At 42.8% G+C, this 60,948-nt stretch overlaps 2 protein-coding genes across 2 annotated transcripts; both read left to right on the forward strand.

The window, feature by feature from the left end:
- Positions 1–5,089: 5,089 nt before the first annotated feature.
- On the forward strand, positions 5,090–56,566 carry rad50 (RAD50 homolog, double strand break repair protein). The gene is made up of 26 exons (XM_029690446.1): positions 5,090–5,179; positions 8,138–8,289; positions 8,579–8,662; positions 8,896–9,047; positions 16,648–16,833; positions 17,619–17,823; positions 18,055–18,183; positions 18,580–18,745; positions 20,819–21,012; positions 21,178–21,384; positions 21,643–21,825; positions 22,132–22,289; positions 22,394–22,569; positions 25,842–26,079; positions 26,489–26,678; positions 31,158–31,284; positions 32,123–32,316; positions 32,538–32,648; positions 33,179–33,271; positions 33,363–33,476; positions 33,644–33,771; positions 35,683–35,907; positions 43,834–43,919; positions 53,161–53,306; positions 53,445–53,578; positions 55,946–56,566. Exons 2-26 carry the CDS (start codon positions 8,161–8,163, stop codon positions 56,130–56,132), a joined length of 3,942 nt encoding a protein of 1,313 aa, XP_029546306.1. The 5' UTR covers positions 5,090–5,179; positions 8,138–8,160; the 3' UTR covers positions 56,133–56,566.
- Positions 56,567–56,597: 31 nt separating this feature from the next.
- On the forward strand, positions 56,598–57,941 carry LOC115148509 (uncharacterized). The gene is made up of 4 exons (XM_029690447.1): positions 56,598–56,865; positions 57,131–57,193; positions 57,361–57,453; positions 57,596–57,941. Exons 1-4 carry the CDS (start codon positions 56,713–56,715, stop codon positions 57,710–57,712), a joined length of 426 nt encoding a protein of 141 aa, XP_029546307.1. The 5' UTR covers positions 56,598–56,712; the 3' UTR covers positions 57,713–57,941.
- Positions 57,942–60,948: the final 3,007 nt, after the last annotated feature.

Raw genomic sequence — 60,948 nt, forward strand, 5'->3', positions numbered from 1 at the left:
GCAGTTCCAGACAGGGCAGGTCACGGGGAAAATTGAAAACAACAAACAGCAGGGATCTAGACAGCCACAAGCCCGGGACAATCCGCGGTCCCAGCCACAATGGCTAACCGCATCGCGGGCTGCGTTCAAGAACACCTCGCTAGCTTGATGTCCAGCTAGCTAGCAGCTAGGCTAGCTGCGATGCCAAATAGCTCCTCATACCCGTCCTTGGTCGGCAGGATCACTGGAAAGATACAAGCAGTCCCAGCAACTGATGCCAACTGCGTTGCGGGATCCAACATAAGAAGTTAGGTAGCGACCAAGAACTTTCCAAACAAACAAAACCAAGCTCTTCCTCATTCCACGTACAACAGGAAGTTGTTTTTCTTGAAGAGATTTAGCTAGCTATCAAAACTGACGCTTACAAGAAAACCCGCTACAACCGCCGACGAGCCATCAAACATGGAAAGGGTTGATATAGGACCAAGATAGAATCCTACAGCACCAGCTCTGCAAGGCCGCTGAGCCAGACGGAATACCAGGGCGCGTTCTCAGAGCATGCGCAGAGTAGCTGGCAAGTGTCTTCACTGACATTTTCAATATCTTCTTGCCCCAGTCTGTAATCCCAACAGATTTCAAGCAGATCACCATTTTCCCTGTTCCCAAGAACTAAAAGATAACCTACCTAAATGACTATCATCCCGAAGCACTCTCTAATCATTGTATTGAGACCACACTCAGGAAGGTGGTATATTATCTTTTAACGGCGTCAGACCAAGGCTCTGTGTCTATCCTTGTGCTCCTAGACTTTTGTGCCTCTTTTGACACCATCGATCACCACATTCTTTTGTAGAGATCGGAAACCCAAAGTGGTCTACGTGGATAAGTTCTTGCCTGGTTTAGATCTTATCTGTCGGAAAGAGGAGGTGTATAGCCTAATAGGCCTAGGACTACGTAGTATAGCTATTAGCCTAATGTAAATACAAATACCTATACTGTAGCTTAATATCACTTTTTGCAAGGCGAGCTTTAGTTGTGAGTAGGCATTTCATTGTATTGTGTAGCTTACACTACACAGTATCATTTTTTATTTATTTTATTTCACCTTTATTTAACCAGGTAGGCCAGTTGAGAACAAGTTCTCATTTACAACTGCGACCTCATCCTGACATGACCCTCCAGCATGACAATGCCACCAGCCATACTGCTCATTCTGTGTGTGATTTCCTGCAAGACAGGAATGTCAGTGTTCTGCCAGGGCAAGCAAAGAGCCTGGATCTCAATCCCACTGAGCATGTCTGGGACCTGTTGGATCGGAGGGTGAGGGCTAGGGCCATTCCCCCCAGAAATGTCCGGGAACTTGCAGATGCCTTGGTGGAAGAGTGTGGTAACACCTCACAGCAAGAACGGGCAAATCTGGTGCAGTCCATGAGGAGGAGATACACTGCAGTACTTAATGCAGCTGGTGGCCACACCAGATACTGACTGTTACTTTTGATTTTGACCCCCCCCCCCTTTGTTCAGGGACACATTATTCCATTTCTGTTAGTCACATCTGTGGAACTTGTTCAGTTTATGTCTCAGTTGTTGAATCTTGTTATGTTCATACAAATATTTACACGTTACGTTTGCTGAAAATAAACGCAGTTGACAGTGAGAGGACTTTTCTTTTTTTGCTGAGTTTATGACTCATACTGTGGTCCTCTGTGATGTTTCATCTTGCTTGCAAGCAACATCATGAGAACCATGTCTGGATCTTCCTCTTCTACCATGGTGGATGAGTCTAGATCTTCCTCTTCTGCCATGGTGGATGAGTCAGGATCCTCCTCTTCTGCCATGGTGGATGAGCTTCCTTTTCTGATAAATACAGAGCCATCTCTCTTTCCCAACTGTGCAGATAAGCAGTTTCTTACATTCTTTAGTGGCCGGGGGGCCTGGAACGTCATTGTCTGCCATGGTGGATGAGTCTGGATCTTTCTCTTCTGCCATGGTGGATGTGTCTGGATCTTCCTGTTCTGACATGGTGGATGAGCTACCTTTTTTCCAATGGAAAATGGCAGCTGAAGACCCTTGTTTTGTCACTGGGTCTGGCCGGCTGAAAGACAACATTTTTGAAATTTTTACTAGCTAGCTAGGTTGATTACTAAAATGTTAACGTCGACATTTAAATACCATAACCCACAGACTTGACTATAGTAATGGTAAAATAGACTGTGCTTTAGTCTATCTGCACATCTAAAATCTTACTATGTGGATGGGACATTTCTGCTGGAATGGAGGAATTATCTGCAATGCTCAACTAGATGATCAGGACAGTCTAGGGTACTATTTGCCTAGACTGGTCCTAAATCCCTGCCAGGTCCTAAATCGCTGGCATGCGATGTTTGTAAATGCAAAATTTCACTGCTGTATCAGGCTAGTTTGGCATATTTTCTACTAGCCATTTCACTGCTGTGTCAGGCTAGTTTGGCACCTTGTCTACTAGCCCATTCTGAAAAGTACTTGCCTCAGGCTATCTTCATTTCCATCCCAGCTTCCATCTAACTGACTTCACAGGTCATTTGATTAGTCATGTACAACAGATGCACTCATGGAACAAAGGCATTTCTGTGTTTTGTATGGGGAAAACATTGAGCCCACAAGTCCTTTGTGGGCTAGCTAGCCAACTTTAGCTAATGTAGTTAACTAGCCAACCAAGGTGGCTAACTAGCGAGCTCACCAGGTAATATTTAGATAGCTAGCTAGTTAACAGTAGCTCACCGTTCGTGTAGTCAGACTTTTCGAAGTGGTGACATGTTAGCTAACCAACTGTCCTTGCCATGGTACCGGCCTAATGTTAGCTAGCAAGTCTGACCTCACAAACGGTGAGTTAATGTTAACTAGCTAACGTTAGCTAAATAGCCCTTCCCTGATGGGCTAATGCTAGCTAGCATGTCACCACATTAAAAAGTATGACTACACAAACCATGAGCTACGTTAGCTGGCTAGCTCACTAAAGACGTCAATAAAAAAAGTTCACAACAGTCATTATGCTAGTCTATGCTGGTTTTCTTTTTACTTGTAAGGACGGTAACGTGTGTTGTACACATAGCAACAGTCGGTGGTTATCTAGCAAAACATTTTTTTTAAGATAAGTTTGAAATGGGCATGGTCGAATTGACTCAGCAACTAAAAACACCATTGAACCTACTTTGTAGTATACCCCTCTGGCCAGTGGCCACAACCTAGGTCAGGGTTCCCCAACTGACGGCCTGCAGGTGGTTTTTATTTGTCTACCCCAAGTTTTCTGAGTAAAAAACAAAAGGTATAATTGTCGGAAATTAGACTATAAAAACACCAGGAAATCAGCTCCAAGTTATTTTTATTTAGGAAATCTGTATTCCCACACATAACGGAGAGAGACACGTGATCGTAACCAAGATTTGAAATTATTATGTTTTAGTCAAACATTGTATCTGTTTGGGCTTCTTGTGGTCAATTTGCAGTCTACAAATTATTTGTAATTGTGTTCTGGTCCCCCCAAATAAATCAGCCGGCAGCTGAATCTATTTGATGATACCTGACCATTTAATTTATCCTTCTGAAAGATCTGGTGAAGGAAAAGATGATGGACAAGAACAAAAAGGAGAAACATTGCATATATTTGAGTGAATATGGAATGGAGGATCACACAGAACTTTTGGAAAAGCTTGAGGAGGAAATGGAACATGACCAGAGTGAGGATGAATTAAATGTGGTGGCAGGTGCAGTGATGACTGCTGAGAAGAATTGAGTGTAGAGGGAAGAAGTGAGGTGAGGATACGATCTCCAGTAGTTCAGTGATGGAACTTGTTGAGAGTGAGGGTGAAGTACCTGCGCCGAGGCCAAGGATGATTTTGCCCCAGTGGTAGTGAGATTTGTAGAGGGAATGATTCCTTGCCTTTTGGTTGATCCATATCTGGTGTAAGGTTAGGTGGAGGCGAGGTTGGGGACTGTTGAGTTGGTGAAGGGAACTCAGAGTGGACTTTATTGTGTTTCCTCCTCCCAGAGGGAGTGCGCGCTCCGGATTTCGAGATTAGGTACAAGAATTGTGATGTGTTTTGCTTTCCGGTGCACGGTGATAACGGGGGCATTAAGTGTTGAGGAGGAGCAGTTGAAATTGAAGATTCAGTGTTTGTAACACCCGCTGTTTGATGAGACGTAGATCCGGTGGGGAAATGGAGAAGACATTATCTGTCATGCTGAGTAGTCACCAGATAAGGTCAAGGTAGTCAGTTATCCTGTGAGAGCTTATGTTCCGAAAATATTGCAGCAGTTTGTAGAAGGGAGATGCCTAGATGTGAGAAGTGTGCAGGAGGGCATTTGACAAAGGAATGTGTGGTATCGGTGGAGAAAGTTGTGTGTGTTCGTTTTGGTGGGGATCATGGGGCTGGAGATTGGAGGTGTCCGGTGAGAGAGAGGCAGATTGAGGTTGCCAGTGACTGATGGGAAGTATACATTATGTGCTTCAGTAAAGTGGGCTTTTTGGCATTCATAGACATGGTTGTGAATTGTACTGCAGAAATGGATGGATCGAAAGTCACAGAAAATAGAGGTTGTGGTGGCAGCGGGCGATAATTATTTTTTATTTAACCTTTAACCTTTAAATAAGAACAAATTCTTATTTACAATGATGGCCTACCAAAAGGCCTCCTGCGGGGATGGGGGCTGGGATTAAAAATCAAATAAATAAAATATAGGACAAACAGGAAGTACTTGGGATTGCAAGGATTTACTGCAGAACAGCTGTAAGGGGTGTTGAGTGGTAGTGATATGCCCTCTCAGACCGTTGGTCTGGAGTAGGACTAGATAGAGTTAAATATTGGAATGGGTGGTGTGTTTTTTAGAGAGAGGGTAATTTTCCATTTTTTATTAGTTATTATTGTATCAAAGAATATAATGTAGGTAGGCTCTGAATGGCCTCACACACCAGTATAGTAGGTGGCACTGTACGCACCTAAAAGTTGGATGCGATCCGCCAATCAAATCTCAAAGACGAAGATATCAAGTATTTTTTCTTTCTACGCCACAACACATCTGACCCACGTAGTTTTTGCCTGCCCTCTACTGGACAAAAAAAGTAATAACACCGGTAGTTGCGTTTAATGAGCGGATGCTGCGACGTCACGGCTTTGGTCAGCGCGGCAAGTGTAGTAAGAACTTTCGCTGCTAAAAACATAAGGTAATTTTTTCGACATGCTTTATTGTCTCAAGATGCCTTCGTACACTCTTCTCATTGCAAGTGTTGGTATTTCTGTTCACACATTTTAAATAGTGAAAAGTAATTCGCTGTTGGTCTCTAAGCTAACGTTATCTTTCGAAGTTTGCTTGCTAGCTAGCTACCAGTAACGTTAGCTTGTCAGACATTATCTGGTCATTGCTGTTGATAAATCACACATGCCCTTGTAGTCCAAATCGATACTGTGCTTTTGCAATGTTTCCAAATGAATAGCTAGTTTCTAGGTTGCAATATACAGTGTACAGAACATTAAGAACACCTCCCTAGTATTGACTTTGCCCTCACAGAAAAGCCTCAATTTGTTGGGGCGTGGACTCTACAAGGTGTCGAAAGCGTTCCACAGGGATGCTGGCCTATGTTGACCCCAATGCTTCCCACGGTTATGGCTGCATGTCCTTTTGGTGGTGGACCATTCTTAATACACACTGAAAACTGTTGAGCGTGAGAAACCCAGTAGCGTTGCATTTCTTGACACAAGCCGGAGTGCATGGCAGCTACTACCATAAGCCATTCAAAGGTACTTAAATATGTTGTCTTGCCCGTTCAACGTCTGAATGAAACACATACGCAATCCATGCCTCAATTGTATCATGGTTTAACTTTTTGGCCAACCCAACCAAATTCACATAGAAAGGTGAGATCTAGATGTGTTGTCTTTTATTGAAGGTAAGTCTAATAAACGGTAGGTGTGTTCTGTTAGCTATTTCCGTTCTTCCCGTTAAGTTTTGTTTCAGTTTTGTACACCAACCTTTAACAGCAGAAAATACAATATTTTAGGTTATGGAAAATATATTTCACAGCTGTTTGGATTGTACAATGATAATCTACACTATACAAAACAAGTTGTATTTGTCACATGTGCCGAATACAACCTTACAGTGAAATGCTAACTTACAAGATATTAACCAACAATGCAGTTAACACTTATTTTTCTTAAGTGAAAAATGGTGCCTTTGGAAAGTATTCAGACCCGTTGACTTTTTCCACATTGTTAGGTTTCAGCCTTATTTTAAAATTTATTAAATTGTTTTTTTTCATCAATCTACACACAATACCCTGTAATGACAAAGCAAAAACAGGTTTTTACAAATGTATTAAAATTATTCAGGCCCTTTACTCAGTAATTTGTTTAAGCACCTTTGGCAGTGATTACAGCCTTGAGTGTTCTTGGGTAGGACACTACAAGCTTGGCACACTTGTATTTGGAGAGTTTCTTGCATTCTTCTCTGCAGATCCTCTCAAGCTCTGTCAGGTTGGATGTGGGGAACGTGGCTGCACAGCTATTTTCAGGTCTCTCCAAAGAGATGCTCGATCGGGTTCAAGTCCGGGCTCTGGCTGGGTCACTCAAGGACATTCAGAGACTTGTCCTGAAGCCACTACTGTGTTGTCTTGGCTGTGTGCTTAAGGTCGTTGTCATGTTGGAAGGTGAACCTTTGCCCCAGTCTGAGGTCCTGAGCAGGTTTTCATCAAGGATCTCTCTGTACTTTGCGGCGTTCATCTTTGCCTCGATCCTGACTAGACTCCCAGTCACTGCCGTGAAAAACATTCCCACAGCATGATGCTGCCACCATGTGTCACCATAGGGATGGTGCTAGGTTTCCTCCAGACATGATGGTTGGCATTCAGGCCAAAGATGATCACGTTTCTCATGGTCTGACCATCTTTAGGTGCCTTTTGGCAAACTCCAAGTGGGCTGTCATGTCCCTTTTACTGAGGAGTGTTTTCCGTTGGGCCACTCTACTATAAAGGCTTGATTGGTGGAGCTCTGTAGAGATGGTTGTCCTTCTGGAAGGTTCTCTCATCTCCACAGAGGAACTCTGGAGCTCTGTCAGAGTGACCATCGGGTTCTTGGTCACCTCCCTGACCAAGGCCCTTCTCCCCCGATTGCTCAGTTTGGCTGGGCAGCCAGCTCTAGGAAGTGTCTTGGGGGTTCCAAACTTCTTCCATTTAAGAATGGAGGCCACTGTGTTCTTGGGGACCTTCAATGCTGCAGACATTTTTTTGGTACCCTTCCCCAGATCTGTGCCTCGACACAATCCTGTCTCGGAGCACTACGCACAAGTCCTTTAACCTCATGGCTTGGTTTTTGCTCTGACATGCATTGTTAACTGTGGGACCTTATATAGACAGGTGTGTGCCTTTCCAAATCATGTCCAATCTTTTGACTTTACCATAATTGGACTCCAATGAAAGGGTACAAACATTTCAAGGATGATCAATGGAAACAACATGCACCTGAACTCAATTTTGTCTCATAGCAAAGGGTCTGAATACTTCTGTAAATAAGGTATTTCTGTTATTTTAAAATACATTTTCAACAATGTCTGACCCTGTTTTTACTTTGTCATTATGGGGTATTGTGTGTAGATTGCTGAGCATATATATATATTTATTTTAATATAATTTCTTTACAAGTTTTTTTCATACATTTTAGAGTAAGGCTGTAACGAAACAAAGTGGAAAAGGGCAAGGGGTCTGAATACTTTCTCAAGGCACTGTACGTGCTTGTTTTGTCACATTGCAATTAGACACTAGAATTTTTAGAAAATGGCGGAGCGATTTCTGCATAGTGCAGCATTCACCTGTCTCCTCTCCATCTACACTGATTGAAGTGGACATCAATAAGGGGTCATAGCTTTCTCCTGGTCAGTCTGTCATGGAAAGAGCAGGTGTTCTTAATGTTTTGCACACTGTGTAGAGCTAAACACATTACATCACAGGATAGGTTAGATAGCGAACGTTAAACAAAGATCTGACCAAACTGTCAGTGGGGTCACACGAGACTAGGGGGTGTTTTCACGAGCCAGTTACATGCATGTTTGCCCATTCAGTAATTACATTACTTTTGCTATTAGTAGTTGGCATCTGCTGAGAATGCTCATTTAAGCTCATGTTCCCCAGCCGAACCCAATAAAGGTGCAAAGATGTCCAGAATTGAGAAGATGAGCATCCTCGGTGTGAGAAGCTTTGGAGTGGAAGACAAAGACAAACAAGTCATATCATTCTTTAATCCCTTGACTGTGTTAGTGGGACCCAATGGTGCTGGTAAAACGGTAGGTTGCATGAGATTTATACGACTTGTATGCTGCCCTGCAAAAAAAAAGTTAGTATCACATAACATTACATTCATTGACATTACCATAAAAAGGGATCATTAGCCGATGAAGCGATAAATGCAAATTCTTATCACACTTCTTGATGGGATAGTGGGTGCGAGATGCACAGTATTGCATGGTTTTGACCTAGCCTGCTTCCATTGGTTGGTGTGCATTGCAGACAGTTAGCTATGCTGGTAGATTCAAGGACTTATTTTAATCCACTTTTTTCCTCCTCTGGCCGCAGACTATCATTGAGTGTCTGAAGTATGTAACAGCTGGTGAATTTCCCCCAGGAAGCAAAGGGAATACATTTGTTCATGATCCAAAGGTGAGGACCTCTGTCTGTCTTGGTTGGCTTTGCAAGTGAGTTTGTTTATACATCAATGCAAAGCAGAGAAATATGAATGTTTGTCAACATTATTCATAACAAAGGCCTGGAGTTTTTTTTCTCGTCAGCGAAAACCCAAGACTCGTTTTTATAGCATCCTCCTTGACATACACAGTTCCTAGGCCCTGGTTGTCATGCGTAAGAGGTACCTAATACTGTCTTTGGTGTGTTAGGATGCTCATGAGACTGATGTGCGAGCTCAGATCCGACTGCAGTTCACCGATCTAAATGGAGAGAAGGTGGCAGTTCAAAGGTCCATGCAGGCAACACAGAAGGGCAAGAAGACTGAGTTCAGAAGTCTGGAGGGGGTCATCACCAGGATCAAGTGAGTTTGTGTCACTCTACCTTAACCACAGAATATGTTCAAGAGAAGTGGCAGGCACTATATTGTACACAGGACCGGCCCACCCATAAGGCAGGTGCCTAGGGTGGAAAGTTGACGGGGGACATTTTCCGAGCTTAGATGATCGACACACCTCCAACAACACAACGCGTCACATAATTCTCTCCGAAAGCATGTACACATTATATGGACTAGGGATATACATTTCGGTCAATTTTGCCGCTGACTAATTGACCTGACTAATTGACCCTCATTAACCCATCAAACAAACTCCAAAAAATCCTCACAGTAAAATGACGTGCCCAACAGAACATACTATCAGAGATCTGTATACAATGACGAGATGCTTATATTTCCGCCCTAGCAATGTAAGTCGTCCCAAGGCAGTAAGGCAGGCGACAAGCTTAGGCCCAAAATAAGCCCATAAGAACGCATTGGGCTTATTTCAGACTTTTGCTTCGCCGCCGCCTCTGATACTATGCATGCATACAAGGACCGGACATTTTTTGTTAACCTCCCTGGGCAAGGTGGGACGCTTAACGTTCACAGAATACATAATTATTTTAAGAATTATAGATACAGAACTCCTTTATGCAATCGCGGTGTCAGATTTCAAAATAGCTTTTCGGCAAAAGCACATTTTGCAATATTCTGAGTAGATAGCCCGGCCATCACGGCTAGCTAATTTGACACCCACCAAGTTTGGCCCTCACCAAACTCAGATTTACTATAAAAAAAATTGGATTACCTTTGCTGTTCTTCGTCAGAATGCACTCCCGGGACTTCTACTTCAACAACAAATGTTGTTTTGGTTCCAAATAATCCATAGTTATATTGAAATAGCTCCGTTTTGTTCGTGCGTTTAGGTCACAATCCGAAGGGTGATGCGCGAGCGCATTTCGTGACAAAACATTTCAAAATATTCCATTACCGTACTTCGAAGCATGTCAAACGCTGTTTAACCTGTTTAGGATAGGGGGCAGTATTTTCACGTCCGGATAAAAAACTTAGCCGATTTAATCTGTTTATTACTCATGCCCAGAAACTAGAATATGCATATAATTGTTTGATTTGGATAGAAAACACCCTAAAGTTTCTAAAACTGTTTGAATGGTGTCTGAGTATAACAGAACTCATATGGCAGGCCAAAACCTGAGAAGATTCCAAACAGGAAGTGCCCTTGTGACAGAGATGAACATTTGTTAGAAACTTAGTTGTTGTTATTGGATTACCCCACTATGATGGATTTCTAATATGACTAGGATTGTGCTTCTGGACAACGAAATAAAGTTGATTTGAAAACCAATAGAACAGGAGAGAATTGCTGGTTAATGGCATGAGGAAGTCTTTATAAAATAATTGCCTCGTTTCTATGGATGGATTTGGCAAGGCTACTTTGAGACAAGGTAAAACACTCCTCATTATTTGAAGTAAAGTAAAACGTTCAGCTTTCAAACAATTCTACTGCCTCAAGCTCCCATTGCAAAGTGGTGGGGGACGTGCTGATTGTCAGCGGTAGACAGGCTATTGCCTATGTGCCCGAATGGGTGGCACGCTTTAATTATGAGTTGAGATATAGAAAAAGCTCCTTTTTAATTGTGGCCAGCAAAGTTTTTAACACGTGGTTGCATTTCGGATTGTTATTTGTTGCGCGACAACTGGGCTTACAAAAGCAGGTTTCATTCCAGTACATGCTTTTTGAGGAGCTACTCTCACACTGTCTGACAGGTGATAGGATATTCTGCTCCTCAAACTAGGCTCTGTATGCTGTGCGTGTGTGATAAATAAGATGCATGACAACGAAAATACACACGCCTCAAATAAATGCCACACAATTATGCCAATTAACCTATAGACCGATAAGCATGACCGGCCAAATATATTTTTGGTATTAACATCCCTATTATGGGCTATTTAGGTGAGCCCGTTTGCCGCCTCATGATAAGCTGTGCCCGCTGAAGTCAGGGTCACAAAATATTTTAGTGTCCATGCCCAGAGCGCCTCTCCAGTGTGCTGTTGGAGAGTCATCGAACATAAATCTTAATTTTTTTTAGGCATTTAGTAGATGCTCTTATCCAGAGCAACTTAGAGGAGCAATTAGGGTTAAGTGCCTTTCTCAAGGGCACTTCAACATATATTTCACCTAGGTATTCGAATCGGCAACCTTTAGGTTATTGGCCCAACACTCTTAACCGCTAGGGTACCTGCCGTGCCTAAACTATGCTTGTTCTCTATTTTTACATTTACATTTTTGTCATTTAGCAGACTTTCTTATCCAGAGCGACTTACACTAGTGAGTTCATACATGTTCTTACTTTTTCCGTACTGGTCCTCCATAGGAATCGAACCCACAACCCTGGCATGGCAAGTGCCATGCTTTACCAACTGAGCCACACGGGACTCTGTATCTAAAATCATGTAGCCTACAGGCTACTACTCTTTACTATGTGGTTTTTCTGTAGCCTACAGACTGGAGACCATATTTATGACAATGTTATGAGACTGACACTTATTTTGGTATTTTCTTTACATCACGCATATTAGAGATGTAACGATTCACCGCTACGCATCAGTCCCGGTTCAGATGTGTAAGATCTCCATTGGTCCGCGGGACCCCAAACCGATCCAAATGATGCAATCTAAATGCAACATGCATTGGTCAGAAAATCAATTCAAACGTTACGAATCGCCCGTTCACCAATTTTTTTGGGGGGGGCTCAAATTTATTTATTTCTTCCTTCCGAATATACAACTGGCCTCTCAGTGTTGAACTAATCACATAGTTATTTTGACAGTCATTGATCTACAAGTCATTTTTCATGCTGAAAAATCCCTGGCAGTATTAGTAGCCTAGTCAAACAGCTGCGAACAGCGCACTCAAAGTTAAGCTTTATTAGTTGAGCGTGACAACCAATATACAGTTGAAGTCGGAAGTTTAGATACACTTAGGTTGGAGTCATTAACTTGTTTTTCAACCACTCCACTAATTTTCTTCTTGTTAACAAACTATAGTTTTGGCAAGTCGGTTAGGACATCTACTGTGCATGACACAAGTAATTTTTCCAACAATTGTTTACAGACAGATTATTTCACTTAATTCACTATCACAATTTCAGTGGGTCAGAAGTTTACATACATTAAGTTGATTGTGCCTTTAAACAGCTTGGAAAATTCCAGAAAATGATGTCATGGCTTTAGAAGCTTCTGATAGGCTAATTTACATAATTTGAGTCAATTGGAGGTGTACCTGTGGATGTATTTCAAGGCCTACCTTCAAACTGTGCCTCTTTGCTTGACATCATAGGTGAAAATCAAAAGAAATCAGCCAAAACTCTGGTTCATCCTTGGGAGCAATTTCCAAATGCCTGAAGGTACCACATTCATCTGTACAAACAATAGTACGCAAGTATAAACACCATTGGACCAATCAGCCGTCATACCGCTCAGGAAGGATACGTGTTCTGTCTTCTAGAGATGAACGTACTTTGGTGCGAAAAGTGCAAATCACTCCCAGAATAACAGCGAAGGACCTTGTGAAGATGCTGGAGGAAACAGGTCCAAAAGTATCTATATCCACAGTAAAACGAGTCCTGTATCAACATAACCTGAATGGCCACTCAGCAAGGAAGAAGCCACTGCTCCAAAACCGCCATTAAAAAAGCCAGACTACGGTTTGCAACTGCACATGGGGACGAAGATCGTACTTTTTGGAGAAATGTCCTCTGGTCTGATGAAACAAAAATGGAACTGTTTGGCCATAATGACCATGACCATGATTGGAGGAAAAAGGGGGAGGCTTGCAACCCGAAAAACACCATCCCAACCGTGAAGCACAGGGGAGGCAGCATCATGTTGTGGGGGTGCTTTGCTGCAGGAGGGACTGGTGTACTTCACAAAATAGATGGCATCATGAGGATGGAAAATTGTAGATATATTGAAGCAACATCTCAAGACATCAGTCAGGAAGTTAAAGCTTGGTCGCAAATGGGTCTTCCAAATGGATAATGACCCCAAGCAGACTTCCAAAGTTGTGGCAAAATGGCTTAAGGACAACAAAGTGAAGGTATTGGAGTGGCCATCACAAAGCCCTGACCTCAATCCTATAGAAAATGTGTGGGCAGAACTGAAAAAGTGTGTGTGAGCAAGGAGGCCTACAAACCTGACTCAGTTACACCAGCTCTGTCAGGAGGAATGGGCCAAAATTCACCCAACTTATTGTGGGAAGCTTGTGGAAGGCTACCCAAAACATTTGAACCAAGTTAAACAATTAAGGCAATGCTACCAAATACTAATTGAGTGTATGTAAACTTCTGACCCACTGGGAATGTGATGAAAGAAATAAGAGCTGAAATAAATCATTCTCTCTACTTTTATTCTGACATTTCACATTCTTAAAATAAAGTGATTCCTAACTGACCTAACACAGGGAATTTTTACTGGGATTAAATATAAGGAATTGTGAAAAACTGAGTTTAAATGTATTTGGCTAAGGCGTATGTAAACTTCCGACTTCATCTGTATGTCTGCTACATGAATTAAAGTAGAACGTTTCATGTAGCCAAAGATTATAAGTTCCTGACCAACACTTTGGTTCCTACCCTGTCACAATAACGCCTCCATAGTGATTCTATTAGTATTCTATTTCTATGAACACCTCCTGGCTTTATAATTCGTTGTCATGTCAAACAAAACTGTATTCAAAGTGCCCACGATTACATTCTAGCTATATAGTTAGAATAATCATTATTTCCATGATTCCAACAATTTCCCACAAGTGTTTTGATCAATATCGCAAGTCAAATCACAATTGTAATATTATTTTTTTTTTTTGCTCATATCATGCAGCCCTACATGTTGTCAGGGCTCTGTCCAGTCAAGTTCTTCCACACCGATCTCAAAAACCATTTCTGTATGAACCTCGCTTTGTGCACAGGGGCATCGTCATGCTGAAACAGGAAAGGGCATTTCCCAAACTGTTGCCATAGAGTAGGAAGCACAGAATCATCTAGAATGTCATTGTATGCTGAAGTGTTAAGATATCCGTTCACTGGAACTAAGGGGCCTAGCTCGAACAATGAAAAACAGCCCCAGACCATTATTCCTCCTCCACCAAACTTTACAGTTGGCACTATGCCTTCGGGCAGGTAGTGTTCCCCTGGCATCCGCCAAATCCAGATTTGTCCGTCGGACTGCCAGATGGTGAATTGTTCATCACTCCAGAGAGAGTTTCCACTGCTCCAATGGTGGCGACCTTTACACCACTCCAGCCGACACTTAGCATTGTGCATGGTGATCTGCATGCTTGTTTGCAGCTGCTCGGCCATGGAAACCCATTTCAAAAATATCTAAAGATACTGAAGCAGCAAACTTTGTGGAAATTAATATTTGTCATTCTCGAAACTTTTGGCCACGACTGTACATGATTTCATAGTTTTGATGTCTTCACTATTATTCTACAATATAAAGATAAACCCTTGAATGAGTAGGTGTGTCCAAACTTTTGACTGGTGCTGTATAGTGATGCACCGATATGACATTTTTGGTCGATCCCGATATCCGATATTTTCCTTGCAAAATAAAACCAATACCGAAATATTTACAATGTTAGTTGCCCTTTTAAGCATTCTTGAACAGTTAAATAGTTAGACCGCTGCGTCCATGTGTGTGTTTTAAGGCACTGCGTCTGTGCAAGTAGTGTCACTACAGTCCCTAGTTTGAATCCAGGCTGTATCACATCCGGCCGTGATTGGGAGTCCCATAGTGCGGCGCACAATTGGCCCAGCGTTGTCTGGGCCGTCATTGTAAATATGAATTTGTTCTTAACTGACTTGCCTAGTTAAATAAAGGTTTCACACACACCACACTGACCATAAAGTTATTTTGTTGGCATTGACGTATGTCCCCATTACCAAAAACATAATCAAAACCTATTTATTTCACTTACTTGCTGTCCTGTTATGTTGTTCATTTGTTCAGTCGTTTCATTCTCAACCAGGATTTCTATGGAATGCCGTTTGGTTCGTTGCGTGTCAAAAAAGATACACGACACTTGTTTCAGTAACTATAGTTAGCTAGCTAACTATATCGCTAGTTGTCATCTAAAATAACCCTAATTTATAAGACAGTTATTTGATTAATGGTGGTCGGACCATCTATGTAAAGCTAGCCACAATAAGGACTAGCCACAATAGTGGACTTTGATTAGCCTTCAAAATAGAAGTATGGCATAATTCTACTTTTTGTATTCATTTGCATTACTGTCAATGACACACTTTTATTTTGAAGGCAAACTGCAAATTCCACTTGTGCCTAATCCTTATTGTGGCTAGCTTCACAACTCAACCTGGTGCGGTCAAGCCAGATGAAGTTAGCTGGCTGCTTATAACGTTAGCTCAATTTCAATACAACACGTGGCAAACTAGCTAATACTTAATCACAAGGATTCCTAAATCATTGCTAAGAATAATGAAAATGATTGCAGGTTCTACTGGTCATTGTTTTCAGGCTGTTTGTATTGGTGCTACCTAGGTACCAAGCTAAAGCAAGCTACCCCAGAAGTTGCGGTCGAACAAATTATGCTTTATTGTAAACGCATCGTTCGTGGCCCGTGTTTGCTCGTTTGCAGACTTTTCTGTACAGCTTTGACAGTGCTACTGTATCTTTTTTGACACGCAAAGACCCAAATGGCGTTCCGTAGCATGTATGTTATTATGCACGTCAGCTTTGAAATCGGTTTTGCACATCGGGGTGTTATACTAGACATCGGCCGATACCGATGTTGGCATTTTTAGCTAATATTGGCCGATTCTGATATGTTCACTGATATATCGTGCATCCCCTGTATATACACTACCGTTCAAAAGTTTGGGGTCACTTAGAAATGTCCTTGTTTTTGAAAGAAAAGCACACTGATGTACTTGTCTTTTGCTCAGTTGTGCACCGGGGCCTCCCACTCCTCTTTCTATTCTGGTTACAGCCAGTTTGCGCTGTTCTGTGAAGGGAGTAGTACACAGTGTTGTACGAGATCTTCAGTTTCTTGGCAATTTCTTGCATGGAATAGCCTTCTTTTCTCAGAACAAGAATAGACTGACGAAGTTTCAAAAGAAAGTTCTTTGTTTCTGGACATTTTGAGCCTGTCACCACAAATGCTGATGCACCAGATACTCAACTAGTCTAAAGAAGGCCAATTTTATTGCTTCTTTAAATCAGCACAACAGTTTTCAGCTAAGCTAACATAATTGCAAAAGGGTTTTCTAATGATCAATTAGCCTTTTAAAATGGTAAACTTGGATTAGCTAAAACAATGTGCCATTGGAACACAGGAGTGATGGTTGCTGATAATGGGCCTCTGTACGCGTATGTAGATATCCCGTTAAAATCAGCCGTTTCCAGCTACAATAGTCATTTACAACATTAATCTCTACACTGTATTTCTGATCAATTTGATGTTATTTTAATGGACAAAAAATTTGCTTTTCTTTTAAAAACAAGGACATTTCTAAGTGACCCCAAACTTTTGAACGTGTGTGTGTGTATTTTTGACTGCTCTGGACCTTTTTTTAAAACGTTGATACTTTCCCAGGCATGGAGATAAGGTGAGCCTGAGCTCCAAATGTGCAGAGTTGGACAGAGAGATGATCTCAGCGCTGGGTGTGTCCAAAGCGGTCCTCGACCATGTCATCTTCTGTCACCAAGAGGAGTCCAACTGGCCCCTGGGAGAAGGGAAGCCCCTCAAGAACAAATTTGATGCAATCTTCTCAGCCACAAGGTACTCTTAGAGTAGTGTTGTTCAGTCACACTTATGCCCATTTTATTCTTTTCTGTGGTTAGTATTGCTTTACTCACAACAGCATGTTGTGTTAGCTACTGCTACTCTCTGTTCATCATATATGCATAGCCACTTTAACCATATCTACATGTACATACTACCTCAATCAGCCTGACTAACCGGTGTCTGTATGTAGCCTCGCTACATTTTATAGCCTCGCTACTGTATATAGCCTGTCTTTTTACTGTTGTTTTTTCTTTACTTGCTTATTGTTCACCTAATACCTTTTTTTGCACTATTGGTTTGAGCCTGTAAGTAAGCGTTTCACTGTCAGGTCTACACCTGTTGTATTCGGTGCATGTGACAAATAAACTTTGATTTGATTTCACCAGGGAATTTAATTTGAAATTCTTATTCAATTCTTGAATTGGTATTAGACAGTTGAATTGATTGGTAAAAATATGAATATTTGGAAATTAATTGAATTGGAATTGAATATTATCATGTTTCTACTTGTACGTCTATATTTCCAGTATAGCAAAGCTGTTTCAAGTGTGACATGATCAGCCTGAAAGCCTAAGGGAATTAAATTGGAATTAGTGGAATTGTTGCGGATCATATTGAATTGGGAATGTCATTTATGTAATTGAGAGGAATTTCAATTAAATTGAATTTATAGCCAGAGGTAATTTAAAAAGATTAGAATTTGTGGAATTAACCCCAACCCTGATGGATATAAACGATTTAGCTGTGAACCAACAATTTTCCCTCCCTCCCCTTGTCAGGTACATCAAGGTGCTGGAGACGCTGAGGCAGCTGAGGCTCAAGCAGTCTAACGAGGTGAGAGAGTGCCAGGTGGAGCTGAAGTTCCTGAAGCTGAACAAGGAGAAAGCCCTCGAGATCAGGGAGCTGCTTGCCAGCAAGGAGTCCCAGCTGGCGTCCTCCAAAGATGCCGTACAGAAGATAGAGGGCCAGATCGAACCCCTGGAGGTGTGACCACATTCCATAGAGAATTAGTTCTAGACAAGATGAATGGTTTACATCTGCTTATGTTAGTGTTTTATAGAGCGTTATTTAGAAGCCTATTTAGATGCTAAACAAATTGTTTTTGTCCTGTCTAAAAGTAGCCTACTTAGAGTAACTCAATTTAAATGTAGGCATGCAATGGAAAAAGTCTACATTTACACCGCCTATTAAATATTTCTACTTGTTTTATTTCAGAACCGACTGGTTGACATTGATGAGAATCTGGGAAAAGTGATGAAGCTCGACAATGACATCAAGGCTTTAGACAGCAGGAAGAAGCAGATGGAGGAAGACAACCAGGAACTGGAGGAGAAAATGGAGCAGGTGTGACACACATTTCACCAGAACATAGTGTAGAGCACTATTCCATTCTCATCAATGGAGAACATCTTTATAAGTGTCTTTGTGAGCCAAACACCTGATAACAAAGAACCAATAGTCCATTCTGAGAAGATTAATTAGCATATTGGAAATGCACTATAATCTCAGCGCTATTAGTTAACGAATTGGACTCTGCCGCTTTAAATTTACAGTTGACAAGTCAGTACAGTACAGATCTTTATTCAGACAATATCTTGTAACATTTTGGAACTCTCCCTTCCATGCATCTTTCCTTCATCCTTAATGGTTGTGTCCCTGTCATGTCCAAGACCTGTTCCAATCCATCTGTGTGGCCTGTGTAACTAAAGCCCTGTTGTGTGGCTGCGTGGCCGAGCTCAGGTGTTCCAGGGCTCAGATGAGCAGCTGCAGGAGATGTACCAAAATCACCAGAGGACAGTGAAGGAGAAGGAGAGGAGGTTCACAGAGTGCCAGAGGGAGTTGGAACGAGCCGGGAGAGAGTGCCAGAGACTCAACCGCCTCCAGTCCGACCTTCTAGTTGAACAAGGTGTGACATTGGAGTGACTACACTATATAACCATGAGTTCTATGTTGGGTGCATATAAGTCATGTTATATTTCAGTTTGTCAGTGTTTATTTGCTTTATCGATGCACTAGACCAGGGGTCTCCAACCTTTTCTAGAATGAGAGCTACTTTAAAAAAGAAAAAAATACTTATTGCGAGCTTTCAAATCGGCACATTCTTCTTTTCTTTACCCTGCAACTCTTTCCCGGGTCCTTGGTGTATAAGACAAGTATTTATTTCTGTTGTATTCTCAATATTCCAATTATTCATAAAGAAACAACAAAAATGGAAGGTTGAAGAGTCCATTTCAATGCTTAAAGAGAAATTCCACCCTAAAATGCATCATACCGGCTGTATTTGAAAGTTATACATCTTGAGAAATTGATTGCTGACATGCAAAACATTTTTAATATGACATGGTTTTTGGGGAAAGTCTGTACCACCCACAAGATGGAAAGGAAGACCCAGAGTTACCTCTGCTGCAGAGGATAAGTTCGTTAGAGTTAACTTCACCTCAGATTGCAGCCCAAATAAATGCTTCACAGAGTTCAAGAAACGGATACATCTCAACATCAACTGTTCAGAGGAGACTGCGTGAATCAGGCCTGCATGGTCGAATTGCTGCAAAGAAACCACTAAAGGACACCAATAAGAAGAGACTTGCTTGGGCCAAGAAACAGGAGCAATGGACAGGAGACCGGTGGAAATCTATCCTTTGGTCAGGGGCCAAATTGGAGATTTTTGGTTCCAACCGCCATGTCTTTGTGAGATGCAGAGTAGGTGAACGGATCTCCGCATGTGTAGTTCCCACTGTGAACCATGGAGGATGAAGTGTTATGGTGTGGGGGTGCTTTGCTGGTAACACTAGCAATGATTTATTTAGAATTCAAGGCACACTTAATCAGCATGGCTACCGCAGCATTCTGCAGCGATACGGCATCCCATCTGGTTTGTGCTTAGTGGGACTATCATTTGTTATTCAACAGGACAATGACCCTAAACACACCTCCAGGCTGTGTAAGGGCTATTTGACCAAGGAGAGTGATGGAGTGCTGCATCAGATGACCTGGCCTCCACGATCACCCGACCTCAACCCAATTGAGATGGTTTAGGATGAGTTGGACCGCAGAGTGAAGGAAAAGCAGCCAACAAGTGCTCAGCATTTGTGGGAACTGTTGAAAAGCATTCCTCATGAAGCTGGTTGAGAGAATGCCAAGTGTGTAAAGGTAAAGGGTGGCTACTTTAAAGCTCAAATATATTTGGATTTGTTTAACACATTTGGTTACTACATGATTTCATATGTGTTATTTCATAGTTTGAGTGTGTGTGTGTGTGAGAGACGCAAGCACCAAACAGGCAGACAGATGGGCAATATTGCTGGAAATGAATAGGCAGATATTGATGCATGGTGGCTAACCAGGGGTAGAATAATGTCAATGTGGCTTTGATTGGATAGTACATTTTAGATTACATTTAGTAATTTAGCAGACGCTCTTATCCAGAGCACCTTACAGTAGTGAGAGCATACATTTTTAAACTGGTCTCCCTTGGGAATCGAACCCACAACCCTGGTGTTGCAAGCGCCATGCTCTACCAAGTGAGCCACATGGGACTACAGTAGCCAGGAGCTTTGTTTCACAGTTTGCATGCAACACGTGAAAAAATGCATGTACTTTTAGAATGAATTGGCAAGCAACTCATAGGTGGGCTGTGATCTACCTGTTGGAGACCCCTGCACTAAACCTGGTTTCCCCAAACTCTGACCTGGGGCCTCTCCTGGGTGCATGTTTTGGTTTTTGCCCGAGCACTACACAGCTGTTTCGAATAACCGACTCATCAGGCTTTGGTTATTTGAATCAGCTGTGCAGTGCTAGGGCAAAAACCAACATGTGCAGCCAGGGGGGGCCCCCAAGACCATGTTTGGGAAACCCTGCACAAGACAGATGTGTATTGGTTGGTCTACACACGCAACCAATAAACCTAATAGATCATGTTGAATATCATTAGTGGTGCTACTCTGATATTGATCATGTTGTGTTTCTCTCCTCCGTTAAGGTCGTCTCCAGCTGGAGGCTGATCGCCATGCCGAGAACATGAAGAAGCGTGACTCCCAGGTGAGAGCCCTGGCAACCTATCTGGAGATGGAGGGCTATGACCGGTCCCCCTTCAATGACAGACAACTGCAGAGCTTCAACCGCCAGGTCAAAGAGAGACTCGACCAGGAGACTGAGGCTGCCAACCAGGTCATGGTAAGAGAGAGTCCCGTCCACACAAAGTTTGGAAAGATGCAGGTCTGTTCCATTGATCATGTTTTGACGGTCAGGAAACTGACCCTAAACTGACTCCTGGCCCTATTCATGTTGTATAACCATGTTCTTCCAAGCCATTCATCTGTATTCCAAACTGTGTTCCAGAGGGATATACAAGAGAAGGAGGCCATGAAGCAGCAGAGCATCGATGAGATACGAGACAAAAAGACTGGTCTGGAGAGGACCATGGAGCTGAAGAAAGGCCTGCAGGTTAAGAAGCAGCAGGAGCTGAGGAACGTCAAGTCTGACCTGCAGAGACTGGAGGGCTCCTCCACCCGGCTGCAGGAACTGGAGACGGAGCTCACCAAAGTGGTAGGCGCACAACACATTGTCGGCAATTTATCTGTGAATGTGTTGTTTATCCCTTAGATAACGTTATGGAGTGTTCAGTAGTTGTGGCTTACTTCTGGGTTTAAATTAGTGTCCCCGTAGATTGTTTTCTTAGACAACCGAAGGAACATCCAGAGCTGCAAACAACTACATGTTGAATAGTAGTCCTGCCTCTAAGTAGTAGTTGGGGAAACTGAAGTGCATGATATTCCTGTGTGTATCTGTGGTGTCTCTCTGCAGGAGCGTGAGCTGGAGAGCGCGGTGCAGAACTCCAATGTGGATGGGCTGAAGGCCGAGGTGCTAGAGCTCCATAAGGACAAAACTGAGCTGGACCTCACACAGCGCCGGCTGGACCGTGAAATGGAGACCCTTAACACACACACCACCACACGCACACAGATGGACATGCTCAAGAAGGATAAGGTAGTGTCAACGCAGAAAAAGAATAAAAGATACCGGCATATGCTAAATTACATTATACAGCTTAAAAGATTGTCAATCTACACAATTGAGATGTGAGAAATGTAGTGAGCCCTGTGCAGGTCTGCATTGTTGATTTATTTATTTTTTTTACGATTTTTTTTAATTCAGTATACACACCTGAGTATACAAGGTGTACGCTTCATTGTTTAGTTTGTGGCCCAAACCTGACCAATGACAAGGAACAAAAGGTCACTCTCAACCTGGCCAGTGGTAACGTGAGCCTGTGGGCCTCTCTTCTTCCCTCAGACAGATAAAGAAGATCAGGTGAGGAAGATCAAGTCGAGGCACAGTGAGGATCTGGTGTCCCTGCTGGGTCACTTCCCTAAGAAGAGGGAGCTGGAGGACTGGATCCACGCCAAGTCCAAAGAGATCAACTCCACCAGGGAGAAACTGGCCAAGCTCAAGTGAGTGCTTCTGTCAAACATGGCCAAATGAATACAGTATCTGCTCTGTCTTTGTGTTGTTACAGTAAGAAGTTGCTGAGGTCTATGTGATTCTGTGCTTGCAGTAAGGAGCTGGCGTCGGGGGAGCAGAATAAGAGCCACATCACAGCAGAGATCAGGAGGAAGGAGCAGCAGCTGGCCAGCTATGAGGAGAAGATGTTCAACGTGTGTGGCAGTCAGGACTTCCAGCAGGACCTGGGCAAGCTGCAGGACGACCTTGAGAAGACCTCCAAGCAGAGAGGTAACTAACAGGCCCGTGAGTTGGATATGAGGTTTAATTTATATACCGGAGGTATTGTAGCTTTTTGTGATTAAATGTGTCCCCTTACTGTGAGGTGTTTGTTGCCGGCCATGGAGATATATACAGTCATGGCCAAAAGTTTTGAGAATGACACAAATATTAATTTCCACAAAGTTTGCTGCCTCAGTGTCTTTAGATATCTTTGTCAGATGTTACTATGGAATACTGAAGTATAATTACAAGCATTTCATAAGTGTCAAAGGCTTTTATTGACAATTACATGAGGTTGATGCAGAGTCAATATTTGCAGTGTTGACCCTTCTTTTTCAAGACCTCTGCAATCCGCCCTGGCATGCTGTCAATTAACTTCTGGGCCACATCCTGACTGATGGCAGCCTATTTTGCATAATCAATGCTTGGAGTTTGTCAGAATTTGTGGGTTTTTGTTTGTCCACCCGCCTCTTGAGGATTGACCACAAGTTCTCAATAGGATTAAGGTCTGGAGTTTCCTAGCCATGGACCCAAAATATTGATGTTTTGTTCCCCGAGCCACTTAGTTATCACTTTTGCCTTATGGCAAGGTGCTCCGTCATGCTGGAAAAGGCATTGTTCATCACCAAATTGTTCCTGGATAGTTGGGAGAAGTTGCTCTCGGAGGATGTGTTGGTACCATTCTTTATTCATGGCTGTGTTCTTAGGCAAAATTGTGAGTGAGCCCACTCCCTTGGCTGAGAAGCAACCCCACACATGAATGGTATCAGGATGCTTTACTGTTGGCATGACACAGGACTGATGGTAGCGCTCACCTTGTCTTCTTCGGACAAGCTTTTTTCCGGATGCCCCAAACAATCGGAAAGGGGATTCATCAGAGAAAATGACTTGACCCCAGTCCTCAGCAGTCCAATCCCGGTACCTTTTGCAGAATATCAGTCTGTCCTGATGTTTTTCCTGGAGAGAATTGGCTTCTTTGCTGCCCTTCTTGACACCAGGCCATCCTCCAAACGTTTTCACCTCACTGTGCGTGCAGATGCACTCACACCTGCCTGCTGCCATTCCTGAGCAAGCTCTACTAGTGGTGCCCCGATCCCCGCAGCTGAGTCAACTTTTGGAGACGGTCCTGGCGCTTGCTGGACTTTCTTGGGCGCCCTGAAGCCTTCTTCACAACAATTGAACCCCTCTCCTTGAAGTTCTTGATGATCCGATAAATGGTTGATTTAGGTGCAGTCTTACTGGCAGCAATATCCTTGCCTGTGAAGCCCTTTTTGTGCAAAGCAATGATGACGGCACATGTTTCCTTGCAGGTAACCATAATTGAGAGGAAGAACAATGATGCCAAGCACCACCCTCCTTTTGAAGCTTCCAGTCTGTTATTCGAACTCAATCAGCATGACAGAGTGATCTCCAGCCTTGTCCTCGTCAACACACTCACCTGTGTTAACGAGAGAATCACTGACATGTCAGCTGGTCCTTTTGAGGCAGGGCTGAAATGCAGTGGAAATGTTTTGGAGGGGGGGGGATTCAGTTCGCATGGCAAAGAGGGACTTTGCAATTAATTGCAATTCATCTGATCACTCTTCATATCATTCTGGAGTATATGCAATTTGCCATTATGCAAATTGCCATCATACAAACTGAGGCAGCAGACTTTGAAACTTTATATTTGTGTCATTCTCAAAACTTTTGGCCACGACTGTACACAGTACCAGTCAAAAGTTTGTACACACCTACTCATTCAAGGATTTTTTTTTATACATTGTAGAATAATAGTGAAGACATCAAAACTATGAAATAACACATGGAATCATGTATTAACCAAGAAAGTTAAACAAATCAAAATATATTTTATATTTGAGATTCTTCTTTTGCCTTGATGACAGCTTTGCACACTCTTGGCATTCTCTCAACCAGCTTCATGAGGAATGCTTTTCCAACAGTCTTGAAGGAGCTCCCACATATGCTGTGCACTTATTGGCTGCTTTTCCTTTACTCTGCGATCCTACTCATCCCAAACCATCTCAATTGGGTTGAGGTCGGGTGATGGTGGTGGCTAGGTCATCTGATGCAGCACTCCATCACTTTCCTTGGTCAAACAGTGCTTACACAGCCTGGAGGTGTCTGTTGGGTCATTGTCCTGTTGAATAACAAATTATAGTCCCACTAAGCGCAAACCAGATGGGATGGCGTATTGCTCCAGAATGCTGGGTAGCCTTGCTGGTTAAGTGTGCCTTGAATTCTAAATAAATCACAGACCGTGTCACAAGCAAAGCACCCCCCCGCCATCACACCTCAATGCTTCACGGTGGGAAACACACGAGGAGATCATCTGTTCACCTACTCTGCGTCTCAAAAACACAGCTGTTGGAACCAAAAATCTCAAATTTGTACTTATCAGACCAAAGGACAGATTTGCATCGGTCTAATGTCCATTGCTCATGTTTATTGGCCAAAGCAAGTCTCTTCTTATTATTGGTGTCCTTTAGTAGTGATTTCTTTGCAGCAATTTGACCATGAAGAACTGATTCACTCGGTCTCCTCTGAACAGTTGATATTGAGATGTCTGTTACTTGAACTCTGAAGCATTTATTTGGGCTGCAATGTGAGGTGCAGTGAATTCAAACTTATCCTCTGCAGCAGAGGTAACTCTGGATCTTCCTTTCCTGTGGTGTTCCTCATGAGTCATTTTCATCATAGCGCTTGATGGTTTTTGAGACTACACTTGAAGAGACTATCAGAGTTCTTGACATTTTCTGCATTGACTGACCTTCATGTCTTAAAGTAACGATGGACTGTCATTTCTCTTTGCTTATTTGAGCTGTTCTTGCCATAATAGGGACTTGATCTTGTACCAAATAGGGCTATCTTCTGTATACCACCCCTACCTTGTCACAACACAACTGATTGGCTCAAATGCATTATGAAGGAAAGAAATTCCACAATTTAACTTTTAAAAAGGCACACCTGTTAATTGAAATGCATTCCAGGTGACTACCTCATGAAGTTGGTTGAGAGAATGCCAAGAGTGTGCCAAGCTGTAATCAAGGCAAAGAGTGGCTACTTTGTGGCTACTTTGAACACTTTTTTTGCTTACTACATGGTTCCATATGTGTTATTTCCTAGTTTTAATGTCTTCGCTATTATTCTACAATGTAGAAAATAGTAAAACTTAAGAATGAGTAGGTGTGTCCGAACTTTTGCCTGGTACTGTATATTTTCTGATCTGTTTTGAATAATGTCGGAGATATTATTAACCGTGTGTGTGTGTGCGCGCTCAGCCATGCTGGCGGGAGCCACAGCCGTGTACACTCAGTTCATCAGTCAGCTGACAGAGGAGGGCGAGCCCTGTTGCCCCGTGTGCCAGCGCATCTTCCCCTCGGAGGCCGAGCTCCAGGACGTCATCAACGACATGCAGTCCAAGCTGCGCCTGGTCCCTGACAAGCTGAAGAACACCGAGCAGGACCTGAAGAGGAAGGAGAGGAGGAAGGACGACATGATGGCTCTCAAACCTGTCAGGTTAGAATGGATCGGGGAGTACTTACTGCTTGTGCATTTTCATTGTAGACGATAGGCTTTTGGATTAGGTTGCAATTCTTCCACTAGATGGTAGTGGATGCCCGTACAAAGCAGAGGCACACATCTTGATCAGGCAGCCGTTGCACATAACCTGTGAGAGAGAATCATGATCTGGTACATCATAATAGATGGATGTTAAAGTAAAAACCATATGTCATTTCGTATGGCTTGCTGCTGTTTGACTGGGGCAGAAAAAATATCACTCAAAACTGTTGTAAATGTCCTGCTCCATTGCTCATGTCCCAATATCTTAACCCTTTCTCCATCTAAGCCATATGCTACTCTCGTCTTCAGTTGATCCACATGAGTAGCTGACCCAGGCCCTGTTCTGTGCTGTGGTAACCACTAGGCAGTCTATTGCTGAGCTACAGGAGAAGGAGCTTCCTGAGCTGAGGAACCGGCTGCAGAACGTGAACCGGGACATTGAGAGGCTGAAGGGGGATGTGGAGGAGCAGGAGACCCTGCTGTCCACTCTGATGTCAGAGGAGGACACAGCCAAGGCCTGCCTGCAGGACATCTCCCTCATGGACAGATACCAGGTCAGACCACATAACGATTAACATAACACGCACGGCCTGTGTGGTCTTCATTCTTAATGTGGAAGTCACCATATAGAGATGTCAATGTTTTTCTCTGTTTCTTTTAGGGATGGGCTAGGTTATTCGATTATCCAACCAGTCGTAGTATTCGATTTTTTGCGAGAATGTAAATGTTTTATTTTTAGAAAAATGATATGCAGTGCATTCGGAAAGTATTCAGAAGCCTTTACTTTTTCCACATTTTGTTACATCCTTATTCTATAATGGATTAAATACAAAAATGTTTTGTCAAAGTGAAAACAGGTTTTTTTTTGTATAAAACAAATACAAAAATACCTTATTTTTGTTTATCAGACCCTTTGCTATGAGACTCAATTGTACTCGGGTGCATCCTGTTTCTATTGATCATCCTTGATGTTTCTACAGCTTGATTGGAGTCCACCGGTGGTAAATTCAATTGATTTGGACATGATTTGGAAAGGCGCACACCTGTCTATAAGGTCACACAGTTGACAGTGCATGTCAGAGTAAAAAACCAAGCCATGAGGTTGAAGGAATTGTCCGTAGAGCTCCGAGACAGGATTGTGTTGAGGCACAGATCTGGGGAAGGGTACCAAAACATTTCTGCAGCATTGAAGGTCCCCAAGAACACAGTGGCCTCCATTCTTAAATGGAAGAAGTTTGGAACCACCGAGACTCTTCCTAGAGCTGGCCGCCCGGCCAAACTGAGCAATCGGGGAAGAAGGGCCTTGGTCAGGGAGGTGACCAAGAACCCGATGGTCACTCTGACAGAGCTCCAGAGTTCCTCTGTGGAGATGGGAAAACCTTCCAGAAGGACAACCATCTCTGCCGCACTCCACCGATCAGGCCTTTATGGTAGAATGGCCAGACAGAAGCCACTCCTCAGTAAAAGACACGGCAGGCCGCTTGGAGTTTGCGAAAAGGCACCTAAAGGACTTTCAGACCATGAGAAACAAGATTCTCTGGTCAGATGAAACCAAGATTGAACTCTTTGGCCTGAATGCCAAGTGTCATGTCTGGAGGAAACCTGGCACCATCCCTACAGTGAAGCGTGGTGGCAGTGTCATGCTGTGTGGATGGATCGAGGGAAAGATGAACGGAGCAAAGTACAGAGAGCTCCTTGATGAAAACCTGCTCAGGACCTCAGACTTGGGTGACTGTTCACCTTCCAACAGGACAACGACCCTAAGCACACAGCCAAGACAACACAGGAGTGGCTTTGGGACAATTCTCTGAATGTCCTTGAGTGGCCCAGCCAGAGTCCGGACTTGAACCCGATCTAACATCTCTGGAGAGACCTGAAAAGAGCTGTGCGGCGACGCTCCCCATCCATCCTAATTGACCAACATTGGTTAAATTACTTGGAATTCCATTTATATGATTTTTTTTTTGTGATCCCAACGCGCTGTTTCTTTACAGAGGAACCAAATTATTCACGAGATTAATCAACTCAAGAACTATGTGGGACTCTGGGCTGAAGGGAGTTGTAGTTTTCATTAAGCAAATATTCAACCTAGTTCAGAGCAGAAATGTGGTAATTGACTGCAATGACCGGAATCTGTTACGCCTGTTTTTTTCCGGCTCAGGAGGAGATAGTTCATGAAAGTATGCCTTATCTTTGATGAACTAGTAAAATTATTTTTTTTTAGACAGCTCTGCAGCTAGCCTAGTGAAATAGGATGACTAAAGACAGAACAGTGTGGGAAGTACAGAGATGTTGTCTGGCTGCTACTGCTTGAACAGATGAGATGTTGACTTTAAGGAATTAAAAATAAGTAATATACAAAACCTAAAAAGGAAAAAAAAAAAATCATAGTAATTTCCTATTTTTATATTGATGTCTACCCTTGTGGACCTGACAGAGACGATGGAATATTTTCAATGTTTTGTCAATTGAATTTAGGGCTGGGTGATATGGCCAAAATATAATATCACAGTATTTCAAGGGGTCTCTCTTCATTCTGATTGGTTGACATTTAATTTAACGGTATAAAACCAAAAATTCTGCCTTCATCAATTTCCTGCAGTCATTTGAGATCATTTCTTCACTGCCTCGTAGGGCTGAACGATATGGGGAAAGAATCTAGGCCTTATTTTTAACCGAATGTTGCAATTGCCATTTGACTTACCATTTAGATCAAAACACTTGGGTGAACTGTTGGAATTATGGAAAAATAATGATTATTCTATAGTTAGAAGATAAGTGGTCCGGCCTCTCAAGTGGCGCAGCGGACTAAGGCACTGTATCTCAGTGCTAGAGCTGTCACTACACACCCGGATTTGATCCCAGGCGGTGTCGCATCCTGCCACGACCGGGAGACCCATTAGGCGGCGCACAATTGGACCAGCGTCGTCCGGGTTAGGGTAGGGTTTGGCCGGCCAGGATGTCCTTGTCCCATCGCACTCTAGCGACTCCTTGTGGCGGGCCAGGCGCATCCACGCTGACTTCGGTCAGTAGGTGTATGGTGTTTCCTCCGACATATTGGTGTGGCCGGCTTCCGGGTTCTGCAAGCAGTGTGTCAAGAAGCAGTGTGGCTTGGCAGGGTTGTGTGTCGGAGGACGCATGGCTCTCGACCTTCGCCTCTCCCGAATCCGTAAAGTTGCAGTGATGGGACAAGACTTTAACTACCAATTGGATACCACGAAATTGGGTAGAAAAAGGTGTAAGACATTTTTTTATATCACAGTGGGCACTTTGAATACAGTGTTTGACATTACAACGAATGAAAATGCCAGGGAGGAGTTGTTGTGACAGGGTAGGAACCAAAGTGTTGGTCAGGGTTTCCTAGGGGACCCTATAATCTTTGGCTATGTAAAATTTTTTTTAAAGAATGTACTACTTCATGTAGCTAACATATTCAGGCTTCGCCTGGCTTCCAGGGCTCCCGAGTGGCGCAGCGGTCTAAGGCACTGCATCTCAGTGCAAGAGGCATCACTACAGTCCATGGTTCGAATCTGGTCTGAATCACATCCGGCCATGATTGGGAGTCCCTTAGGGCGGCACACAATTGAAACAGTGTCGTTGTGGTTTGGCCAGGGTAGGCCATCATTGTAAATAAGAATTTGTTATTAACTGGCTTGCCTAGTTAAATATTTTTTATATATATAATTCATTTTTTATCTTGATTTTGTTGCACAAACATGCTGATTTAGGCCTACACAATCATTGTATCAGGCTGTATAGCTAGCAATGTTTAGTCTGACTCAGTACATTTATTAGCTTGCTAGCAAGTTAGCCAGCTTGCTAGCAAGTTAGCCAGCTTGCTAGCAAGTTAGCCAGCTTGCTAGCAAGTTAGCCAGCTTGCTAGCTACACTTGTGGATTTATATTAAGAAGCAAAGTGGAAACCGCATTGTAGTCATGCATGTGGTGCATTGACCACGCAGACTGAAAGCAAGCGTCTCGTGGTCGAGCAACAACAAATGCGCTCCTTGAGTGCCAGGGGGCGGGGCTTGGTCTGTGTGGAAAACAGCATGGAGAGTGGGGGGAGATGACTCAAGTAGCGGAGTAAGCTATAAAAATAGACGTTACACAGCGTATCACATTAAACAAACCAAACATTCAAATATCGTTATAGAAGGTAAAGCAAAAACCCAAACCTGTCCGTGCATCAATACCGGTATATAGTAAAATACAGTATAATGCCCAGTCCTTATTGGATGTTCACTATTTTTGGCTTTGTGAAATTTCCATTTAAAAAGCTCTAAAATAATTGTCATTATTTCATAATACATTTCATGTAAAACAAAAAATGTAACTTCAATCGAAAACCGTGAGTATTGTTTTTGTAACTGAAACCGAACTGACCTAGAAAAGCACTAATTGCTCAGCGCTACTGCATATTGCACCTTTAACAATGAAAAGGTTTTGTATAAAATAAAAATTGTGACATTGCTATATAGCCTACAAGGATAGAGCCATTTACATTTGACATTTTAATAAAAATACATTTTATGACAATTTTTATGAGTGCGTCCCGTTTAAAAATGAAAGACTTAACTGCTAACTTAGCTGGCTACTGTAGCTAGCTAACTTCTTTACATCAATCTGATGTAGTCAAGACAAGGCACTACCAGATGGTATGATACATAACCTATTGCAGCAACAACTTGTTATAACTAGCGCGAGTCGGTCCCTCTGTCTCCGTCCATGCAACACACACACCTGCTCCTCTCACGCCGTTCCCCCACCCTTCTGCTGAAACAAGCAGCGCACCGGCTCTCTCCCGAGTCGCGCAAGCAAGTCCCTATTTTAAGTTTTTTTTTAAAAGTTATACATCTTTGAAACGCATGTATTTCGACTATCTGGGGGGGGGGGGGGGGCAAAGACTATTCAAATAGTGAAATCATTTCAAATGGCCATCCCTAGTTTCTTTCTATGCTTCTCTCTTTACCCTCCTTCATTCCATCCTTGACTGTTGTGGTAACCTCCTCTGTCTGTGTGTGTCCTTGGTCTCCAGCTGGACCTGAAGGATGTGGAGAGGAAGATAGCCCAGCAAGCTGCCAAGCTGCAGGGAGTGGACCTGAGCCGCACCATTCAGCAGGTCAACCAGGAGAAACAGGAGACCCAGCACCGCCTGGACACAAGTACGACCTGCCTGGGGCTAATGTTACACTGGGGCCTCCTCAGCAAGACCTGTTGAGCAACTGTAAAATGCCAGACTGGAAGTTGGATTTCCTTATAGTTAATCTACTTTAGCTGGGAAAAAGTACCAAATTGTCATACTTGAGTAAATGTAAAGATACCTTAATAGAAAATGACTCAAGTGAAAGTCGCCCAGTAAAATACTATTTGAGTTATAAAAGTATTTGCTAAAATATACTTAAGTTTCAAAAGTAAAGGTATAAATCATTTCAAATTTCTTATTAAGCAAACCACACGTCACCATTTCTTTCTTTTTTTTACCGATAGCCAATGGCACACTCTAACACTGACATAATTAAGCATGTGTCTTTAGTCAGTCTGCCAAATCAGAGGCAGTAGGGATGACCAGGGAAGTTCTCTTGAAGTGTGTGAATTGGACCATTTTCCTGTCCTGCTAAGCATAAAAATGTAAGGAGTGCTTTTAGGTGTCGGGGGGGAAAATGTATGGATTAAAAAGTACATGATTTACTTTCAAGTATTTTTACTTAAGTATTTTACACCACTGAACTTGGGTTGTTCCTGCAGGAGACCCGGGTTCATATCCCGCGTGTTACATTGGCGCCCAGTGTGGGGTGGTCTCCCGTGGGGGAGGAGTTCAAATGGGGGTGAATGTAGCTGTCGTGAGACACCTGTTAACTTCAACGCCTCTTGGTCTAAGACGTTGGTTGCTCACGTGGGAGACCTGGGTTCATATCCTGTGTGTTACATATAATGATATACCTATCTATTCCACCCTTATACTGTATACTATGAATTCCAATGTTATTTGATTCATTGCAGTGTCCAGCAAGATGGAGCTGAAGCGTAAACTGATCCAGGACCAGCAGGAGCAGATCCAGAGCCTGAAGAGCAGCATGAACGAGACCCGAGCGGAGAAGCTGCAGATCTCCAGTAACATGCAGAAGCAGCAGCAGCTGGAGGAGCAGTGTGTGGAGTTCACCACTGAGATTCAGGCTCTGCACAGAGAGATCAAGGTAAAACTCCACTCAGAGCAGTGACCTGTCTGAGGAAACGATCTGGAATCATACTAAAACCTCAGTGTTGGTAGAACTGTCTAGCAGCAGGTGGTTTGACGGTTATAACTTGTTTTCTTCTGTATTGGCTGTGATGTTTTGTAGTCTTAGTAATAAGAGATGGTCATGGTGTATAGCTTTATCAGTGTATCAAGGTTGTCTCCTCCCTGTGTTGTGTTCAGGAAGCTGAGGAGCAGGTGTCCCCTCTGGCCACCACCCTGGAGAAGCTGCAGCACGAGAGGCTGGATTTGATGGAGCGCAGGAAGCAGAGGCAGGAGGAGGGACAAGAGAAGGTACCACCACCTCTTTCTCTTTTGTATTATTTAACTGTCCAACAGTTCTTGCTAATACTTTCAAAGTGCTAATGGAGGACTGCATATTAAGTCTGGAAACAGTGTTCCTCCAGTCACTAGAAGACTTCGTCTATCGCCTACTAACCCAGGCTATTGCGCATATAAGCCTGGTACATCAACGATTCAAAGGTGGCCATAGTGAACAAGGTATTTGTCATTTAATTTGAGTGAAATCGCACAACTGCGAGGCATGCCGCTGTACTTGTGGTGTGCTCGCTTAGGGGGGAGGTGTTGTGGGAGATGATTGGTTGGTAGATTAAACCAATGCCTATGTGGCAGGAATTTTTCCCGGTATTTCTCAATTGGCTAACAAAGGCCAAGTTTGACGTGTTGGTCCACCAAACTCTTCGCACATTTGTGTGGAAGTGTCTGGGAACAGGTTTAATTGCATACCATGTCTCAATCATGCCAAGATCGTTATTTATTTCAAAGTAGCACTTCTAACCACTTGTTCATTCCCTCCATCCCAGATAAATAGCATCAAAGACAAAGTTAAAAGCATGGCCGCCTTGGAAAGAGAGATTACCAGATACACAGAAGAGGGCAAGGATGATTACAAAGAGGTAAACATTGGTTCTGTTCTGTTCCTCATCCTGTCATAAGCATTGTCTCAATCTCTTTTGACACATTTGTCATGTGTTGTTTCTATTGAAGAAAAACGATGGAGAGCTCCAAGAGACCACCACTCAGGTCCATGAGGCAGAGAAGCAACGCGAGAAGATTAACAGAGAGAGTGGAAACATCAGGCAGGACATAGACACTCAGAAGGTGAGCTCAGATGACATATCTCTTTTCCCTAATTATGTCTCTCTCCTTTTGCTCCCCCATTCAGTAAGTTACCAGTGTGCTTTTATGAAGGAACAATGAAAACAAGTGGTAATTTTGGGTGAAATGTGTGAACTTGATATCTGGGTGACCGTGTGATATCATTGAAGGTCCAAGAGCGTTGGCTGCAGGACAACCTGACGTTGAGGAAGCGCATCGAGGAGCTGAAGGACGTGACCAAGAAACGAGAGGCTGTGGCGAAGGATATGGGGAACATGCAGGTCCTGCAGCTGCGCAAGTAAGAACACCTCCTTGACCACGCTCACCTGCACCTGGGAGTGGTCCCAAAATGCAACATGTTTAAACCCATGTATGCTACTGATGCTAATCAGTGCCTCCCAGGTTCCATAAGATAATATGAAATTGATTGTATTATACCTGCCTGAATTTTGAACTAATAATCAGAGGCTGGAATATGTATTAAAAGATTCCATGTTGGTGGTGTCAGTTCATATGACCTACTCCCTCTGGATGGAGATGGAACCCTTCTAGGTCTCCTGTTACAAAGTGACATATCTGAAATACCTCTAGAATATACACTAGGCCAACACATAAGGCTGTAAGTGTGTCTTCTTCCCTGGCTACTAGTGTGCATAGGGAGTCAGAGAGGTGGTGGTGTCAGCTCATACAACCTTTTAACGCCGTATCTCTTTGGGGACACCAGTCCCTTTTAGAGGTCGACCGATTAATCAGAATGGCCGATTTAATTAAGGCCGATTTCAAGTTTTTTTAACAATCGGTAATCGGCATTTTTGGACACCAATTATGGCCGATTACATTGCACTCCACGAGGGGACTGCGTGGCAGGCTGACTACCTGTTACGCAAGTGCAGCAAGGAGCCAAGGTAAGTTGCTAGCTAGCATCAAACTTATCTTATAAAAAAACAATCAATCTTAACATAATCACTAGTTAACTATACATGGTTGATGATATTACTAGTTTATCTAGCCTGTCCTGCGTTGCATATATTCGATGCGGTTCCTGTTAATTTATCATTGAATCACAGCCTACTTTGCCAAACGGGTGATGATTTAACAAGCGCATTCACGAAAAAAGCACTGTCGTTGCACCAATGTGTACCTAACCATAAACATCAATGCCTTTCTTAAAATCAATACACAAGTATATATTTTTAAACCTGCATATTTAGTTAATATTGCCTGCTAACATGAATATCTTTTAACTAGGGAAATTGTCATTTCTCTTGCGTTTTGTGCAAGCAGAGTCACGGTATATGCAGCAGTTTGGGCTGCCTGGCTCGTTGCGAACTGTGTGAAGACCATTTCCTAACAAAGACTGGAATTTATTTGCCAGAATTGTACATAATTATGACATAACATTGAAGGTTGTGCAATGTAACAGCACTATTAAACTTGGATGCCACCCGTTAGGTAAAATATGGAACGGGTCTGTATTTCACTGAAAGAATAAACGTTTTGTTTTCAAAACTTCCGGATTTGACCATATTAATGACCTACGGCTTGTATTTCTGTGTGTTATTATAATTAAGTCTATGATTTGATATTTGATAGAGCGGTCTGACTGAGCGGTGGTAGGCAGCAGCAGGCTCGTAAGCATTCATTCCCGAGATTAGGCTGGCAATACTATAGTGCCTATAAGAACATCCAATAGTCAAAGCTATATGAAATACAAATGATATAGAGAGAAATAGTCCTATAATTCCAAGAAGAACTACAACCTAAAACTTCTTACCTGGGAATATTGAAGACTCATGTTAAAAGGAACCACCGGCTTTCATATGTTCTGAGCAAGGAACTTAAACGTTTGCTTTTTTACATGGCAAATATTGCACTTTTACTTTCTTGTCCAACACTTTGTTTTTGCATTATTTAATCCAAATTGAACATGTTTCATTATTTATTTGAGACTAAATTGATTTTATTGATGTATTACATTAAGTTAAAATAAGTGTTCATTCAGTATTGTTGTAATTGTCATTATTACAAATAAATATATATATTTTTTTCTATTAATCGGTATCGGCTTTTTTGGTCCTCCAGTAATCGGTATCGTATCGCCGTTGAAAAATCATCATCGGTCGACCTCTAGTCCCTTTTATCACTGTAACATGAAATGTGTGAGTAATATCTCTCTCTGAGTCCTCTGTCCATCTCCCCTGGTTCTCAGTGAGCGCAGGGAGTCTGAGCGGCGCGTGGACGACCTGAAGAAGAACCGCAGCGTAGCACTGGGCCGACAGAAGGGCTTCGAGGAGGAGATCATCCGCTTCCGCAAGGAGCTCCGCGAGGACCAGTACGGGAAGGCTGACGAACGCTTCCGGGACAGGATGATCGTCATGAGGACCACAGAGCTGGCCAACAAGGACCTGGACATCTACTACAAGGCCCTGGACCAGTGAGTTGTTGTCGGGGATGGTTGGGGAGGAGGGTGGTTCGGTGGTGGTGATAGGTCCATTTCTGTTAAGACTCATGGTTGTAGACGCAGTCATGTGCGTTTGACTTACAGGGTGTGTAACCATACCAGTTCCTCAACAAGACAAAGGATTAGCCATTTAGTCTGATCATATACAGTACCAATTAAAAGTTTGGACACACCTACTGCATTGTAGAATAATAGTGAAGACCTCAAAACTATGAAATAACATATATGGAATCATGTAGTAACCAAAAAAGTGTTAAACAAATGGAAATATATTTTAGATTCTTCAAAGTAGCCACCCTTTGTCTTGATAACAGCTTTGCACACCTTGGCATTCTCTCAACCAACTTCACCTGGAATGCTTTTCCAACAATCTTGGAGTTCCCACATATGCTGAGCACTTGTTGGCTGCTTTTCCTTCACTCTGCAGTCCAACTCATCCCAAACCTTCTCAATTGGGTTGAGAAGGGTACTTGTGGATGCCAGGTCATCTGATTCAGCACTCCATCACTCTCCTTAGTCAAATAGCCCTTACACAGCCTGGAGGTGTGTTGGGTTATTGTCCTGTTAAAAAAACACGATGATAGTCCCAATAAGCGCAAACCAGATGGGATGGCGTATCGCTGCAGAATGCTGTGGTAGCCATGCACGTTAAGTGTGTCATCAATTCTAAATAAATCACAGACCGTGTCACAATCAAAGCACCCCCACACATCACACCTCCTCCATGCTTCAGTGGGAACCACACATGCAGAGATCATCTATTCACCAAGGCAAAGGGTGGCTACTTTGAAGAATCACAAATATAAAATATAATTTGTTTTGTTTAACCTCTCTGGCGCATGTGGGACGAATTCGTCCCACCTACGTAACAGCCACTTCAATCCAGTGGCGCGATTTTTGAATCGTTTGAAATACTATTACTTCAATTTCTCAAACATATGACTATTTTACAGCTATTTAAAGACAAGAATCTCGTTAATCTAACCACACTGTCCGATTTCAAAAAGGCTTTACAACGAAAGCAAAACATTAGATTATGTCAGCAGAGTGCCCAGCCAGAAATAATCAGACACCCATTTTTCAAGCTAGCATATCATGTCACATAAACCCAAACCACAGCTAAATGCAGCACTAACCTTTTATGATCTTCATCAGATGACACACCTAGGACATTATGTTATACAATACATGCATGTCTGTTCAATCAAGTTCATATTTATATCAAAAAACAGCTTTTTACATTAGCATGTGACGTTCAGAAAAAGCATACCCCCCCGCAAACTTCCGGGGAATTTACTAACAGTTTGCTAAATTACTCACGATAAACGTTCACAAAAAGCATAACAATTATTTTAAGAATTATAGATACATTACTCCTCTATGCACTCGATATGTCCGATTTTAAAATAGCTTTTCGGATGAAGCACATTTTGCAATATTCTAAGTACATAGCCCAGCCATCACGGGCTAGCTATTTAGACACCCGGCAAGATTAGCCTTCACCAAAATCACATTTCCTATAAGAAAAATGTTATTACCTTTCTTGTTCTTCGTCAGAATGCACTCCCAGGACTTCTACTTCAATAACAAATGTAGGTTTGGTCCCAAATAATCCATCGTTATATCCAAACAGCGGCGTTTTGTTTGTGAGTTCTAGACACTATCCGAAAGGCAAATCACGGCCACGAGCATGGCGCATTATGTGACAAAAAAATTCTAAATATTCCATTACCGTACTTCGAAGCATGTCAACCGCTGTTTAAAACCAATTTTTATGCCATTTATCTCGTAGAAAAGCGATAATATTCCGACCGGGAATCTGCAATGAGCCTAAACAGCCGAATGAAATTTCTCCACGGGGGCGAATCGTGCACGCGCCTCATTCAATGGCCCTCTGATCGGCCACTTGGCAAAGGCGATAATCTGTTTCAGCCAGAGGCCGCCTCGTCATCGTTCAGGTTTTTCCCGGGTTCTGAGAGCCTATTGGAGCCCTAGGAATTGTCACGTTACAGCTAAGATCCTTACTCTTCAATAAACAGAGGCAAGAAGAACGACTCCTTGTCAGACAGGCCACTTCCTGCATGAAACCTCAGATTTTTGCCTGCCATAGGAGTTCTGTTATACTCACAGACACTATTCAAACAGTTTTAGAAACTTTAGGGTGTTTTCTATCCAAACCTGAACAATAATATGCATATTCTAGCTTCTGAGTTGGTGTAGGAGGCAGTTAAAAATGGGCACACATTTTTTCCAAAATTCTCAATGCTGCCCCCTAGCCCAAACAGGTTAACACTTTTTTTGGTTACTACATGATTCCATATGTGTACAATGTAGAAAAAAGTTTTTAAAATGTTTTTTAAAAAATGGAATGAATAGGTGTGTCCAACATTTGGTGACCGCTCTTAAAATCCGATAAAGGAAAAGAAAGGGGAACTGCTGTACGTAATGCTCCTGTTATCAATAGTTCAGGTGTCAATGCCAGGATGTGTGACACTAATCAGGACTCACTAGTCATGATTATGAGGGCGAATTATCCTACCACAAAATGTACACAAGATTTGACGTAAAGTGAGTCATTACATGAAACTGTTTCCCTTCAAGATAATACTTGAGTTTACAAGTTTTCACTCTTGGATTGTGAAACTGCAACAATACATAGCAACAGGTAATTAGCCTAGAGGAAAGTCTTTGTCCTCAGGCCTGGAGGGAAGCCAAAGTAATTATGCTACCCAATGGTGGTAAAGCAGCCTTTACCGGTTCTAACAGCAGACCTATAAGCTTGCTGCCAGCTCTTAGCAAGCTGTTTAAAAAAATTATTTCACCAAATACAATGATATTTCTCTGTAAACAAATTAACAGATTTTCAGCATGCTTATAGAGGACACTCAACATGTACTGCACTGACACAAGTGACTGATGATTGGTTGAAAGAAATTGATAATAAGATTGTGGGAGCTGTACTGTTAGATTTAAGTGTGGCCTTTGATGTTATTGACCATAACCTGTTGTTCAAAAAACTTAAGTGCTATGGCTTTTCAACCTCTGCCATATTGTGGATTCAGAGCTATCTATCTAATAGAACTCAAAGGGTTTTCTTTAATGGAAGCGTCTCTAATGTCAAACGTGTGGTGTACTGCAGGGCAGCGCTCTAGGCCCTATACTCGTTTCTATTTTTACCAATGACCTGCCACTGGCATTAAACAAAGCATGTGTGTCCATGTATGCTGATTATTCAACCAAATACGCTTCAGCAACCACAGCTAATGAAGTCACTGAAACCCTTAAAGAGTTGCAGTCTGTTTTGGAATGGGTGGCCAGTAATAAACTGGTCCTGAACATCTGTAAAACTAAGAGCATTGTATTTGGTACAAATCATTCCTTAAGTGCTAGACCTCAGATGAATCTGGTAATGAATGGTGTGGCTGTTGAACAACTTACGACTAAATTACTTGGCGTTACCTTAGATTGTAAACTGTCAATGTCAAAACGTATAGATTCAATGGTTGCAAAGATGGGGTGAGGTCTAGCCGTAATAAAGAGATGCTCTGCTTTTTTTGACACCACACTCCAAAAAGTAAGTTCTGCAGGCTCTAGTTTTGTCTAATCTTGATTAATGTCCATGTGCTGCAAGGAAAGACCTAGTTAAGCTGCCGCTGGCCCAGAACAGAGGCACGTTTTTCTCTTAATTGTAATCAAAGGGCTGATATAAATACTATGCATGCCAGTCTCTTGGCTAAGAGTTGAGGAGAGACTAACTGGATCACTTATTTTTCTAAGAAGCATGAATGTGTTGAAAATCCCATTGTTTGCATAGTCAACTTACACACAGCTCTGACACACACTTATCCCATCAGACATGTCACCAGGGATCTTTTCATAGTCCACAAATCCAGAACAAATTCAAGAAAACGTACAGTATTATTTAGAGCCCTCATTGCATGGAACTTCCATCTCATTGCTCAAATAAACAGCAAACCTGGTTTCAGAAAACAGATAAAGCAAAGCCTCTCCCCTATTTGACCTAGATAGCCTACATATATCAATGCATATATAAACTGTGCCTTTTTTTTAAATATAGTTTTGTCCTTAAGCTGTTCTTGTCTAATGATGTTTTGTGTGGACCCAAGGAAGAGTAGCTGCTGCTTTTGCAACAGCTAATGGGGATCCTAATAAAATACCAAATATATATCTGCACAATGAAAGTAATACAGTGCATTTGGAAAGTATTCAGACCCCTTGACTTTATCCACATTTTATGTTACAGCCTTCTTCTAAAACGGATTCAATCGTTTTTTCCACAACATGACGCTGCCACCACCATGCTTCACTGTATGGATGGTGCCAGGTTTCCTCCAGACATGACTCTTTGCAAAAAGAGTTTGCCAAAGAGTTCAATCTTGGTTTTATCAGACCAGAGAATCTTGTATTTCATTATCTGAGAGTCTTTTAGGTGCCTTTTGGCGAACTCCAAGTGGGCTATCATGTGCTTTTTACTGAGGAGTGGCTTCCTCCTGGCCACTCTACCATAAAGGCCTGATTGGTAGAGTGCTGCAGAGATGGTTGTCCTTTTGGAAGGTTTTCCCATCTCTGCAGAGTAACTCTGGAGCTCTGTCAGAGTGACCATCGGGTACTTGGTTACCCTGTTCCATCATTTCAAGGATGGTCAGTGAAACAGGATACACCTGAGCTCAATTCCGAGTCTCATAACAAAGGGTCTGAATACTTATGTAAATAAGGTATTTCTGGTATTTATTTTTTTGTAAATTTGCTAAAATTTAGAAAATCATGTTTTTGCTTTGTCATTATGGCGTATTGTGTGTGTGTGTGGATGAGGGGGTGGAAATGTATTTAATCAATTTTCGAATAAGGTTGTAACGTAACAAGATTTGGAAAAGGGGATGGCAACTGAATACTTTCCGAATACACAGTACAAGTACAGTGCATATATTAACATTCTATTGCCCTACCGATGGCAGACAGAATGAGTAGCCTGCATAAATGCAGGTCTTGAGAGGAAGTGACAGCTCAACTCTCTCACTGAGATATCATCTTTGTTGGGTTAGTGCCATCAGCAGGCAGGCCAGCAGCGCAGAGGTGGTAGGGATGATCAGCTCTCTGGATCTTATCATGTATCCCATGCAGAGCATACAGTAGAGCCCATGCAATCAGTGTGAGTCAACCCTGTGAGTTTGCATTTAGTTGGAAGTGAATATGCCATTGTCTTTTGTCCATGATACCATTTAAAAAAATATATACACTACCGTTCAAAGGTTTGGGGTCACTTAGACATTTCATTGTTTTTGAAATATCTAATTTTTGTTCATTAAAATAACATCAAATTGATCAGAAATACAAGGTAGACCTTGTTAATGTTGTAAATGACTATTGTAGTTTTAAACGGCTGATTGTTATTTTTATGGAATATCTAGAGGCCCATTATCAGCAACTATCACTCCTGTGTTCCAATGGCATGTTGTGTTAGCTAATCCAAGTTTCTAATTTTAAAAGGCTAATTGATCATTAGAAAACCCTCTTGCAATTATGTTAGCACAGCTGAAAATTGTTGTCCTGATTTAAAGAAGCAGTAAAACTCGCCTTCTTTAGACTAGTTGAGTATCTGGAGCATCAGCATTTGTGGGTTCTTCTTCTGAAACTCGTCAGTCTATTCTTGTTCTGAGAAATGAAGGCTATTCCATTCGAGAAATTGCCAAGAAACCGAAGATCTCGTACAATGTTGTGTACTACTCCCTTCACAGAACAGCGCAAACTGGCTCTAACCAGAATAGAGAGGTGGGAGACCCCGGTGCACAACTGAGCAAGAGGACATGTCTAGTTTGAGAAACCGATGCCTCACAAGTCCTCAATTGGCAGCTTCATTAAATAGTACTCGCAAAACACCAGTCTCAACGTCAACAGTGAAGAGGTGACTCCGGGGTGCTGGCCTTCTAGGCGGAGTTCCTCTGTCCAGTGTCTGTGTTCTTTTGCCCATCTTTTCTTTTTATTGGCAACTCTGCCTAGAAGGCCAGTATCCCGGAGTCGCCTCTTCACTGTTGACGTTGAGACTGGAGAAGCCATTGACTAACCTTAGTGAGTCATTTTCTTGTTTGGCCAATTGAACAATAGATTGAAATGAAGGAGCTCTTGTCCCATTATGTTACCTAAACCAAGCCCAATGAGCTTCTCATGGTGATGGTAATCACAGCTTTCTAAGAAACTCATAACTTACAGATATGGTCACATCCTGTAGATTTAATTTAGTAAGCAGAATAATATACTGTGAGGGGGAAAAAAGTAAGCAGAATAATATACAGTGAGGGAAAAAAGTAATTGATCCCCTGCTGATTTTGTACGTTTGCCCACTGACAAAAATTATCAGACTATAATTTTAATGGTAGGTTTATTTGAACAGTGAGAGACAGAATAGCAACAAAAAAATCCAGAAAAATGCATGTAAAAATTTTTATAAATTGATTTGCATTTTAATGAGGGAAATAAGTATTTGACCCCGCTGCAAAACATGACTTAGTACTTGGTGGCAAGACCCTTGTTGGCAATCACAGAGGTCAGACGTTTCTTGTAGTTGGCCACCAGGTTTGCAAACATCTCAGGAGGGATTTTGTCCCATTCCTCTTTGCAGATCTTCTCCAAGTCATTAAGGTTTCGAGGCTGACGTTTGGCAACTCGAACTTTCAGCTCCCTCCACATATTTTCTATGGGATAAAGGTCTTGAAACTGGCTAGGCCACTCCAGGACCTTAATGTGCTTCTTCTTGAGCCACTCCTTTGTTTCCTTGGCTGTGTGTTTTGGGTCATTGTCATGCTGGAATACCCATCCACGACCCATTTTCAATGCCCTGGCTGAGGGGAGGAGGTTTTCACCCAAGATTTGACGGTACATGGCCCCGTCCATCGTCCCTTTGATGCGGTGAAGTTGTCCTGTCCCCTTAGCAGAAAAACACCCCCAAAGCATAATGTTTTCACCTCCATGTTTGACGGTGGGGATGGTGTTCTTGGGGTCATAGGCAGCATTCCTCCTCCAAACACGGCGAGTTGAGTTCATGCCAAAGAGCTCCATTTCACCCAGTTGTCCTCTGAATCATTCAGATGTTCATTGGCAAACTTCAGACGGGCATGTATATGTGCTTTCTTGAACAGGGGGACCTTGCGGGCACTGCAGGATTTCAGTCCTTCACGGCGTAGTGTGTTACCAATTGTTTTCTTGGTGACTATGGTCCCTGCTGCCTTGAGATCATTGACAAGATCCTCCTGTGTAGTTCTGGGCTGATTCTTCACCGTTCTCGTGATCATTACAACTCCACGAGGTGAGATATTGCATGGAGCCCCAGGCCGAGGGAGATTGACAGTTTATTTTGTGTTTCTTCCATTTGCGGATAATCGCACCAACTGTTGTCACCTTCTCACCAAGCTGCTTGGGGATGGTCTTGTAGGCCATTCCAGCCTTGTGTAGGTCTACAATCTTGTCCCTGACATCCTTGGAGAGCTCTTTGGTCTTGGCCATGGTGGAGAGTTTGGAATCTGATTGATTGCTTCTGTGGACAGGTGTCTTTTTATACAGGTAACAAACTGAGATTAGGAGCACTCCCTTTAAGAGTGTGTTCCTAATCTCTGCTCGTTACCTGTATAAAAGACACCCATCATCGTAAATAACTGTCAGTGAAATGTCCGTTAAGTGGTCGGTGTCTTATGATTTACGGTTCATTGGCCCATCTCTACACCCACCCAGTCTTAAAATCTTTATCCCTCTCTTAATCTTTATTTGAAGTGTTCCTATCACTTACTGGTAGGCCTATGTCTAATTCTGTTGAATAGCATCAATGCCAATGTCATCTTATCTAAAGTTTTGCCCATTTTCAGTTGTACCCAATGTCCTCTTCTACAGAACCATAATGAAGTTTCACAGTATGAAGATGGAGGAGATCAATAAAATCATCCGGGACCTCTGGCGCAGCACATACCGAGGACAAGGTCTCTGAGCGAGTGTGATTTTTAGTTTTTTAAGTGCTCAACTGAAATATTGTGCCTGCGTGGAAAATATGTATGTATGTCTGTCTGTCTGTCTGTCTGTCTGTCTGTCTGTCTGTCTGTCTGTCTGTCTGTCTGTCTATGTCTGTCTATGTCTGTCTATGTCTGTCTATCTGTCTATGTCTGTCTATGTCTGTCTATGTCTGTCTATGTCTATGTCTGTCTATGTCTGTCTGTCTATGTCTGTCTATGTCTATGTCTGTCTATGTCTATGTCTGTCTATGTCTATGTCTGTCTCTGTCTATGTCTGTCTCTGTCTATGTCTGTCTCTGTCTATGTCTGTCTATGTCTATGTCTGTCTATGTCTATGTCTGTCTGTCTGTCTATGTCTGTCTGTCTATGTCTGTCTATGTCTATGTCTGTCTATGTCTGTCTATGTCTGTCTGTCTATGTCTGTCTGTCTATGTCTGTCTTTGTCTATGTCTGTCTTTGTCTATGTCTGTCTTTGTCTATGTCTGTCTGTCTATGTCTGTCTATGTCTATGTCTGTCTATGTCTATGTCTGTCTATGTCTATGTCTGTCTATGTCTATGTCTGTCTATGTCTGTCTATGTCTGTCTATGTCTGTCTATGTCTGTCTGTCTGTCTATGTCTGTCTATGTCTATGTCTGTCTATGTCTATGTCTGTCTATGTCTATGTCTGTCTATGTCTGTCTATGTCTGTCTATGTCTATGTCTGTCTGTCTATGTTTGTCTATGTCTGTCTTTGTCTATGTCTGTCTGTCTATGTCTGTCTATGTCTGTCTTTGTCTATGTCTGTCTATGTCTATGTCTGTCTCTGTCTATGTCTGTCTATGTCTATGTCTGTCTATGTCTATGTCTGTCTGTCTGTCTATGTCTGTCTGTCTATGTCTGTCTGTCTATGTCTGTCTGTCTATGTCTGTCTATGTCTGTCTATGTCTATGTCTGTCTGTCTATGTTTGTCTATGTCTGTCTTTGTCTATGTCTGTCTGTCTATGTCTGTCTATGTCTGTCTTTGTCTATGTCTGTCTATGTCTATGTCTGTCTCTGTCTATGTCTGTCTATGTCTATGTCTGTCTATGTCTATGTCTGTCTGTCTGTCTATGTCTGTCTGTCTATGTCTGTCTGTCTATGTCTGTCTGTCTATGTCTGTCTATGTCTGTCTATGTCTGTCTGTCTATGTCTGTCTGTCTATGTCTGTCTGTCTATGTCTGTCTTTGTCTATGTCTGTCTTTGTCTATGTCTGTCTGTCTATGTCTGTCTATGTCTGTCTTTGTCTATGTCTGTCTTTGTCTATGTCTGTCTATGTCTATGTCTGTCTATGTCTATGTCTGTCTATGTCTGTCTATGTCTGTCTATGTCTGTCTATGTCTGTCTATGTCTGTCTATGTCTGTCTATGTCTGTCTATGTCTATGTCTGTCTATGTCTATGTCTGTCTATGTCTATGTCTGTCTATGTCTGTCTATGTCTGTCTATGTCTATGTCTGTCTGTCTATGTTTGTCTATGTCTGTCTTTGTCTATGTCTGTCTGTCTATGTCTGTCTATGTCTGTCTTTGTCTATGTCTGTCTATGTCTATGTCTGTCTATGTCTGTCTATGTCTGTCTGTCTATGTCTGTCTATGTCTGTCTGTCTGTCTATGTCTATGTCTATGTCTATGTCTGTCTATGTCTATGTCTGTCTATGTCTGTCTGTCTGTCTATGTCTGTCTATGTCTGTCTGTCTGTCTATGTCTATGTCTGTCTATGTCTATGTCTGTCTATGTCTATGTCTGTCTATGTCTGTCTATGTCTGTCTATGTCTATGTCTGTCTGTCTATGTCTGTCTATGTCTGTCTATGTCTGTCTATGTCTGTCTATGTCTATGTCTTTGTCTATGTCTGTCTTTGTCTGTGTCTGTCTTTGTCTGTCTTTCTCTGTCTATGTCTGTCTATGTCTGTCTATGTCTGTCTATGTATGTCTGTCTATGTATGTCTGTCTGTCTATGTCTGTCTGTCTATGTCTGTCTGTCTATGTCTATGTCTGTCTATGTCTGTCTGTCTGTCTATGTCTGTCTATGTCTATGTCTGTCTATGTCTGTCTGTCTATGTCTGTCTATGTCTATGTCTGTCTATGTCTATGTCTGTCTATGTCTGTCTGTCTATGTCTGTCTGTCTATGTCTGTCTGTCTATGTCTATGTCTGTCTATGTCTGTCTGTCTGTCTATGTCTGTCTATGTCTATGTCTGTCTATGTCTGTCTGTCTATGTCTGTCTATGTCTATGTCTGTCTATGTCTATGTCTGTCTATGTCTGTCTATGTCTATGTCTGTCTATGTCTGTCTATGTCTGTCTATGTCTGTCTATGTCTGTCTATGTCTGTCTATGTCTGTCTGTCTATGTCTGTCTGTCTGTCTATGTCTGTCTATGTCTGTCTATGTCTATGTCTGTCTATGTCTGTCTATGTCTATGTCTATGTCTGTCTATGTCTGTCTATGTCTGTATGTCTGTATGTCTGTATGTCTGTATGTCTGTCTGTCTATGTCTGTCTATGTCTGTCTATGTCTATGTCTGTCTATGTCTGTCTATGTCTATGTCTGTCTATGTCTATGTCTATGTCTATGTCTGTCTATGTCTATGTCTGTCTATGTCTATGTCTGTCTATGTCTATGTCTGTCTATGTCTATGTCTGTCTATGTCTACGTCTGTCTATGTCTACGTCTGTCTATGTCTACGTCTGTCTATGTCTACGTCTGTCTATGTCTACGTCTGTCTATGTCTGTCTGTCTGTCTATGTCTGTCTGTCTGTCTATGTCTGTCTGTCTGTCTATGTGTCTATGTCTGTCTATGTCTGTCTATGTCTATGTCTGTCTATGTCTGTCTATGTCTATGTCTATGTCTGTCTGTCTATGTCTATGTCTGTCTATGTCTGTCTATGTCTGTCTATGTCTATGTCTATGTCTGTCTATGTCTGTCTATGTCTGTCTATGTCTGTCTATGTCTGTCTGTCTATGTCTGTCTGTCTGTCTGTCTGTCTATGTCTATGTCTGTCTATGTCTATGTCTGTGTCTGTCTGTCTGTCTATGTCTGTCTATGTCTGTCTATGTCTGTCTATGTCTGTCTATGTCTGTCTATGTCTGTCTATGTCTATGTCTGTCTATGTCTGTCTATGTCTATGTCTGTCTATGTCTGTCTATGTCTGTCTATGTCTATGTCTGTCTATGTCTACGTCTGTCTATGTCTACGTCTGTCTATGTCTACGTCTGTCTATGTCTACGTCTGTCTATGTCTACGTCTGTCTATGTCTACGTCTGTCTATGTCTACGTCTGTCTATGTCTACGTCTGTCTACGTCTGTCTATGTCTACGTCTGTCTATGTCTGTCTATGTCTGTCTATGTCTATGTCTGTCTATGTCTGTCTATGTCTGTCTGTCTGTCTATGTCTGTCTATGTCTGTCTATGTCTGTCTATGTCTGTCTGTCTGTCTATGTCTGTCTATGTCTGTCTATGTCTATGTCTGTCTATGTCTGTCTATGTCTGTCGATGTCTATGTCTGTCTATGTCTGTCTGTCTATGTCTGTCTATGTCTGTCTATGTCTGTCTATGTCTGTCTATGTCTGTCTATGTCTGTCTGTCTATGTCTGTCTGTCTGTCTGTCTGTCTATGTCTATGTCTGTCTATGTCTATGTCTGTGTCTGTCTGTCTGTCTATGTCTGTCTATGTCTGTCTATGTCTGTCTATGTCTGTCTATGTCTGTCTATGTCTGTCTATGTCTGTCTATGTCTGTCTATGTCTGTCTATGTCTATGTCTGTCTATGTCTGTCTATGTCTATGTCTGTCTATGTCTGTCTATGTCTATGTCTGTCTATGTCTATGTCTGTCTATGTCTACGTCTGTCTATGTCTACGTCTGTCTATGTCTACGTCTGTCTATGTCTACGTCTGTCTATGTCTACGTCTGTCTATGTCTACGTCTGTCTATGTCTACGTCTGTCTATGTCTACGTCTGTCTATGTCTACGTCTGTCTATGTCTACGTCTGTCTATGTCTACGTCTGTCTATGTCTACGTCTGTCATTTAACATTTAACATTTAAGTCATTTAGCAGACGCTCTTATCCAGAGCGACTTACACATTGGTGCATTCACCTATAATATCCAGTAGAACAAACACTTTACAATAGTGCATCTAAATCCTTTAAAGGGGGGGGGGGGGGGGGGTTAGAAGGATTACTTTATCCTATCCCAGGTATTCCTTAAAGAGGTGGGATTTCAGGTGTCTCCGGAAGGTGGTGATTGACTCCGCTGTCCTGGCATCGTGAGGGAGATTGTTCCACCATTGGGGTGCCAGAGCGGCGAACAGTTTTGACTGGGCTGAGCGGGAACTGTGCTTCCTCAGAGGTAGGGAGGCGAGCAGGCCAGAGGTGGATGAACGCAGTGCCCTTGTTTGGGTGTAGGGCCTGATCAGAGCCTGAAGGTACGGAGGTGCCGTTCCCCTCACAGCTCCGTAGGCAAGCACCATGGTCTTGTAGCGGATGCGAGCTTCAACTGGAAGCCAGTGGAGTGTGCGGAGGAGCGGGGTGACGTGAGAGAACTTGGGAAGGTTGAACACCAGACGGGCTGCGGCGTTCTGGATGAGTTGTAGGGGTTTGATGGCACAGGCAGGGAGCCCAGCCAACAGCGAGTTGCAGTAATCCAGACGGGAGATGACAAGTGCCTGGATTAGGACCTGCGCCGCTTCCTGTGTGAGGCAGGGTCGTACTCTGCGAATGTTGTAGAGCATGAACCTACAGGATCGGGTCACCGCCTTGATGTTAGTGGAGAACGACAGGGTGTTGTCCAGGATCACGCCAAGGTTCTTAGCACTCTGGGAGGAGGACACAAGGGAGTTGTCAACCGTGATGGCGAGATCATGGAACGGGCAGTCCTTCCCCGGGAGGAAGAGCAGCTCCGTCTTGCCGAGGTTCAGCTTGAGGTGGTGATCCGTCATCCACACTGATATGTCTGCCAGACATGCAGAGATGCGATTCGCCACCTGGTTGTCAGAAGGGGGAAAGGAGAAGATTAATTGTGTGTCGTCTGCATAGCAATGATAGGAGAGACCGTGTGAGGATATGACAGAGCCAAGTGACTTGGTGTATAGCGAGAATAGGAGAGGGCCTAGAACAGAGCCCTGGGGGACACCAGTGGTGAGAGCACGTGGTGCGGAGACAGCTTCTCGCCACGCCACCTGGTAGGAGCGACCTGTCAGGTAGGATGCAATCCAAGCGTGGGCCGCGCCGGAGATGCCCAGCTCGGAGAGGGTGGAGAGGAGGATCTGATGGTTCACAGTATCAAAGGCAGCAGATAGGTCTAGAAGGATGAGAGCAGAGGAGAGAGAGTTAGCTTTAGCAGTGCGGAGAGCCTCCGTGACACAGAGAAGGGCAGTCTCAGTTGAATGCCCAGTCTTGAAACCTGACTGATTAGGATCAAGAAGGTCGTTCTGAGAGAGATAGCAGGAGAGCTGGCCAAGGACGGCACGTTCAAGAGTTTTGGAGAGAAAAGAAAGAAGGGATACTGGTCTGTAGTTGTTGACATCGGAGGGATCGAGTGTAGGTTTTTTCAGAAGGGGTGCAACTCTCGCTCTCTTGAAGACGGAAGGGACGTAGCCAGCGGTCAAGGATGAGTTGATGAGCGAGGTGAGGTAGGGGAGAAGGTCTCCGGAAATGGTCTGGAGAAGAGAGGAGGGGATAGGGTCAAGTGGGCAGGTTGTTGGGCGGCCGGCCGTCACAAGACGCGAGATTTCATCTGGAGAGAGGGGGGAGAAAGAGGTCAAAGCACAGGGTAGGGCAGTGTGAGCAGGACCAGCGGTGTCGCTTGACTTAGCAAACGAGGATCGGATGTCGTCAACCTTCTTTTCAAAATGGTTGACGAAGTCATCCGCAGTGAGGGAGGAGGGGGGGGGGGGGGAGGGGGAGGAGGATTCAGGAGGGAGGAGAAGGTAGCAAAAAGCTTCCTAGGGTTAGAGGCAGATGCTTGGAATTTAGAGTGGTAGAAAGTGGCTTTAGCAGCAGAGACAGAAGAGGAAAATGTAGAGAGGAGGGAGTGAAAGGATGCGAGGTCCGCAGGGAGGCGAGTTTTCCTCCATTTCCGCTCGGCTGCCCGGAGCCCTGTTCTGTGAGCTCGCAGTGAGTCGTCGAGCCACGGAGCAGGAGGGGAGGGCCGAGCCGGCCTGGAGGATAGGGGACAGAGAAAATCAAAGGATACAGAGAGGGAGGAGAGGAGGGTTGAGGAGGCAAAATCAGGAGATAGGTTGGAGAAGGTTTGAGCAGAGGGAAGAGATGATAGGATGGAAGAGGAGAGAGTAGCAGGAGAGAGAGAGCGAAGGTTGGGACGGCGCAATACCATCCGAGTAGGGGCAGAGTGAGAAGTTTTTGATGAGAGCGAGAGGGAAAAGGATACAAGGTAGTGGTCGGAGACTTGGAGAGGAGTTGCAATGAGATTAGCGGAAGAACAGCATCTAGTAAAGATGAGGTCAAGCGTATTGCCTGCCTTGTGAGTAGGGGGGGAAGGTGAGAGGGTGAGGTCAAAAGAGGAGAGGAGTGGAAAGAAGGAGGCAGAGAGGAATGAGTCGAAGGTAGACGTGGGGAGGTTAAAGTCACCCAGAACTGTGAGAGGTGAGCCATCCTCAGGGAAGGAACTTATCAAGGCGTCAAGCTCATTGATGAACTCTCCAAGGGAACCTGGAGGGCGATAAATGATGAGGATGTTAAGCTTGAAAGGGCTGGTAACTGTGACAGCATGGAATTCAAATGAGGAGATAGACAGATGGGTCAGGGGAGAAAGAGAGAATGTCCACTTGGGAGAGATGAGGATTCCAGTGCCACCACCCCGCTGGCTCGATGCTCTAGGGGTATGTGAGAACACGTGGCCAGACGAGGAGAGAGCAGTAGGAGTAGCAGTGTTATCTGTGGTGATCCATGTTTCCGTCAGCGCCAGGAAGTCTAGGGACTGGAGGGTAGCATAGGCTGAGATGAACTCAGCCTTGTTGGCCGCAGACCGGCAGTTCCAGAGGCTGCCAGAGACCTGGAACTCCACGTGGGTCGTGCGCGCTGGGACCACCAGGTTAGAGTGGCAGCGGCCACGCGGTGTGAAGCGTTTGTATGGCCTGTGCAGAGTGGAGAGAACCGGGATAGACAGACACATAGTTGACAAGCTACAGAAGAGGCTACGCTAATGCAAAGGAGATTGGAATGACAAGTGGACTACACGTCTCGAATGTTCAGAAAGTTAAGCTTACGTTGCAGAAAATCTATTGACTAAAATGACGGAAATGATACAGTACTGCTGGCTGGTGGAGTAGGCTAGCTAGCAGTGGCTGCGTTGTTGACTTTGTTTGACCGTGTAGCTGGCTAGGTGTAGCTGGCTAGGTGACCTCGATAGTTTCAGTACTACACCTTGTCATGATACCAAAGCAACTTTGTAGCTAGCTAACATAACACTAGTCAAGACGTTCCTTTGTAATGTATTTTAGTTTCTACAGTGTTACTAGTTGGCTGGGTTAGGAAAAATGGCGTCGCGGGGGACGGCAGTAGCTGGCTAGCTAACCTCGGTAATTACTAAACTACACAATTATCAAGCTATGACAAAGACAACTATGTAGCTAGCTAGCCAACACTGCACTAGTCAAATCGTTCCGTTGTAAAGTATTGGTATCTACAGCGCTGCTATGTATGTCTGTCTGTCTATGTCTGTCTATGTTTATGTCTATGTCTGTCTATGTCTACGTCTGTCTACGTCTGTCTATGTCTGTGTATGTCTGTCTATGTCTACGTCTGTCTATGTCTGTCTATGTCTGTCTATGTCTATGTCTGTCTATGTCTGTCTATGTCTGTCTATGTCTGTCTATGTCTGTCTGTCTGTCTATGTCTGTCTATGTCTGTCTATGTCTGTCTATGTCTGTCTGTCTGTCTATGTCTGTCTATGTCTGTCTATGTCTATGTCTGTCTATGTCTGTCTATGTCTGTCGATGTCTATGTCTGTCTATGTCTGTCTATGTCTGTCGATGTCTATGTCTACGTCTGTCTATGTCTGTCGATGTCTATGTCTGTCTATGTCTATGTCTGTCTATGTCTGTCTATGTCTGTCTATGTCTATGTCTGTCTATGTCTATGTCTGTCTATGTCTGTCTATGTCTGTCTATGTCTATGTCTGTCTATGTCTGTCGATGTCTATGTCTGTCGATGTCTATGTCTGTCTATGTCTACGTCTGTCTATGTCTGTCTATGTCTGTCTATGTCTGTCTATGTCTATGTCTGTCTATGTCTGTCTATGTCTATGTCTATGTCTGTCTATGTCTATGTCTACGTCTGTCTATGTCTACGTCTGTCTATGTCTACGTCTGTCTATGTCTACGTCTGTCTATGTCTACGTCTGTCTATGTCTACGTCTGTCTATGTCTACGTCTGTCTATGTCTACGTCTGTCTATGTCTACGTCTGTCTATGTCTACGTCTGTCTGTCTGTCTGTCTGTCTATGTCTGTCTGTCTGTCTATGTCTATGTCTGTCTATGTATGTCTGTCTGTCTATGTCTGTCTATGTTTATGTCTATGTCTGTCTATGTCTATGTATGTCTATATATATATGTCTATGTCTATATATATATCTATGTCTATATATGTCTATGTCTATGTATGTCTATGTCTATATATATGTCTATGTCTATATATGTCTATGTCTATGTCTATATATGTCTATGTCTATATGTATGTATGTATGTCTATGTCTATGTATGTCTATGTCTATGTATGTCTATGTCTATATATGTCTATATGTCTATATGTCTATGTCTATATATATGTCTATGTCTATATATATGTATATATGTATCTATCTATATATGTATCTATCTATATATATATATATATATATATATATATATATCATAACTTCAATAAAAGTATCCAATTTATCTCCAACCCCCATCCATCTTGTTTCACTTTAGCAGGATGTAGCAGTATGCTGTTTAACAGGACTGCCCAATTGAAATTGTAACTAACCTGAATCAATTTGTCAACCAACTAGTTTTTATAATCAGGTGTGCTAGATTAGGAGTGAAAACCTAAAGAGCGGTACCTGTCCGGGAACAGGGTTGGGTAGCCCTGCTGCACAATGACCACGCTTTGCTGCTGTGTTGTCACCCCATACTGTATCAAACTGTATCAAATTATCGATTTAAGTCTGAATGTTCTTCCTCCCTTGCTCTTCTCCAGACATTGAATATGTGGAGATCCGCTCTGATGTGGATGAGAATTCTTCAGGGGCGGGAGTGAAGAGGAGGACCTATAACTACCGTGTGGTGATGGTGAAGGGAGACACGGCGCTGGACATGAGGGGTCGCTGCAGTGCCGGCCAAAAGGTGCAGTGCTGGATGCTTTACTTACTTCCTGTAGCTCATCAGATAGCTATAAGAGAGGGCATTATCCCCTTATGGATATAGGGGTGGCAGTGTGTTGGTAAATTTGATGATGACGTGTCGGTGTGTGTGTATGTTTAGGTCCTGGCCTCCCTCATCATCCGTCTGGCTCTGGCTGAGACCTTCTGTCTGAACTGTGGCATCCTGGCCCTGGATGAGCCCACAACCAACCTAGACAGGGAGAACATCGAGTCCCTCGCACACGCCCTCGTGGAGTGAGTCCATTTGTCCAATAGCCTGCTACATCTGAATGGCAACATTTCCCTTGCTTGGAGCAAACTTATGCACTCCAAGGAAAGGTCAACTACAGTGAGCTCAAAGTATTGTGACAGTGACACGTTTTTTGATTTGGCTCTGTACTCCAGCACTTTGGATTTGAAATTGTATAATGATTGAGGTTACAGTGTGAACTATCAGCTTTAATTTGAGGGTATTTTCATTCATATCGGGTGAACGGTTTAGAAATTACAGCAACTTTTTGTACATAGTCTCCCCCCATTTTAGGGAACGAAGGTATTAAGACAAATTCACTACCATATTCTTAATACAAAATGTGACTACAAACTTGTTGGATGCATTTGCTGTTTGTGTTTCAGATTATTTTGTACCCAACAGAAATGAATGGTAAAAAAAAAACATTTTTTAAACTTTATTTAACTAGGCAAGTCAGTTTACTGCCTTGTTCAGGGGCAGAACGACAGATTTTCACCTTGTCAGCTCGGGGATTCGATCTTGCAACCATTCGGATACTAGTCCAGCACTTCTACTTTTAATGTGGATGCTACCATGATTATGGATAGTCATGAATAATGAGTGAGAAAGTTAGATTCACAAATATCATATGCCCAGGACATGCTGACCTCTCACCATTACAATAAGGGGGAGTTTAGCATTTTTTTTGGGGGGGGGGTATGATATTTATGCCTCCAACTTTCTCACTCCTCATTATTCACTGTTCATTCAGGATTGTTTGTAATCATGGTAGCATCCACATTAATGTAGAAGCATTTAGAAACATATTCTCTTATTTACAATTAAAGTGACTCCAAAATGACACATTATTTACCATTCCTTTCTATTGGGCACAAAATAATCTCAAACACAACCAAAACAAACAAAATGCATCCAAGCTTGATGAAGTCATTGCGCGCTATGAATATGGGACCAAATGCTTAACGTTTGACTGCTTTAATACACATGGATGTGAATGTGGCCCAATACTTTTGGTCCCCTAAAATGGCAGGACTATGTACAAAAAGTGCTGTAATTTCTAAATGGTTTACCCCATAAGGATGAAAATACCCACAAATTAAAGCTGACAGTCTGCACTTCAACCTCAGTCATTATATAATTTCAAAACAACAAAATATTTGTCACTCTCCCAATACTTTTGGAGCTCACTGTATCTTTATGTAGAAACATTATGGGATTCTTTCAAAATTCCAGATTTCAGCTGCATAGTTCAGCGTAGGACACGCACATGAATTCTAGTTGTAACCTAATTTTGCTGGGCCAAGTCCTTTGCAATCTGGAAACGTATCACCCCAGCAATTTTTTTTTATCATCTCATCTACTGCTGTCCCAAACCTAACCCAGAGTTTCTGACTGAACTGTCTGTCCCAAACCTAACCCAGGGTTTCTAACTGAACTCATCACCACTCTGTGCTCCGCCTTGGTGCTGTTGGGGGGACTTCAACATACATGTTGACTCTGGCAATGACAGTTTTGCCACTGAATTCCTTGTTCTGCTTGACTCCCTTTGCTTTACCGAGCTTATTGACTTTGCACATATAATCGTGGTCACACGCTAGACCCATCGGTATTACCATAGACAACCTGACTGGTTCAGACATTGGGCTCTCTGACCACAAAAGTAATATCTATTGATGTAAAGCTCCCCCTCCCTCCCCTTCTCTGCAGTTAGCGTACTGTCTTTTCATCATCTCAAATCCAGTCTAGTCTTTGGGGCTCTACCAGCCCTTATATCCAGCCCGCTGGAAGATGCAGTATGTCTGTATAATGACTCTTGCTACACCTCTCAATGACTTGGCCCTCCTAAAGACCAGAGTAGTTTCATTCTAGCGCTCGGCCCCCTCGTACACCGAACTGCGCTCCATGAAAATGGCTGGGCTGCACCTTGAGCGGCAATCCAGGGTGTCTGGGCTAACTATCCATGCCCAAATGTATGACCACAGCGGAGTACAAATACCCCAGATTCCAGCTGCATAGTTCAATATAGGACACGCACATGAATTCTAATATTTTTGGTTAGAGACCATCCGGTGTTCAGCTCATTTATCTGAACACAGGCGATCATAAAAATGTTCATCCACCCCAGTATAAATACATTTGAAGGCAAGTACATGTTAGTTCAACAGATTCCTTTTTAGGGTGGTTACGGCTGAGAGGATGAAGGATTTCTTTAGGCTGTTTTTGCTTGCCAGTGGCACCTTTTTTAGTCTTCTACCTGACGGCAGAATTTGGAAGGATTCGTGCAGTGGGTGTTGTCATTGAAGAAAAGTAAGTTAATAGTATAGGAATACTATCGTACAAATATTTTGACACTACTTTTCTCTGCTCAGGATCATCAAGAGCCGCTCGCGCCAGCGCAACTTCCAGCTGCTCATCATCACCCATGACGAGGACTTTGTGGAGCTCTTGGGACGTTCCAACTACGTGGAACACTTCTACCGTATTAGGAAGAACATGGACCAGTGCTCTGAGATCACCAAGTGCAGCGTCTCCTCCCTCAGCTCCTACCTGCACTGAGTGTCACAGACACCATCCAAAGACTTGATTGATACTAGTCTATCAAGGCCATGATTGTTATAATAGGCACATGGCACTACAAATGTAATTTTAAAACATTTATAAAATGCCTTAGTTGAGAGAAAAAAACTGCACTACAGTACTGTATTCCAGTTGGGGTTGGGATCTGCCTAAAGAAGACCATAGTAGTTTCTGTTCACTTCCTTTGATTTAAGAGGGATTTCTGTTCTTTGACAGGATGATGTTAATTGGCAGATAAGACCTTGAGGCCCCGTCGTTGATTACCACTTTTATCCGGTATTCGGCGAAACGCCTCTGGTCTTGGTGACGCTTGCTAATCAACCACATCTCAATCAAGATATTCATAATGTGTCTCAAACTGTATATTTGAGTCTGCATCAGCTGACACTGCAATAAAATGTGTGGGGGAAAAATATCCTGGGTCCTGTGTATAAATAATCTGTTCACTGAGTAGTCCTCACATTTGGCTTTAAATTATTACCTGCTAGCACCTCAACTTCTCCGAAGTACAAGGACTTCTTTAGTGCTACTTAGCTTTGGCAAATCAACCCAACCAAAGATGAAGACGGTGATCCTTCTCTCTGTTGCGATGGTGCTATTTAACTCTGGAACTCTGCCTGCCAACGCTGCAGCGCACCGGCAGCATAAAAATCATTCCAATTTAGAGGCAATTATTAGCATGGCGGAACAATACACACACAATCTGACAGAGGTAAGAGCTGATCAAACAGCTACAACTGAAACTTTGGGTTAGCTTATTAACAATGGCAAAGAGCCACGCTGTTCTTATTTTACATTTTTACATTTTAGTCATTTAGCAGACGCTCTTATCCAGAGCGACTTACAGTAGTGAATGCATACATTTAAAAAAATAAAAATAAATTGTACTTATATTCAATAGGATTCCTCTGTCTTATTGTTTTGTCATTTTAAAAGTGTGCAACAAACCTCTCACAATTGTCTTACTTTTACTCTAGGATCTTCTGAGAACATTACTCATAGATGTTACACATTTGACTGGGACCACCACAAAATGCAAGGTGATGTGACTAAATATTCTGCCCCCTTAGACATTTTGGTGTTAATAAGATCATATGTATAATTGAATAATATTTACAGTTGATGTTCAAAAAATGAAGGTGTGTTGATGTGAATGGTGCTTGAGTATGTTGAAACTTTAGTTAACGAAACAAATGTTATTTTACAGGAGTTCTTCTGCGAAGCTGAGAAAATCTTGGCCTCCGTGAAAAATGCCACGTTTGGAAAGATTGTCCGACATCTGAGGGTTTACAACGAACCTGTAAGTTACTAAAGTATTCTATTAATAAAGCAGCTCATTGACCCGCAGTGGTTTCTCCCTCCTTAAGAAGACGTGACCAAATGAAGGCACCTGCGCTGGGTGAGAGAGTGTCTTTGGTGTTGACGTCTGATGATTATTACAGCAAAACTGCATCGTTGTGAAGAGCCAAGACAACCAGGCGGAGGGCAACCAGGTGGAGCTGAGGAGACTTCTCCTCGACCTAAAAGAATGTGGCCAAAAAATCAACTCCAAACCATGAGATCTACACCAACTCCACACAATGCTAATCTGCTTATTTATTATTTGTTGACAGTTTTATTTAAGTAAGTTCGTGGCATTAAATGACTTTACCAAGGGCAGTATTTTAATTATATAATGTTAAATCTTTTTTTTATTTTACCTGAGTTGCATATTGATGATCTAATGCACACCTGTTAACAATGTGCAGAATTTTATTTGTACTAAAATAAAGGTTTTTCATGACTAAATTTTGAAGTTTTGTTTTTAACTTACACATTTTCCAGGATTTCCTTGAATTGTCAATGGACAGGTTAGACAGGTCATTCATTTCCACTGAAATGGCAGAGCTGGTGTGAAACAGTAGCTGAAATCTATATGGGAGACCATTAATTGCTAAACTTACTAACATCTTACTCAACTGTATTCTCATGGCCCTTGAAATCGCTATTACTTTGTTTGCTAGCCATGATTTGATGTGAGATGCTCTACATCTATCTGGTGGGACATACTGTAAATGCTGGGGCTGAAGAGCTTTTGAAGTGAATGCGCTTTGCCACTCCCTTCCTTCCCTGGACAATGATCACTGTGAATTGATGCAAAGTGAGCTCTGAAGGGAGGCCATACAGTAGAGGCAACAGGAGCTCCTCTACTGGCATGCAGCCATTCATGTGTTATCTCATTACTACACTGAACAAAAATACAAATGCTACATGTAAAGTCTGGGTTTCATGAGCTGAAATAAAATATCTCAGAAATGTTCTTTACGCTCAAGTTTTCTCGCAAATGTGAGCAAATTTATTTACTTCCCAGTTAGTGAGCATTTCTCCATTACCAAGATAGTCCATCCACCTGACATGTGGCATATCAAGAAGCTGATTAAACCTCATTACACAGGTGCACCTTGTGCTGTGGGCAATAAAATGCCACTCAAGTGTGCTGTTTTGTCACACAACAAAATGCCACAGATGTCTCAAGTTTTGAGGGAGCATGCAATTGGCAGAAATGTCCACCTGAGTTGTTGCCAGGGAATTGAAGGTTAATTTCTCTACTGTAAGCTGCCTCCAACGTTGTTTTAGAGATTTTGGCAGTGCATCCATCCGGCCTCACAAACGCGGACCACGTGTATAGCGCGTGTGCGAGCGGTTTGCTGATGTCAACGTTGTGAACAGCGTGCCCCATGGTGGGGGTATGGTTATGGTATGGTCAGGCATAAGCTACAGACAACGAACACAATTGCACTTTATCAATGGCACTTTGAATGCACAGAGATACTGTGACAGATCCTGAGGCCCATTGTCGTGCCATTCATCCGCCGCCATCACCTCAATGTTTCAGCATGATCTGTACACAATTCCTGGAAGCTGAAAATGTCCCAGTTCGTCCATGGCCTGCATACTCACCAGACATGTCACCTGTTGAGCATGTTTGGGATGCTCAGGATCGTCATGTACGACAGCGTGTTCCAGTTTCCGCCTATATCCAGGAATTTCACACAACCATTGAAGAGGAGTGGGACAACATTACACAGACCACAATCAACATCCTGATCAACTATGCAAAGGATATGTGTCGTGCTGCATGATGTGAATGGTGGTCACACTAAATACTAACTTGTTTTCTGCTCCATGCTCCTACCTTTTTTTAAGGTATTTGTGACCAACAGATGCATATCTGTATTCCCAGTCATGTGAAATCCATAGATTAGGGCCGAATGAATTTAAATTGACTGATTTCCTCATATGAGCTGTAACTCAGTGAAATCTTTGAAATTGTTATATGTTGCATTTATTTTTGTTCAGTATAAATAAAACCAACAGCTCCCTCCCTCTGTTGTCACCGCCACTTTTTATAGTGCAACACTGCGGCCTGCTGGCGGTGCTTCTCACTGACCTATGAACTCATTGAGGCAGAGAGAATATGACTCTATTCATGTAGATACTGAATTATTCAGCTTTGCGTAATATTTCATAATTTATTAAAGGTAAACATGGGTGAGCTACATTTAGTTTGATACATTCTGGAGTGTTGCGCATCCTTGCCTGCCGTTATTTGTATATCTCAAGGAAACCTCTTTGGCTTAGCTGCAGAGGTCACACTTTATTTGGATAGTCTGGATAGTCCATCTGTAAATGCTCTACAGATGGTCACACTATCAACAAACTGTCTGTTGACAAGCAACTGCTTGCTAGGGTTAGGTTTAGAATAAGGGTAAGGGTTAAGGTTATGGTTAGTAGATAGTTGAAATGTTACTGATAGTCTGTAGAGCAGTGTTCCCCAACTGCCGGCCCGTGGGCCGAATTTACCCACAGGTGATTTTATTTGGCCCCCAAAATTTTCTGAGCAAGAACAAAGATTATTTTAAATATATTTATTGTTGGACATGAAAGACTGTAAAAACACCAGAAAATCCACTCCAAGACATTTTAATTTTGAAAATCTGTTACAAAGTATTCCCACACGTAATAGAGAGAGATGTGACTTAATACAAATGTAAGCAAGGTTTAAAATTATGTTTTAGTCCAATGTTATCTGTTTGGGCTTCTTGTGGGCAATTTGCAGTCTAGAAATTATTTGTAATTAGTTTCCGGCCCCCTGACCATCCGCTCAAGAAAAAATTGGCCCCCAGCTGAATGTAGTTGATCCATGCTTTAGAACATCTACAGATGGACTATCCAAATAAGGTGTTAACCGAATATGAAGGAAGGTTTCCCTCTCCCTATCTATCTTTCTATAGTACAGTTAGGATCAAAATCCCACAGGGAATCCCTAATAAAACTGTAATGAGCTGGTGCCCAGAGGCTATGGAATCTGTCCTTCAGTTCAATTTGATCACACAGGCTTCCCAGATCGAATCTGATCTGTGCAGGTAGAACCACATATAAAAGCCCCTCATAATTGAGGTCAGGAATACTAGCTATTTGTATGCCTCACCCTGATTCATTGGCAGGGTTTTTCATCTTGTGATTTGGGGAGTTTAGCCCCAGGGCAGCCTTCAGGCCTGGGGAGCAGGGGACCAATGACTGCATCTGCTGTAGGATAACCCGGGGCCTCTCTATGGACTCGCACTGTTTTCGTGTCTCTTCAAAAGTCAGTCCATGGAGAGTGACAGCATGAACTCCTGACAATAATGTGCCTGCAGCCCACTCTAGTGCTTTGGTTTGGACGCTTTCTATGGGCGCCTGTTGTCACAAGACCTTAATGTCAAACCCCACAGGTCACAAAGTGAACCCATCTGATGTGATCGACTTGGAAAAG

Source organism: Salmo trutta, chromosome 15, assembly GCF_901001165.1.
Source record: "Salmo trutta chromosome 15, fSalTru1.1, whole genome shotgun sequence".
In the NCBI taxonomy this organism is placed as follows: domain Eukaryota; kingdom Metazoa; phylum Chordata; class Actinopteri; order Salmoniformes; family Salmonidae; genus Salmo; species Salmo trutta.

What these genes read in the sequence shown, in the direction of transcription:
- rad50 (XM_029690446.1), top strand. Translation starts at nt 8,161, where the DNA reads ATGTCCAGAATTGAGAAGATGAGCATCCTCGGTGTGAGAAGCTTTGGA. An exon ending in GGGGTCATCACCAGGATCAA is followed by an intron (nt 9,048 to 16,647) that starts GTGAGTTTGTGT and finishes ATACTTTCCCAG; the next exon opens with GCATGGAGATAAGGTGAGCC. An exon ending in AGGCTGCCAACCAGGTCATG is followed by an intron (nt 21,013 to 21,177) that starts GTAAGAGAGAGT and finishes ACTGTGTTCCAG; the next exon opens with AGGGATATACAAGAGAAGGA.
- LOC115148509 (XM_029690447.1), top strand. Translation starts at nt 56,713, where the DNA reads ATGAAGACGGTGATCCTTCTCTCTGTTGCGATGGTGCTATTTAACTCT. An exon ending in GGACCACCACAAAATGCAAG is followed by an intron (nt 57,194 to 57,360) that starts GTGATGTGACTA and finishes GTTATTTTACAG; the next exon opens with GAGTTCTTCTGCGAAGCTGA. An exon ending in TGAGGGTTTACAACGAACCT is followed by an intron (nt 57,454 to 57,595) that starts GTAAGTTACTAA and finishes TGATTATTACAG; the next exon opens with CAAAACTGCATCGTTGTGAA.